Consider the following 72089-nt stretch of genomic DNA (forward strand, 5'->3'; position numbering starts at 1 on the left):
CTACCTCAGATGCTGCCTGACCTGCTGTGATTTTGCAGCACCACTCTAATCTAGACTCTCATCTCCAGCAGCTGCAGTCCTCACTTTTGCTCAGTTACCTCACCAAGTTGGACTTAATGCATGGTTAGTGGCAGGTACCTTTATCAGAGACAGCGAAAGAAATGTCTGCGTTTGTAACCCCAAATGGGTTATATCTGTTTAAAGTGATGCCCTTTGAAATGAAGAATGTGCCTGCCACATTCCAAAGACTCATGAACAGAGTTGCGGCTGGGTTAACAAACTGTGCAGTCTATTTGGATGATGTAGTGATCTTCAGTAAGTCCTGGAAAGGTCACCTGGTACAGTTGGCAGAACTCTTTGAACGACTACAAGAACCAAAACTGGTAATAAACTTAAATAAGACTGAATTCGCGAAAGCAGAGGTGACGTTCTTGGGACATAACATCAGTCATGGATGATTGACCCCATGGAACGCAAAGATGAAGGCCATCGAAGAATTTCCACGACCAATCTCGAAGAAAAAGGTGTTTCGATTCTTAGGACACCGCAGATTCTATCGGAAGTTTGTTCCAAACTTCAGCAGTGTAGTGGCACCGTTACCCGATTTGCTGAAGAAGAAGACAAAGTTTCGGTGGACAGAACCATGCCAGGAGGTATTCGACCACTTGAAATCAATATTAACCACCAAACCAGTTTTAGCTACACCAAACTGTTCAAAACCTTTTAAAGTCGCCATCGATGCTAGTGACATAGGAGTTGGAGCCATACTCCTACAGGAGGATCAGGATGGGATTGAACTGCCAGTTGGTTACTTTTCGAAGAAGATCAACATCCGCCAAAGGAAATACTCCACAATCGAAAAGGAACAATTGAGTTTGGTATCGGCCTTACAACATTTTAATGTGTATGTCACGAACGATGTGTCAGAGACGGTTGTGTACACGGATCACAATCTGCTTACATTCCCAGAATGTTTTAAAGACAAGAATACAAGACTATTTCATTGGAGCCTTTTAATTTAAAAATCATACATATTCCGAGTCATAAGAATGTAATCGCAGATGCATTATCACGGATTTAACTGATAATGTTTCAATGTTATATAAATACATACAGGTATATGGGAAGAAGTTCAGGTGAACTTAGATTAAAGTTATCTGTATGTTAGGGTAATGTTTTTAAAGAATAGAGAAAAAAAACTAGCCATCTTTTCATTATAATGGTGCATTTCTTTCTTAAGAGGGGAGCTGTTATGAAGATGTGGGTGTACTGTACCTTTAAGAAAGTTAAAAGCTAGCAGAATTACCTGACAGCACCAAGTGTTCTCAACAAGATACAATGTCGCATGTGATCCAGCAGTTAGTGTAGCTGGTTGCCTAGAGACAAAAACAGATTTGAATTAGACAAACCAGTTTAAATTGTACCCCAAAAAGAAACACCAAACTCCACTCAAGTTTGAATTGAATATATTGACAACCTTAAAAGCTAATGACACAATCTGATGTTTTGTGGGTATAAGACTGGGGAAAATTGAACACTACCGGCATGTAGAGACTGCTCCAAAAAATAGCTCTCTTAATCGATCAGTGACCTGTGAAGTATAATCCCTAAGAAGAAGAAAAGACACAGGAAGATCTAAATAGAAGGTTTGACAGCTGACTGGTTTTGAAAACTTGAATTTTTTGGTAAATCTTAATCGGTGGGTTTTATCAGACTCATATCATGGAAGGGAAGATAAAAGATAGGTAAGGAGATATAAATAATTGTTAGTTAATTATTCTCTGATATACTTTAGAAAATAAAGTTGTTAATTTTTACTTTAAGTAGTTCTTGGCCTCTTGAATTTTCACAGATTACTGCACGGTTTTCAGTGTTGCTGGTGTAAATTTAGCAGGAGGGTTTACCCCATGTCATAACAGACCACATAAATTAATCTAGTCCTATTTGCCAGCATTTAGTCCATCCAGATGCTTTTGAAATATTGCAATTTTACCAGTCTCTGCCACATCTTCTGGCAGCTTGTTCCCGCACCATCCTATCCCTGCCCCCTCACGATTTTACAAACCTCTGTAAAGTCACCCTTCAGCCTCAATGCTCCAGGGAAAACAGCCCCAGTCTATTCAGCCTCTCCCTGTAGCTTAAACCCTCCAATCCTAGTAACATCCTTGTAAATATTTTCTAAGCTCTTTCAAGTTTTACAACATCCTTCCTATAGTAGGGAGCACAGAATTAAGCTCGAGATTCGGGTCACAGTGGGAAGAAGAGAGGTGTAGACCCCTTTGCAGGGTCACGGACGCTGAAGCTGCCTTAACGTGAGCTCTGCATTGGAAGTTGTTTGAATTCCTATTGCTCGCCCTGTGTTGCCCTTAGCACAGACTGTTATTAGCCACCTCTGAAACATTACTCAAGGACTGGGAAGTGCAAAATTATTTAAATCCAAGAAAAAGCCTAACACTTACAGAAAATCATTTAATGCCATGAAATGTTTACGTGCCTTAACAAAACACTTTCTCGGAGCCTTTCAAATAAAGCAGGAAGTAGCTGAGATAAAATACAATCCAGAGTCAAATACAATGATCTGGATTCTGGATTAGTAGTGCTGGAAGAGCACAACAGTTCAGGCAGCATCCAAGGACTTCCAGCACCACTAATCCAGAATCTGGTTTCCAGCATCTGCAGTCATTGTTTTTTCTACAATGATCTGGAGTCATATGAAGGCAAGATTGGAGAAGAGAGGCCAGTTGTCTTCTGTTGAATCAGGTACCGGTTGTGAAAAGGTTAATGTTGACATTGCCTTAAGTTTCACTCAATCTGATGATGACATATCGTCTTTGAAGCATCAGGCAATCTTACATGATGCATCAATGCAGTTAGAAGTCTCTTCTCTGGCTCTTATACTCTGAAGTATTTATGTCGAACTAGTCAATGTAAATTATACTTCTTGCAATTATGCAATAAGCTACCTCTTGTTATTACCTTTTTACCTTTTTACCTCTTGTTATGCAAACCAAGTGTTTCTTCTTGTTATTCAGAGCAGTCATTGTTGGGAGTAGTCAAGAATTTACCCACAAACAGAACAAATATACTCCTGGCTGGAGTGGAAGTTATAGTTTGGCCCATAATCTCAAAACGTCAGAAGGAGGTTAATGAGATGGAACAATTCCAAGAACAATTTCCAGGTATTTTCATATCGCGTGTGATGACCAGACTAATCAAAGTCCACCAGCAGAGCTCTCAGTAATACCACAAGCAAACAGCCAGAACTTTCTCCAATGATGAGGATGATTCGAAGGAAGTACTTGGCATGTCCTCATGTATTGAGGCTCAGAAAGCCATGATCTCAATGAACAGAGGAGTATGCTTGAGGGGCCGAACGGCCTACTCCTAGTCATATATCTAATGGTCTTGAGGTTTTAGAAACAGAGTTTTGATGAGGAACCTCACAAAGACTGGACGATTGTTTGTAAAATAGTGGAACAGCCAGATATTGTGAGGGGATATTGCGAGCAGAGAGAGTGTTGTAGTGGTAACCATAGCGTGTAGTCATATTGCAAATACCAGGTGATGGTTTCCAATGCACCACCCTCGTAAGTCGTGACAACAGTTGCCTCCTAGTTCTAGATTCTCCCACAAGAGGAAACAGCCTTTCCTTAACTTTCAGACTAATCCCATCATTGAGCCCAAGCTGCCTTTTCAAAACTGACCAACTGGTGAAGCCTTGTCAATAGACAATAGACAATAGACAATAGGTGCAGGAGTAGGCCATTCTGTCCTTTGAGCCTGCACCACCATTCAATAAGATCATGGCTGATCATCCTTAATCAGTATCCTGTTCCTGCTTTATCTCCATAACCCTTGATTCCACTATCCTTGAGAGCTCTATCCAACTCTTTCTTAAATGAATCCAGAGACTGGGCCTCCATTGCCCTCTGGGGCAGAGCATTCTGCACAGCCACCACTCTCTGGGTGAAGAAGTTTCTCCTCATCCCTGTCCTAAATGGTCTACCCCGTATTTTTAAGCTGTGCCCTCTGGTTCAGCACTCACCCATCAGCGGAAACATGTTTCCTGCCTCCAGAGTGTCCAATCCTTTAATAATCTTATATGTCTCGATCAGATCCCCTCTCAGTCTTCTAAACTCAAGGGTATACAAGCCCAGTCGCTCCAGTCTTTCAGCGTAAGGTAGTCCCGCCATTCCAGGAATTGACCTCATGAACCTACGCTGCACTCCCTCAATAGCCAGAATGTCTTTCCTCAAATTTGGAGACCAAAACTGCACACAGTACTTGAGGTGTGGTCTCACCAGGGCGCTGTACAGCTCCTGAAGAACCTCTTTGCTTCTATACTCCATCCCTCTTGTTATGAAGGCCAGCATACTATTAGCCTTCTTCACTACCTGCTGTACCCGCATGTTTACCTTCATTGACTGGTGTACAAGAACACCCAGATCTCTTTGTATTGCCCCTTTACCTAAATTAATTCCATTTAGGTAGTAAGCTGCCTTCCTGTTCTTGCCACCAAAGTGGATAACCATGCATTTATCCACATTTAAAGAGGGCATTAATCTAAAGAGGGCATTAATCATCGCTATGGAGGACGCAGTGTTGTTAGCCCCACGTTCTGCACTCTCTTCGCCTTCTGATACAAAAAAGCGAAATTATAATTACATGTCCAAGTTTTATCCTTTAATTGGTATATTCTAATTTTCTTTACAGTTCCACTCCTCAGAGCAAGCCCCTGCAGCAGCCATTGACACATGACAGGAAAAGTAATTAAACTCTCGTTTCCAACATGGTAATCCTCCAGTAATCATGACATTTATTTAACCGTTTAAAACAAATATGCAGCTAAGCTCTGTTGCCAGTGTGCACTGATCCCAAGAGACAATCAGATCTAGCCAGAGGGTATTTCGTGGGGTCACACACAGCACCAGATATGAGCTGGTGAGGGCAAAGCATTGGGAATGTATGAATAGTTTTCTCTCGGATCTTGCTGTCTCAGAGCAAGATGTTGCTGTGTCGAATTCTACGTGAAAAGAAAGCCATTGTGACTGATATAAGTTAATGACGCATTTAAAGGAGCCACACATTTTTGGAGGGAAATGTCTCTGAAGAGAAGCCACAGCACCAAACTTGAGCTGCTGAGGGGAATAGCTCGAATTAAGAAAACTCCCGACTCGCCTGTTAGATGTACCCCAAATGCTGAGATACCCTTAGTGAGAAGTACCCCAAATGCTGGCATATCCTCAATAAGAAATACCCCAAATGCTGAGATACCCTTAGTGAGAAGTACCCCAAATGCTGAGATACCCTTAGTGAGAAGTACCCCAAATTCTGAGAGACCCTCAGTAAGAAGCCCCCCAAATGCTGACACATCCTCAGGAAGAAGCCCCCCAAACGCAGAGATATCCACTTTGGTGTGGGGTGGAAGTAGGAGCAAGATAGGCCAACCAATCCTAGTTAGCCATGCTCCGGCAGCAATCTGAGGTAATCGTGGTGGGTGGGGGCGTGGGAAAGGGAGTGTGCTAATCACTGAAAGCCAATCCCCTGCCCTCGCCACTGAGCTGTCTGACCCTGCTCCCCCCATGGTTGCCACCTAATGAGAAGGAAAGAAAACAACGTAAACCTCTTGTTGCTGGTTCTCCTCTGGAGGAGGTCTCAGGTTAAGACTGCAGGTGAACCAGGTGATGATGAAAGTAAATGATGTGTTGGCCTTCATCATGAGAGGATTGAAATATGTGCCAATGCTATGTCTTTAAGAGATGTGCTTTGTCTTTTTTTTTGACAAAGAGAGATTGAGACAGAGGTGCCCAGCATAAAGTTAGGCCATTAGCTACAAATCAAAACTTAATCAATAAAATCACTGTTATTATCCAATTGTAATGATGTAATGATTTTTAGTGGCACATGGAAAGAAGATTTGGAGCATCCACCAGAATTGCTCGCTCTGCTTTGGGAGGTGGGCTTTGTGATAAATCTGGCAAAGACTGAGTTCACAAAAGCCCAAATCACGTTCCTCGGCCATATCATTGGACATGGCCAGATGGCCCCACAGGATGTGAAAACAAAGGCTTTTGGAGATTCCCATCGATGAAGAGGGCAGTACTACAATTCCTGGGACTGTGTTGTTTTTATCGAAAATTCCTTCCAAATTTTGGCAGTATGTTTGCTCCACCAATTGACTTTTGGAAGAAGTGCAGAAAATATCACTGGATGGAGGAATGTCAGAAGGCATTCGACAGCCTAAAAGCTGTGTTCACCTCTGCCCCAGTGTGAGCCACGCCAACGTACGCAAAGCCATTCAATGTGGTATCAATGCAAGTGATGTGTGTGTCAGTGCTGTATTCTTATAAGAAGATGACAAAGAGATAGAAAGAACTATCGGGTATTTTCCCAGAAAATTGATTATTCATCAACTGAGAAAGAGACCTTGAGCCTGGTGTTGACGTTGCAATACTTCAACATTGATGTTGCCGGTAATGTGTCTGAGCCAACTGTACGTACAGATCTTAACCCACTAATGTTTTTCGAAAAACTGTAAAGACAAAAATACCAGTTTGTTTCAGTGGAGTTTATTGTTACAACCATTCAATTTGAAAATGATACGCGTGGCAGAACAAGAGAACGTAATGGCTGACACATTGTCATGATGTTGATGAATGAAAATGATGGTGTACTGTGGTAGGAGAAATGGATTAAAATAGATCACAGTGTTGAATGTTGCATGCTTAGAGTCAGTATAATGTACATATATTACAGTGTACGAATAGCTTGAAACCAAAAGTTTTTAAAAATGAAACCATCTTTTTATATTGACGGTTCAAACTTTTTAAGGTGGATATGGGATGATACTATGGCTTTAAGAGGTGTATTTTGTGCTGGTGTTTTTTTTTTATGACAAGAGATTAAGACAGAAGTACCGAGCGGTCTGCTCAAATCCAATAAATGAACTAAAGAGGCATAGGTTTAGGGTGAGAGGGACAAGAATTAACAGGGACTTAAAGGGCAACTTCTTCACGCAGAGGGTGGTACATGTGTGGAATGAGCTGCCAGAGGAAGTGGTGGAGGCTGATACAATTACAGCATTTAAATGACATCTCGATGGGTACATGAATAGGAAGGATTTAGAGGGATATGGTCCAAGCGCTAACAAATGGGACCAGATTAATTTAGGATATCTGATCGGCATAGATGAGTTGGACTGAAGGATCTGTTTCCATGCTGTACATCTCTCTGACTCTATGACTCTATAAACAGTTAGTGAGGCCTTAGGTGTTTTTTAAAAGTTGGAACAATAGAAGCAGCCTGAACGGGTGGAGTCAGGCTCCCACAGAACCAGTGTTTAGCTTTCAGTAGATGTTGGAGTTTGGACATTGGCCTTGGAAGCTATGTCTTTCTGTCTATCAGAATTTTCTCGCTCTCTGCCAGAATCTCATGTGAGACAATCTGTTTTACCAAAATTATCTTTGTCAAGGTTATGTTTCTGCAATGTTACTACATTGGACCAGTTGATTTTAGTAGCTAATAATCTATTATTCTGTTCAATTGTTCAATGGAGTTAAAGTTAGACCAATTCTTCTTTCTTTTGTTTGTGTTCTAACTGGAAGTAAGAATAAAGTGTGTTTTGCTTAAAGCCAACTCGCGTGACCAATCATAGAATCCCTATAGAGTGGAAACAGGCCATTTGGCCCAACGAGTCCACACAGACCTTCTGAAGAATAACCCACTCCCCCACCCTATTACTCTACACTTATCCCCGACTAATGCAGCTAACCTACACATCCCTGAACACTATGGGCAATTTAGCATGGCCAATTCACCTAACCTACACATCTTTGGACTGTGGGAGGAAACCAGACCACCCAGAGGAAACCCACCAGACATGGGGAGAATGTGCAAACTCCCACACAGACTGTCGCCTGAGGCTGAAATCGAACTCGGATTCCTGGCACTGTGAAGGCAACAGTGTAGTGCTAGCCACGAAGCCACCATGCCACCCAAAGGAATTGCATCTGGAACACAGCACCTTACACATGCCTTTACATGAGGTAAAAGTTAGAGTCTAGGCTGTCACGTTGAGATATTTGTCGGGGCTTTGGTCTGGTCCACAACATGTGCAGGGGCAGGGATAACTTGCTGTAGTTGTACAGAGTCTTGGTTAGACCACACCTGCATGCTTTTAAGATTAAATTAGATTCCCTACAGTGTGGAAACAAGCCCTTCAGCCCAACAAGTCCACACTGACCCTCCAAAGAATAACCCACCCAGACCAAATTTGCTCTGACTAATGTGCCTAACACTACACACAATTAAGAATGGCCAATTGACCTGACCTGCACTTCTTTGGTCTGTGGGAGGAAACCCACACAGACACAGAGAGAATACACAAACTCCACACAGACGGCCACCTAAGGCTGGAATCGAACCTGAGTCCTTGGCGCTGTGAGGTAGCAGTACTAACCATTGAGCCACCGTGCCACCCAGTTTGGTCTCCTTATTGAGGAAGGATACCCTAGCTATGGATGGAGTGCAATCAAGGTTTACCTAGCTGATTCCTGGGATGGCAGTACAAGGAGAGACTGGATTGTTTAGGGTGATGTTCTTTGGAGTGTAAAGAAAAGTGGGGGATTTGATTAACCGATAAAAGTCAAATTGAACTCAACATGGTAATCACAGGAAGGATGTTCCCAATGACTGGACAGCCCAGAGCCAGGAGTTACAGTCAAAGGGTAGGCCATTTGTGATGAGGAGAAATGTTTTCACCAGAGAGTGGGAAGCCTGTGGAATTCTCTACCACAGAGAGATGTTGAGGCCAAAACACTGAATGTTTTCAAAGAGGAGCTACATACAGCTGGAATAAAATCAGAAATTGCTGGAAAAATGCAACAGGTCTGGCAGCATCTGGGGGGAAAAACAGAGCTAACGTTTTGGATCCAGTTCTGATGAAGGGTCACTCGACCTGAAAGTGTTAACTCTGTTTTTCACTTCACAGATGCTGCCTGACCTGCTGCATTTTTCCAGCAATTTCATTTCCACTAACTACAGTTCCTTGTGTTTTTTTTTAACATAAAACATTGCAGCGCAGTACAAGCCCTTCAGCCCTCGATGTTGCATTGACCTGTGGAACCAGTCAGAGGCCCATCTAACCTACACTATTCCATTCTTGTCCATATGTCTATCTAATGATCATTTAAATGCCTTTAAAGTTGGCGAGTCTATGAATGTTGCAGGCAGTGTGTTCCATGCCCCTACTATGCTCTGAGGAAAGAAACCACCTCTGATATCTGTCGTCATAGTTCTGAAACTCAATTCCTCTACCAATAAAAGCGAACACACCATATGCCTTCTTAACAACCCTATCAACCTGGGTGGCAACTTCAAGGATCTGTGTACACGGACACCGAGATCTCTCTGCTCATCTACTCTACTAAGAATCTTACCATTAACCCAGTACTCTGCATTCCTGTTACTCCTTCCAAAGTGAATTACCTCATACCTTTCCACATTAAACTCCATTTGCCACCTCTCCGCCCAGCTCTGCAGCTTATCTATGTCTCTCTATAACCTACAACATTCTTTGTCACTATCCACAACTCTACCGACCTTAGTGTCATCTGCAAATTTACTAACCCATCCTTCTACGCCCTCATCCAGATCATTTATAAAAATGACAAACAAAGTGGCCCAAAACTGATCCTTGTGGTACACCACTAGTAACTCAACTCCAGGATGAATATTTCCCGTCAACCACCACCCTCTGTCTTCTTTCAGCCAATTTCTGATCCAAACCACTAAATCACCCTCAATCCCATGCCTTTGTATTTTATGTAATAGCCTTCAAAGGGAACCTTATCAAATGCCTTACTGAAATCCAAATACACCATATCAATGGTTTTACCCTCATCCACCTGTTTGGTCACCTTCTCAAAGAACTCAATAAGGCTTGTGAAGCACGACCTACCCTTCACAAAACCGTGCTGACTATCCCTAATCAACTTATTCCTTTCTAGATGATTATAAATCCTATCTCTGATAACACTTTCCAACACTTTACCCACAACCGAAGTAAGGCTCACTGGTCTATAATTACCAGGGTTGTCTCTACTCCCCTTCTTGAACAAGGGAACATTTGCTATCCTCCAGTCTTCTGGCACTATTCCTGTAGACAATGACGACATAAATATCAAAGCCAAAGTCTCGGCAATCTCCTCCCTGGCTTCCCAAAGAATCCTAGAATAAATCCCATCCAGCCCAGGGGACTTATCTATTTTCACACTTTGCAGAATTGCTATCATCTCCTTCTTATGCACCTCAATCCCACCTACTCTAGTAGCCTGTATTTCAGTATTCTCCTCAACCACATTGTCTTTTTCTGGTGTGAATACTGATGAAAAGTATTCATTTAGCACTTCCCTTATCTCCTCTGACTCCACGCACAACTTCCCAGTAGTATCTTTGATCGGTCCTAATCTTACTCTGGTTATTCTTTTATTCCTGATATACCTATAGAAAGCCTTAGGATTTTCCTTGATCCTATCCACCAACAACTTCTCATGTCCCCTCCTGGCACTTCTTAGCTCTTTCTTTCGGTCTTTCCTGGCTAACTTGTAACTCTCAAGTGCTCTAACTGAGCCATCACAACTCATCCTAACATAAGCCTTCTTCTTCCACTTGACAAGAGATTCAACTTCCTTAATAAGCCACGGCTCCTGCGCTCGACAACTTCCTCCCTGCTTGACAGGGACATCCTTATCAAGGACCCGCAGTAGCTGGTCTTTGAATAAGCTCCACATTTCAATTGTGTTCATCCCCTCAAGTTTCCTTCCCCATCTCCTATGCATCCTAAATCTTGCCTAATCGCATCATAATTGCCTTTCTCCCAGCTATAACTCTTGCCCTCTGGTATCTATCTATCCCTTCCATCTCTGAAGTAAACATAACCGAATTGTGGTCTTATCACCAAACCCTTTGACTAGACATAGCTGGATCTGGTTCTGGATGAGCAATTAAATGCAAGGGCATAGTCAGCTATGGACCAAGTGTAGAAATGGGATTGATGTAATTTGGTGTTTGTTGGTCAGCATAGACACAGTGGGTTGAAGAGTCTGTTTTTGAGCTGCATGATTCTACAAATCTATTATGTTTTAGGACCGAAGGGATCAAAGGGTTTGAGGAGAAAGTGAGAGCAGGGAATTGGGTTAGTAATGATCGTGTTGAATGGTGGAGCAGGTTTGAAGGGCCAAATGGCCTATTCCTTCTCCTGTTTTCTATGTTTCTCTGCTTCAACCTGTGGTCATGCAGTCATAGAGTAGTAAAGATGTACACTATGGAAACAGATCCTTCAGTCCAATTCATCCATGCCGACTAGATAACCTAAATTAACCTAGTCCCATTTTCCAGCATGTGGCCCATGTCCCTCTAAACCCTTCCTATTCATATACCCATCCAGCTGCCCAAATGCTGGAATTGTACCAGCCTCCACCACTTCCTCTAGCAGCTAATTCCATACATGCACCACCCTCTGCATGACAATGTTACCCCTCAGAGCCCTTTTAAATCTTTTCCCTCTCACCTATGCCTTCTAGTTCTGGGCTCCCTGAGTCTAGGGAAGTGACTTTGGCTATTTACCCCATCCATGCCCCTCATGATTTTGTAAACCTCTAGAAGGTCTCCCCTCAGCCTCCAACGCTCCAGGGAAAACAGCCCCAGCCTATCCAGCCTCCTTAGGACCCAGTCTCTAACTGACATTTCCTGTGCGTTGACATGACAGTTTTCAAAGTTTGGGAGATTTATAGCTCGGGTGCTCGTTGTTGTGGTTATGTTCGCCGAGCTGGGAATTTGTCTTGCAAACGTTTCGTCCCCTTTCTAGGTGACATCCTCAGTGCTTGGGAGCCTCCTGTGAAGCGCTTCTGTGCTGCTTCCTCCGGCATTTATAGCAAGGACTGCACAAAACACTACATCGGACAAACAGGAAGACAGTTAACGATCCGTATACACGAACACCAACTAGCCACGAAATGACACGACCAGCTATCCTTAGTAGCCACACACACAGACGACAAGCAACATGAATTCGACTGGGACAACACTACCATTATACGGCAAGCCAAACAGAGAACAGCCAGGGAATTCCTAGATGCATGGCACTCATCCACAGACTCTATCAACAAACACATCGACCTGGACCCAATATACCGGCCACTACAGCGGACAGCTGGAACTGACAACCGGAAGCGGCAGAGACAGGCCACTATAAATGCCGGAAGAAACAGCACAGAAGCGCTTCACAGGAGGCTCCCAAGCACTGAGGATGTCACCTAGACAGGGGACGAAACGTTTGCAAGACAAATTCCCAGCTCGGCGAACAGAACCACAACAATGGCAATGTTCTCGCATCTGATAGACTGAGGAATCTGTCTTCATGCTGCTTATCAGCTTTTAACACTACATGGTGAACTGTGTAGTGTCAGGCAATAAAAACAATGCTCATCCCTACTCTTCATCCAGAAATGGGGAAATTCCAGTCTGTGTCTCAATATTCCAGAATGCCCAGTTCAGTTTCAGCCTTGGGCGACTGTCTGTGTGGAGTTTGTACATTCTCCCCGTGTCTGTGTGGGTTTCCTCTGGGTGCTCAGACTTCCTCCCACAAACCAAAGATGTGCAGGTTAGGGTGGATTGGCCATGCTAGATTGCCCTGTCCTATACTGCGAGGTAGAGTGAGTTGGGTCTATGCTCAGTGTTTTTTTTGGAATGAGAGGTGATCTCACTGAATCACACAAGGTTCTCGGGGACATTGACAGAGTAGACACAGAGAAGCTAGAATCACACAATCCCTACAGGGCAGAAAGAGACTGTTCAGCCCATCAAATCCATACTGACCCTCCGAAGAGCATCCCAACCAGACCCAATCTGGATGTGCAGGCTGAGGAAATTAGCCAGGGTAAAATACCCATGCGGGGTTATGGGGATTGGGTCTGGTTGGGATGCTCTTCGGAGGGTCAGTATGGATTTGATGGGCTGAACAGTCTCTTTCTGCCCTGTAGGGATTCTGTGATTCTAGCTTCTCTGTGTCTACTCTGTCAACGTCCCCGAGAACCTTGTGTGATTCAGTGAGATCACCTCTCATTCCAAAAAAAAACACTGAGCATAGACCCAACTCACTCTACCTCACAGTAAGGACAACTCTCTAGCCCAGGGGCAGTTTGATGAAAAACACTCTTGCCTTTCAGGCAGAGGGACATCAATTGAAGTTCATTCCACACACAAACCACTCTCTGTGTAAATAAAATTTGCCCCCATGTTTTGTCCTGTCATCTTAAAAATATGGCCTCTTGTCTTCAAATCCCCCACTCTTCCCCTTATCCATGCCCCTCATGATTTTATAAACCTCTGTAAGGTCACTCCTCAGCCTCCGACGCTCCAGGGAAAAAAAAAGTCCCAGTCGATCCAATCTCTCCTTAAAACTCAAACCCTCCATTCCTGACAACATCCTGGCAAATGTTGAAGGCCCATTCTGGTTAACCTGGACTGGCCGTCCTGGTGGAGCACTGAGGGAGTACAGCTTTTAACACAGTTGTGTGTCTTTCAGAGGAGATATCTACCAGAGAACTCGACTGCCCTGTTAAATGGATGAAAAATATCCCACGGCATATTTCAAAGAAAAGCAGAATTCTTCATGGTGTCGTCACTCAAATCTGTCTCTCAGTCTACATCGAGATGATGGGGGGAAGAGAGGACTGCAGATGCTGGAGGTCAGAGTCAAAACGCGTGGTTCTGGAAAAGCACAGCCACTCGCGCAGCATCCGAGGAGCAGGAGAGTCGACGTTTCATTCCTGATGAAGAGCATATGCTTGAAACATCAACTTTCCTGCTCCTTGGATGCTGCCTGACCAGCTGTGCTTTTCCAGCAACACACGTTTTGACTCTACACCTCTCAATGCTCGTTATTAAAACATACAAGAGTCTTAGGGGACATTACTGGGTAAATACAGAGAAGTTGTTTCTCCTTGTGGGTAACTGTAGGTCCAGAGGCCATAATCTCAGAGTAAAGGGATAGGTTTCTTCACCACTCGAGGAATCAAGGGTTATCAGGAAAAAGACAAGAAAGTGGACTTGAGGAACTTTTTTTAAAAATTCATTCACAGAATCAGGGCGTTGCTGCCTAGACCAGCATTTATTGCCCATCCCTAATTGCCCAGAGGGATGAGGAGTCAACCACATTACCATGGGTCTGAAGCCACACCAGGTGAGAATGGCAGATTTCCTTCCCTGAAGAACATTAGTGAACCAGTTGGGCTTTTCCTGACAATCACCAATGATTTCATGGTCACCATTAGATTCTTAATTCCAGATATTTATAGAATTCAAATTGCACCACCTGCTGTGGTGGGTTTTCGAGCCCCAGGTCCCCAGAATATTACTGGTGTTTCTGGATTAACAGCCCAATGATAATACCACTACGCCATTACCTCCCCTTACGTTGGAACAGCCATGACCCTAGTGAATGGCAGTACAGGCTCAAGGGGCAGAATGGCCTACTCCTGTTCCAAGTTCTTAAGGTCTTATGTTGCACATTTAGACAGAGATGAGGAGAAATTTCTTCCCTCTGTGAATCCGTGGAATTCTTTACTGCCGAGGGCTGTTGAGGCTGGGTCATTAAGTATATTTAAGGCTGAGACAGACAGATTGAGGGAATCGAGGGTAATGGGGAAAAGATAAGGAAGTTGTTCTGAAGATGTGGATGTACTGTACCTTTAAGAAAGCTAAAAGCTAGCAGAACTACCTGATAGCACAAGTGTTCTGAACTTGAAATAATGTAACCTTTTGGTCTGGCACCTAGAGTAGCTGGTTGCCTGGAGACAAAAACAAATTTGAATTAGGCCAGTCAATTTAAATTATCCCCCCTCAAAAACAACCAAACTCCAATCAAGTTTGAATTGAGTGTATTGACAATATTAAAAGTCAATGACACAAACCAATGCTTCTGCGGTATAAGACTGGGAAAAATTGAACAGTTGGGAAGAGAACTGCCAAAAGCCCAACAGCTGTAGGCTGCTAGTCAGAATTCTCTGAGAGGTACCTGTCTGGAGAAGGAGTTTGCTCAGAGAAAAAAATATCAACTCCGACCAGGAAAGCAAATCTACAGAGAGAGATATAAAGAGAAGATTTGACAGCTGGCTGATTTTGAAATTTGAATATTTCAGTAAATCTTAATTGGGGGTTTTATCAGAATAGTAGCTTAGAAGGGAAAGTAAAAGATAGGTTAGAGGAAGGAGTTGTAAATAGTTAATTATTCTCTGTTATACTTTAAGAAATAAAGTTGTTCATTTTTACTTTAAGTAGTTCTTGGCATCTCAAATTTTCACAGATTACTGTACGGGATAAATCTTTTCTGTGTTGCTGGTTGAAATTAAGCAGGAGGGTTTACCCTGTGTCATAACAAAGTAGAATTTAGGATTATCAGGTCAGCCATGATCTGACTGAATGGCAGATCAGACTCGATGGGCTGAATGGTCTAATTCTGCTTGATTGCCTGATGATCATTTTTTATTGTTACTGCATTGTTACTTCGGGGAGGTTACTTGAGTTGGTTGCTCTGTTTTCTGTATTGCAATATTTCTAAAAATAAACCCGGTTAGAAGGCATTTGGGGGCATGTTGTCATTGTGGAAGGGGCTGTATGAATGAAGCAACATTTGGACGATAAAAGAAACAGTTTAACACTAACCAGAATCCCTTAATGTACCTTGGACAGTAACGTCCAGGGACATCAGACAAGAGATTTGATTCGCTGAGCAACAAAAGCAGGGCTGGAAAAATGCAGCAAATCTGAGTTATCTTCAAGAGGCAGGTTAATGTTCCCAGCTAGTTCTTCACTCACAGATCCACATTTACAACAAAACCAGCAACAAACAGCACATCGGTCACATGTTGTAAAAAGAGAAGCACAATTTGTGTGAAATATTGATTCATTTTTAGATATTGGAAGTGTTATGGAGTCATAGAGGTTTACAGCATGGAAACAGGCCCTTTAGCCCCTGACTTGGTCATGCCATCCATCTTTCACAATTTAAACTAGTCCCAGTTGCCTATGTTTGTTCCATATCCCTCCATACCTACCCCAGCCATGATGTAAAGGGGCCAATGTTGGCCTGGGGTGAACAAAGTCAGAAGACACGTGACACCAGGTTAGAGTCCAATAGAGAGTTCTGAGGAAGGGTCACTTGACCGGAAGCATTAACTCTGATTTCTCTCCACAGACCTGCTGAGCTTTTCCAGCAATTTCAGACTTTGTATCCGATCATCCAACAGGTTTATTTGAAATTACAAGCTTTCAGAGCGTTATCCCTTCGTCAGGTGAAGTCAGGATTTCTGTCACATGACCTCTGGCTTTATCCCATTACAGTAGCTGTCTAAATGTTTCTTAAATAATGAAGTTATACTGACCTCCACCTTTATCTCTGGCAGTATGTTCTAGCCACCTCCTGTGTGATAAAGAGCCCCTTTGGACCTTTTTGTATCTCTCCCCTCTCACCTTAAACCTATTCTCTCTAGTTTTAGACTCCCCCTATATTGAAGAGAAGCTACCCACTATGTACCTTACCTCTGCCTCTCATAATTTTATAGACCTCTATATGATCACCCCTCAGTCTCAATTTTATGTACCACTGGAAATGTGAAATTGAAAAAAAAAATTTACTAATATTTATCATGTTAAAATGTTAACAATTATTTCTGTGCAATACTGAGGGAGAAGCTACACTGACGGAAGTGATAGTCAACCTGCTCTCTAAAAAAAGATCCCCCTGAGCTATTTTTATAAAACGAAGCAGGGAGGGAGATTCTCCCCGGTGTTATGGACAATATTTATTCCTCAACCAACATTGCAATGTTGTCTCATCGCTGTTGCTTTTGAGGACTTAATGCGAGATGGCAGCCCTTACTTGAAAACCAAGGGGGATGAAAGATTATCAGAGATACGCAGGAATGTGCACTTAAGGGTAATCAGATCAGCCATGATCCTAGTGAATGGTGGAGCAGGCAGAGTGGCCTACTCAACCCTCTGTTCACAAAACAGCAACTCCATTTCAAAAGTACTTCACCAACTGCAAACGGCTTTGGGGCATCCTGAAAATGGGGAAGGTGCTATATAAATGCAGGTTTCTTCTCTCTTCAGTGGAGTAGCCTGCCAATGTTCACAGACAGTCTGAGGTCAGGCTGAGCAGGCAGAATGGCCATGAGACGTAATTTGCCAATCTCCCTGCACGAGTCAGCACCTTGAAGTATGATTTCAAAAGGGTGGGGAAAACATGGAATTATCTTCAGGTACGATAAATAAGATAATTGTCGTAAAGGTAGCAATTCCCCAAAAAGGCAGTGAATGCAGAGGGCCATTTTAAACCTTTCAGACTGAGATTGATCGATTAAAGGTACAGTCCCACTGGACCACAGGGCTACTCCCTCAGTCTACCCCCCTAACTGATTAAAGTAGTGATTAACGGCTCCATTTCGAAATGGCAGGCAGTGACCAGTGGGGTACTGCAGGGATCCGTGCTGGGACCGCAGCTTTTTACAATATATGTAAATGATATAGAAGATGGTATCAGCAATAACATTAGCAAATTTGCTGATGACACAAAGCTAGGTGGTAGGGTGAAATGTGATGAGGATGTTAGGGGATTACAGGGTGACCTGGACAAGTTAGGTGAGTGGGCAGATGCATGGCAGATGCAGTTTAATGTGGATAAATGTCTGGTTATCCACTTTGGTGGCAAGAACAGGAAGGCAGATTACTACCTCAATGGTATCAAATTAGGTAAAGGGGCTGTTCAGAGAGATCTGGGTGTTCTTGTACACCAGTCAATGAAGGCAAGCATGCAGGTACAGCAGGTCGTGAAGAAGGCTAATAGCATGCTGGCCTTCGTAACAAGAGGGATTGAGTATAGAAGCAAAGAGGTGCTTCTGCAGCTGTACAGGGCCCTGGTGAGACCACACCTGGAGTACTGTGTACAGTTCTGGTCTCCAAATTTGAGGAAAGACATTCTGGCTATTGAGGGAGTGCAGCGTAGGTTCACGAGGTCAATTCCTGGAATGGCAGGATTGCCTTACACGGAAAGACTGAAGCGACTGGGCTTGTATACCCTTGAGTTTAGAAGACTGAGAGGGGATCTGATTGAAACGTATAGGCTTATGAAAGGATTGGACACTCTGGCAGGAGGGAACATATTTCCGTTGATGGGGGAGTGCCGAACCAGAGGACACAACTTAAAAATACGGGGTAGACCATTTAGGACAGAGATGAGGAGAAACTACTTCACACAGAGAGTGGTGGCTGTGTGGAATGCTCTGCCCCAGAGGGCAGTGGAGGCCCAGTCTCTGGATTCTTTTAAGAAAGAATTGGATAGAGCTCTTAAAGATAGTGGAGTCAAGGGGTATGGAGATAAGGCTGGAACAGGATACTAATTAGGAATGATCAGCCATGATCATATTGAATGGCGGTGCAGGCTCGAAGGGCAGAATGGCCTACTCCTGCATCTATTGTCTATTGTCATAAAGGATTCAACAAGGGCAGCTAGTTTTCAAGTTGTTAATGTTTTGCTTATAATGACTGTGTCTTGCACCTCTCTATCATAACATGCCCGAGGAAGGAGCTGAGCTCTGAAAGCTTGCGATTTCAAATAAACCTGTTGGACTATAAAATGGTGTCTTTTGATTTTTGACCCTGTCCGCTCCAGTCCAACATCGGCATTAGAGAGAGAGAGAAACTGGTGGTGAGTTTAATCTGAGGGCTATCACACTTTAGGTGAGGGGAGAGATTGAGAAGGAGGGCCCTTCATAGTAATGTCAGCTGGTGTGGGACTCGAACCCACTCTGTTAGCACCGCTCTGCGTTGTAAACCACCCTAGCTCACCTGTCCCCACTTCTGTGCTTGGGCAGAGGTGTCTGGGGAATATGGACAAGTGGGGTCTCTTTACAGATGGGTCATGATCTAACTGAATTCACAGACAGGTCTGAGGCACTGTTCCTGTTCAGGGGATGAGGAGAGAAGGTTACAGGCAGGGGTTTCAGAAAGATGAGGTTAAAGGCAAATTGTTTGAAGCCTTTCCTTCCAAAGTACAACAATGGAGGCAGCCGAACTGAAAGAATGAAGGATTCCAGACGGTTCCTCTCAACCAGTTCTAAGACCAACGTGTCAACAAACAACTGAAATCTCAACAAACCATATTAATTTAGATTGCTATAGATCTCAGCTCTGGCTCTCAACGCCTTTGATTTGTTTTTCGAGTGAAAGTATTCCTCCATGCCAAGCTAGTAAATTACAGGCAGTGTAGAATTCCTTTATTTCTGTGCTTTGTGCATTTATCTCTTGAAAGCATGTGGACTCTTTGTACTTCATCTCTTTCTTCCTCCCATGCTGTGCCTCATTGATTTTCTCTAAGAAGATGCTTTACATTGTGTGTTCTTTTCAGCAATGTTTCTGCACTGGGTGACATGTCAGACAAATGGTGCAACAATTCTGTATTATGTACGAGGTGCTATTACGCAGTTGAGCTTTTAATTGAAATAGGTTTTTTTTTTGTCCAATGCCCCCTTCAGCTGTGATTGCATTATCAGGAAGCCATCATTTGTGATTCCAGACTGAATTCAAACACCATCCACAATCAACTTTTATCAATGTTCTATTTCACACACCCAACCTTGTAATCTTCAAAACTATTAACAGCTGGCTTCCTCAAAGATGATTGTGATCCAACAAAAAATGTCCTAGAGATATCTTAGCCAATTAAGCAGATTATTAGGCTATTTAAAGCTTTTGGAACTAACTTATTGTTAAAAATCATGCAATTTTATCGAGAAAGTTACCAGTTCCTTGCAATTCAATATGCTAACCTTACAGAAATGTGAGTGTTGCGAATAAGACCTATTCTGAATGATCCCTTTCAGAAGGTGGTGGCGAGCTGCCTCCTGGAGCTACTGCAGTCCGTATGGTATGGGTACAGCCACAGTGATGTTAGGAAGAGTGTTCCAGGACTTTGACCCAGCGATAATAATGGGCCAGCAATACACTTCCCTAATATGAAGGCTTGAGCCCAGAGGACAATTTGGAGATAATAGTATACTCTCTTTCCTGATACTTTTATAGCTTGAAGCTCTTAGGTTTGGGAATTAGCTTATTTATTTATTTGTGGGATGTGGGCTAGGGGGCCAGCATTTATTGCCCGTCCCTAGTTGCCCTTGAGAAGGTGGTGATGAGCTGCCTACTTGAATCGCTACAGTCGACCTGCTGTGTGTTGACCCCCAATTCAACCAGGGAGTGAATTCCAGGATTTTGACCGACTGGCAGTGAAGGAATGGTGATATATTTCCAAATCAGTACGGAGGGTGGCTTGGAGGGGAACTTGGTGTTCTCGTGTATCTGCTGCCCTTTTTCTTCTTGATGGAAGTGGTCATGGGTTTGGAAGGTGCTGTCTGAGGATCTTTGGTGAATTTCTGTAGTGCATCTTGTAGAGAGTACATACTACTGTTACTGAGCATCGGTCATGGAGGGAGTGGATATTTGTGGGTGTGGTGCCAATCCAACGTGCTGCTTTGTCCTCAATGGTGACAAGGTTCTTGACATTCATCCAGTCAAGGTGGGGAGTATATTCCATTGTACAACTGACATATACCTTGTAGATGATGGAGTGGCTTTGGGGAGTCAGGAGGTAAGTTATTTGCTGCAGTATTCCCAGCCTCTGACCTGTTCTTGTAGCCTCTGGGTTTATGTGGTGAGTCCAGCTGAGTTTCTAAGCTTTGAAGGGACAGTGATGTGAATGACTGTCTAGTGGTTATGTCACTGGGCTAACCGTCCAGATATTGTCAGTTCAGGTCCCACGTTGTAACTGAATGCAGTTAATCTGTGGGATTGCCTCAGGAGATCGATATGAAGGCTATGGAATTGTTGTAAAAACACAACTGGCTGATTCATATTCCTCATTGAAAAAAGCTTTCCTGATTGATTCTTAATGTACTCAAGCTAACCAATAATGTATGATGACTGGCTCCTGGCCAACATTCCAAGAATAAATTTGTGGCAACGTTGTCAAGTGGTTATGATGAATTCTTTGCAGTGACGTTAGTTTGTACCATCAATAAGATAGACTGCAGTAGTTCTCCTTCCACAGAACTCTCCCCAGTGACTGCTTCCATCTAGAAGGACAAGAGCAGCAGATACATGGGAACACCACCCCCTGCAAGTTCCCCTCCAAGCCACTCACCATCCTGACTTGGAAATATATTACAATTCCTTCAGTGTCGCTGGGTCAAAATCCAGGAATTCCCTCCCTAATGGCATTGTAGCTCAACCCCCAGCATATGGACTGAAGCAGTTCAAGAAGGCAGCTCGCCCCCACCTCTTCAACAGGCAACTAGGGAGTAAATGCTGATCTGACCAATGATGCTCACGTCCCAGGAACAAAAAGAAAAGAAACCCTGCTAACTGATAACTTCTTCATTTCTTTAATTGCAAGAATCACAGAAGAGTTACAGTACAGAAAGATCTTTGTGTGGCATGATCTGTCTGTACACACAAAACAAACCTTTTAACTGTACCTCGGTACAAGTGACAAGAATAATAATCAAATCAAATTCAAGTCCATTAAATCAAACCAAAACCCACACTTGACCAGCGTCTATCCTCTCCTCTGTGCTTCCTTCCACAACTTTCTGTCCTTTTCCCTCTCTCCACTCTGTTCTACCTCTACTCTGCTAATTGTTCAGATTAACTTCCTTCACGGAAGGAAATCTGTCTTTTCTAGTTGCCCAGCCTACACGTGACTCCCAACCCGTAACAGCAGTGCGGTCAACCCTGAATTCCTGCTGAAATCTCGCAAGGAGTTAAGGGATAGGGGGAGAGTGCGGGTAAGTGGCATTGAAATGCCCATCATTCATGATTGAATGGCGGAGTGGACTCGATGGGCCGAATGGCCTTACTTCCACTCCAATGCCTTATGGTCTTATGGAAATGACTCAGTTTGAGGGAAAATAGAGGTGAGTAAGAAATTCTGACCTTGTCAGTGATGTCCACATCCCATGACAGACTGGAAAAGGTTCAGGGTGCAGGGGTTGGTGGGAGAGGCTTGCTGGTATCCGCTGAGGATGGAGGTAACTCCATCCGGACACTGCTGCCAGCACAACACAACACACTTTTCAATTCAATAGCCAGCAATTTAGCAGCTTTCCCTTCTTTTGTGAAAACGGCGCATTCCCATCATTCGAAAAAAGATTGCCGTTTGGATTTTGATAGGCTTGAGATGCGGTTGAGTGATTCTCCAATGTGATAGTTAAAGATGTCCAATCCACATCCTGTTGATCAGAGGCTTCAGCCTGAGAGACACCTGCCACATTTAGTGCAGCACAATGGTGTATCTGCCACTCAAACTCTGCCTTGCCTTGGTTGAATGAGTTCAGTCAGCTCCTAATCTAACTGTTCAACCGAGCCGAACCACAGGATTTCACCCTGGAGAAAGAAGGTAGAAGATCAGTTTGATAGAAGAAAAAATAGCCGCGTACATATCAATTTTCAAAACTTCTGAGAATCCCAAACTACTGTCTAGCTAATTAAAAACTTTATGAAGTACTGTTTACTGCAGGTTTACACAAAACCACTTCTTTTCGATTAATCTTTCATTAGATGTGGGCATCACTGGACACACAAGTGTTTTTGCCCATCCCTAATTGCCCTTGAGAAGAGAGGCCTGTTAGGTTTTTTTTTAAAATTCATCCCCTGGATGTAGGCATTGCTGGCTGGGCCAACATTTTATGCCCATCCCTAGTTGCCCCTTCAGAAGGTGGGGGTGAACTGCCTTCTTGAACCGCTGCTATCCGTGTGCTGTGGGTTGACCCACAATGGCCTCAGGGAGGGGATTCCAGGATTGTAACCCAGCGACACTGAAGGAACAGCAACATAAAGTTAGCACGGTGGCTTAGTGGTTAGCACCTCGGCCTCACAGTGTCAGAGACCCACGTTCAAATTGCACCCTCGGGTGACTGTGTGGAGTTTGCATGTTACCATGTGTCTGCCTGGATTTACTCCAAGTTCCATGATTTCCTCCCACAGTCCAAAGATGTGCAGGTGAGGAGGATTGGCCATTTTAAATTGCCCCTAGGTGTCCAGGGTTGTGTAGGCTAGATGGATTAGCCTTGGAAAATGTGGGCTGTTGGGGATAAAGTGGTAGGCTGGGATTGGGTGGGATGCTCTTTAGAGGGTCAGTGTGGACTCGATGGGCTAGACTGGATTCTCTATTTCCAAGTGAGGATGGCGATTGGCTTGGATGGAAACTTGTAAGGGGTGGTGTTCCCTTATTGCTGCTGCTCCTTTCCTTCTAGGTGAGATCAAGAGATTTGGAAGGAGCAGTTGAAGGATCTTGTAAATGGTACACACTGCTGCTACGGAGTATCGGTGGTGGAGAGTGTGGGTGCGTGTGGATGATTTGAGAGGGAGATTAAGAGTCAAGCACATTGCTGTGGATTGAAGTCACATGTAGGTCAGCCATGTAAGAAAGGCAGATTTTGTTCCCTAAAGGGCATTCTTGAAACTGGTGGGTTTTCATAACAATGGTTTTGTAGTCATCATTTTAATTCCGGAGTGATTTGGTGCAGTGGGATCTGGGTGTCCTTGCATATGAATTGCAGAACATGAGTGTGCAGGTATAGTGGGTATTTATTGCTAAGTTGAATATTAAAGTAAGGAAGTGTTGCTGAATTAGTGAACTAGACATTGCTGAGACCATAATCGAAGAGTGTGGTGCTGGAAAAGCACAGCTGGTCAGGCAGCATCCGAGGAGGAGGAGAGTTGACATTTTGAGCATAAGCTGGAGGAAGAATGCCTCATCATCCGCTTTGGGATCCTCTAACCACATGGGATCAATGTGGATTTCACCAGTTTCCTCATTTCCCCTCCCCGTACCTTATCCCAGATCCAACCTTCCAACTTGGCACTGCCCTCTTGAACTGTCCTATCTGTCCATTTTCCTTCCCTCCTGTCTGACATATCACCATCACCCCCTCCACCTTCATTTCACTATCACACTCTCAGCTACCTACCCCCAGCCCCACCCCCCTCCTATTTATGTCTCAGCCCCTTTGGGCCACCCCCTCATTCCTGATGAAGAGCTTATGCTTGGAACGTTGATTCTCCTGCTCCTCGGATGCTGCCTGACCTGCTGTGCTTTTTCAGCACCACACTCTTCGACTCTGATCTCCAGCATCTGCAGTCCTCACTTTCTCCACACCTGGAGTATTGCATACAGTTATGGTCCCCTTACTTGAGGAGGGATGTAGTTGTATTGGAGGCAGGTCGCAGGAGGTTCACTACTTGATTGCAGAAATGAGGGAGTTTGTCTTATGCAGAGAGATTGAGTAGTTCAGGCACATAGTCTCTGGAGTTTAGAAGAATAAGAGATGTTAAGATGCTAAAGGGGATTGGCAAAGTAGGTGGAGTGAGCATGTTTCCTCTTGTGGGCGATCTAGAGTGAGGTCACAGTTTTAGGATAAGGGGGAGCAGATTTAAAACAGACATGAGGAGAAATTGCTTTTCACGATGGGTTGTGAATGTGTGGAATTCACTCCCCCACAGTGCGGTGGACGCTGGGACATGGAGTAAATTTAAGGAGAAGTTAGGCAGATTTTTAATTACTAACAGGTTGAAAGGTTACAGAGAGCGGGCAGGGAAGTGGAGTTGAGGCTGAGATTGTATTGAATGGTGAAGCAGGATGGAGGGGCTGAATAGCCTCCTCCTGCTCCCAGTTCTTATTTGAATTATGTTAGGATTGTCACGCACTCAGGTACAGGAGTTCAGTGATAAGTGAACAAAGTCACCATCTTAAAATACAAAATACAAAACCAGAATTTAAAAAAAAAGAGGAGAAATAAAAGGAACAGTGCCAAAAGAGCAGGAAATGTCCAAATTTTAAAGTTTTATCCCTCTGTGTTCAGTCAGCCTCCTGCTATTCCTGATGAAGGGCTTTTGCCGATTTTCCTGCTCCTCAGATGCTGCCTGACCTGCTGTGCTTTTCAGCACCATTCTGATCTAAACTGCTGGGGTATGGTCTATTGATTGCTTCTGCTTCTGCCGCTGCTACCTCCAATCACCGGGGGGAGCCACCTCTGTCACTGCCAGCCTCACATGTGTTCAGGAGGCCGGGCCCACCCTTGCCCTGCCAAAGACGCTGAAAAGGCTTTTAGCGAGTGTTGTGATTGGAAGCAAGGCCATGAGATATCACTGAGTCGGAGATCCTTGGTTGGGGATGTTAACCTGAGCCAATCAGGGAGCCCAGGCTGGCAGAGATAAACAGGAGATTCAGAAGTCAAAGGGAGGCGATGGCCTACTGGGAATATCGCTCTGTTAGTCCAGAGATGCAGAGAATGTTCTGGCTACATGGGTTCGAATCCCACCACAGGCAGACAGTAAATTCAATAAAAAATATCTGGAATTAAGAATCTAATAATTACTATAAATCCATTGCCAAATGTCAGAAAAACCCTTCTGGTTCGCTAGGGGAGGAAACTGCCATCCTTACCTGGTCTGACCAAATGTGATTCCAGACCCACAGCAATGCGGTTGACTCTTAACTACCCTCTGGGCAATTGGGGATGGGCAATAAATGCTGGCCTAGCCCTCACTGAATAAAAAAAAAGCTTTCATCAGTCTTGTAATTGACTCTGAGCTGATTGGTCAGAGCCCATGACCTGTGCACATATCGATAAAGGGTGACTTGGTGATGGGATACCCTTCCTCTGTGCAGTTATTGCAAAGAGAAAAATAGCAAAAGAAAACAGCAAAACTAAAAAGAATAAAATAGATACAAAGAAAGCAGATTGAAGTGAACGAGGTCCCTGCCAGCACTGATGTCTCATCGCCATCTTGAACCTATGTACATAAACCGCTGAGTTGTTAGACCAATCCCACAATGCCGTTTCCTCCCTCATTTGTCCTCCACCAATTTAACCAAACAGCAATCAGATTTATCAGTATTGGTTGGCGGGGATACACAGGGGAGAGCAACTCCTCCTCTTCAACACTACGGGATCTTTCATCTCCACCTGACAGGGATGATGCAATATTGGATTAACATCTTTTCCAAAAGGTGGCTCCTCTGACAGTGTTGTGGCCCCCCAGTACTGCATCAGAGTTGGACCTGAGATCTCCACACGGGGAACTGAAAATACAGACAGAGGAACAGGCAGGAACACTGTGTGATGTTTAATGTGGTTGTTCCTCCTCCATGCTCCCTTCACATTACTGAGGGAATAACATTGGCAATTGTTATGAAAAATTATACTGCCTAGATATCCTTTTAAATCTCCTCACCCCATATTTTCCCAGCTGAAGGGAGATCACATGGTAAACTTGCAACAGAAAGTAGATGAAAAGGGAAAAAAGCATTAAGAAAATACACAGTTGTCTGTTGCTGAGGATTTGGTGCATTTCTCATTAGTTCATGAGCAAGACAATTTCATTGTCTTTTTCTCTGCAGTTATTTGCTTGTCAATCTCATCTATTCAAAAACCATCCAACCATTTATCTCAGTCTAGCTGGGCTGATTTAGTTATGACTGTCATTGAAGGTGAGGTAATTTTCAAAGTAAGAAATGACTGGGAATTAAGATTGGAATGAGATTGAGAGCATCAGCTGCTGATGTTACAGCCGCTGCTGAGATCGGTTTGCCCTTTTATATTTCCTTTTTATTCCTGATGTGTGAGTATACTCGCCAAGGCAGGGATGATAGGCTGTCCTTAAATACCTCCCAAAATGGTGCTGCGTTTATCATATTTTCAAACAACCAAGAAACCACTGAGTGAAGTTGTTTGTTTGGGATCACTGAATGGCTTGTTTTATTTTTTGGTTCATTACTGGCTCATAGCCATCATTCCTGATGAAGGGCTTATGCCCAAAATGTCGATTCTCCTGCTCCTCGGATGCTGCCTAACCTGCTGTGCTTTTCCAGCACCACACTCTCAACACGTAGCCATCACTGGCAAGGTCAACTATAGAATCCCTGCAGTGTGAAAGGAGGCCATTCAGCTCATCATATCCACACCAACCTTTCAAAGAGCATCCCACCCAGACCCCACCTCCCTACCCTCTCCCTGTAACCCCGCATTTCCCCACCTAGCCTACACATCCCTGGGCGCTATGAGCACTTTCAAATGGCTAGTCCTAACCTGCATATCTTTGGACTGTGGGAGGAACCCAGAGCACCCAAGGGAAACCCACACAGTCACGGGGAGAATGTGCAAACTCCACACAGGACGTCGCCTGAGGCTGGAATCAAACCTGGAACCCTGGGGCAGTGAGGTAGCGGTAGCTACACTGCCCAGTGAGAATTGCCCCTGGGAAGATGGTGATGAAGAAAGTACTGCATTATAGATCAGACCAGACTCCATCAATATATTTTAAGAAGGTAGTGTACACATTAGCTTTTTTTTATTTTAAAGACAACTGTGAAGTGCTTTGATCCAGATGCAATGCGACTACTAATCGACGTTAAGCAATTTATCAAAATGCTATAGTTTAAATACGAACAAAAGAAATAGGAATTTAGAATAACTTAGCTATTGGAAAACTGAATTGAATAATAGATATGGTAACTATTACTAATTAACTGTTCCAATGTAGCAACATCCCTTCCACATACCCCTTGGCAAAAAGGAAAGTTCAGACATGCAGTTCTCCAATGCAAGAGGAAATAAAGCATCAAGAGAAAATTCAGAGAAAGGTATCAGCCAGTAGATATTCACTGAAGCTCCCAACTGTTTTGAGAACCCAAAGGCTTCTGCTTAAAATTAAGCCTAAAAACTAAAACAAAACTAGGAAGTCCAGCCTCTGAGAGCTGGCCACACCCAGCAGCTTTCCTTGTTCCAACTTAAAGAAAATACCAAATTGTTTACTGTCTTAAAGACAGCTCAGAGCCTCTGCCGTACAACCTTGCTTCAAAAAATACCAGGACAAAATAAACTGTTAAAGTGACAGCATGGTCCAATTACAATCCACAGCAGCCATGTGGCATTCCAGACCTTTTTGTTTCACTGGAGTGACTTGGTGCAACTGAATAGCCCACTCAGTCACTTCAGAAAGTAGACAAGATCAATCCTCGCAGCCTTTAAAAAATATTCCGATGAGAACCCGAAATATCATAGCATTCAAGCCTCGGGATGTTGCGCAAGAAAGTTGAACTATGTAGGGGATAGTATATTTTGGTGGTACAGTTTTAATGGGCTGGGAGAAAGTGAGGACTGCAGATGCTGGAGATCAGCATCAAAAGAGTGGTGCTGGAAAAGCACAGCCGATCAGGCAGTATCCGAGGAGCAGGAGAGTCGACGTTTCGAGCATAAGTGCTTCATCAGGAATGGTCCCTCCTGGCTGTATGATTCAGTGATTTAATCACATTGCTGCGTGTCTGGAGTCACATGTAGGACCAGACAGATAGCAGGTATTCTTCCCTCAATGGGCATTCATGAACCAGATCAATTTTGTGATTCTTATTCAGGAGTTTACCATTTTATTCCAGTTTTATTCACTGAGATTTACATTTGCTATGGTAATCTGTGAAGCCACGTCTCCAGAGAATTAGCCCAGGATACTGGTCCAATGTTCATCCCCCAATTCCCATTGAGAGTCACAGAGTCATAGAGGTCTACAACACTGATAAAGGCCCTATAGGCGAGAGAATCATGCCAAATTAAAACAACCATCTAAATATTCCAAACTTATTTCATGGTATGTATTTAATCATAGTTTATAAATACTTAGAGTCATAGCGTCATACAGCACGGAAACAGACCCTTTGATCCAACTCGCCCTTACCGACCAAGTTTCCCAAACTAGTCCCATTTGCCCTCGTTTGGTCCATATCCCTCTAAGCCTTTCCTATTCATGGACCTGTCTAAATGTCCTTTAGATGTTGTAACTGTATCTGCATCTACCACTTCCTCTGCTAGGTCATTCCACATGTGAACACTCTCTGTGTTTGCGATTTTTGAGAAGATTTGTAGCTCAGGTTGAGGTTCAGGTTGTAAGTTTGCTCGCTGAGCTGGCAGGTTTGTTCTCAGACATTTCGACACCATACTATGTAGCATATCAGTGAGTCTCCGGTGAAGCGTTGGTGGTATGACCCACTTCCTATTTGTGTGCCGTGGTCTGTGACAGTCGGTGATGTCATTTCCGGTTTGTTTTCTCAAAGGTTAGTAAATGGGGTCCAAATCGATGTGTTTATTGATGGAGTCCTGTACATGTCTCTGTTTAGCCTGTCCCAGGATGGATGTGTTGCCCCAGTCAAAGCGGTGTCCTTCTTCGTCTGTGTCTGAGGATACCAGTGATAGTTGTTTGGACACCACATCGACTGGGTGTCACTGGTTCAGCCACTTGAGTCTACACCAACCCTCCGAAGAGCATCCCATTGCCAATTGCCAGAAACACCGATCTGGTTCATTGATGTCCTTCAGGGAAGGAAACCGCCATCCTCACCTGGTCTCGCCTACACGTGACTCCAGACTCACAGCAGTGTAACTGACTCTGAACTGCCATCTGAAATGGCCTGGAAAGCTACTCAATTCAAGGGCAGCTGAGGACAGGCTATAAATACTGGCTGGCCAGCAACACCCACATCACAGGTATGGTGTGGGAGGAATTACGTGAGCTATATTCACTGGCAAAGGAAGCTTTTTTCTCATACTGTAACTACAGAAGGCAGTCTGAATAAGGCACTAAGACAGCCATTCCTGAATGCATTGTGAATTATTCTAGTTGTCATGTCACAGAAATCCAGTCAATGGAAACAGTCCAGGAAACAACAAGCAAGCAACCAAACTCAGGGGAGCTATAAGGTTAAGTTGAAGAGCGTTGTTAGAATAAAGTATTCTCAGGGGAGACATTATTCAAGACTGCTAAGGGGCTAAATAAATTGAACTTAAGCAAGATGTTGAGATTGTTTTGAAATGGAAAAAACTTGGAAGGAGGAAGGTAGTTTAAATTTAATTACTGATGATGAACGTGTGGTATGGACTGTTTGTGGGGTGTTGGGTGAGTGACAATGGGAATCAATTTAAGGAAGAATTAGGCAGATATTGGAGGGATGAGTGACAGGGATTTGTGAGGATGCTCAGAAAGCCGGGACGCTATTCCCTGGTGCGGTAATTTCATATCCCCTAATGACAAAGCTGCTTGGGGCAACTTGCATAATTCCACACTGACAGATGAGTTGTTCTCAACTCAGCACCTTTGCCCATTAGCAACTCACCGAGTTACAATTCCTATTTTTGCTTGAGTTTAATTATTTATCCTCATGTAGCATATGTCAAAGAAATGAAAGATGATGAGGTGAGATGAGAAATGCTCTGAGGGTTTGTTGACAATATTAAAATTGGGAGAAGCAGCGTATCACACAGTGAAAGAAAGCCGCTCCAATATCACCGATTTAGTTTCAATCAATACCTTCACAATTCAGGGAGATTGTGGTGGACTGGTAATGTCAATGGACCATAATCCAGAGACCCCACAGCAGCTTTGTAGAAGGGGATGCAGTTTGAGTTCAATTAATAAAATGTAGAATGTAAAACTAATCTCAGTAATTGTGACCATCTAGCTCCCACTGATTACTGTAAAAATCCATTTGGTTCATTAGTATTCTTTAGGGACAGAAATCTACCATTCTTACCTGGTCTGGCCGATACGGAATCCCTAAAGTGTCGGGAAAAGCCCATTAAATCAGCACCAAATCCTCTGAAGACCATCTCACACAGACACAAACCCATTGTCATTTCACCTTCACCCTAAATTTCCCATGGCTAACCCACATATTCCTGGACTCTACAGGGCGATTTAGCACAGCCAATCCATCTGAAGTGCACATCTTTGGACTTTGGTAGGAAACCCACACTGACAGGGGGGGAGAATGTGCAAACTCCACACAGATGGTCACCCAAGGCTGGAATTGATCCAGGGTCTCTGGCGCTGTGAGGCAGCAATACTGACCACTGAGCCCCTGCACATTCCCAACATGCAGTTGACCTTTAACTATCCTCTAGTCAATAAATGCTAGTTTGACAACTGACACCTATATTCCATGAACATAAGAACATTAGAAACAGGAGCAGGAGTAGGCCATCTGGCCCTTGGAGCCTGCTCCGCCATTCAATAAGAACATGGCTGATCTTTTCATGGACTCAGCTCCACTTACCTGCCCTCTCACCATAACCCTTTATTCCTTTATTGGTCAAAAATCTATCTTTGCATTAAAAGCATTCCATGAGGTAGCCTCAACTGCTTCACTGGGCAGGGAATTCCACAGATTCACAACCCTTTGGGATTTCTTAAACAAAAATGTCAGTTAAGGATTTGTAATTCTCAATGAGATCACTCCTTATTCTTCTAAATCTGAGATAATACAGGGTCAGACTCCGCAATTTCTCCTTGTGGGTTAATCCCATCATCCCGAGAATACGTCTGGTGAATCTGCATTGCAGTTGCAGCCTGCATTATTCTGTGGTGCCAGAGGAGATTAATGATTAAATTATAGTCACATTAGGTACAGAAAGAGAAATAAACTGAGGGGGAGATGGGTTTAAAAGGCCGGCAAAAAAAAAAGAGAGGAAAAGGTAAGAAATCGTTAAAATCTCAATGAACAGTTAACTACCTCAATAAATGAGAATTCTTAGTTTCAATTGTACTTTTTCTTGAGATTAACAGGCACTAACCATGATCACGTTGTTAAATGAAGCATATACTCTTAAATACCCTATTTAATTGCCTGCAGTGAGTTTTATGGGCAATTAATCTAAAAATTCAACAAGTTCTTCAAGTTATTGAGGAGACTGCAACAAGCGATCTTTTCAACAAAGTGAAAGTGAAACAAGTTATTTGAAATTCAATACTTGCTTAAAATGTTTAGAATCCCTACAGTGTGGAAACAGGCCGTTTGGCCCAACAAGTCCACACCAACCCGCATTCCACCCACCCTCACCCTATCCCAGTAACCCAGTATTTCCCATGACTAAACCACTTGACCTGTACATACCTGAACACAAGGGGTATTTCAGCATGGCCAATCCACTGTAACCTGCACATCTTTAGATTGTGTGAGGAAACCGGAGCACCTGACGGAAACCCACGCAGACACGGGGACAGCGTGCAAAGTCCATGCAGGCAGTTGCCTATTTCTCTGAATCTCCTCAAACTGTTGGCCATTTCCTGCTTTGAGAATTCTATGTGACATTGAAATATTGTTATTTTACTCCACGAATGGGAAGAATATTAAGGCAGTGGGAAAGAAGCAGAAATGATTTACAAGATTGATTTCAAGGATAAGAATGTGTCGTGTAGAGTCATAGGAATGAACAGCTCAGAAACAAATCTGTCAGTTCAACGCGTCCATGCTGACCAGATATCCTAAATTAATCTAGTTCCATTTGCCAGCACTTGGCCCATATCCCCCCAAACTCTTCCTAGTCATATACCCATCCAGATGCCTTTTAAATGTTGTAATTGTACCAGCCCCCACCACTTCCTCTGGAAGCTCATTCCATACATGCACCACTCTCTGCATGAAAAGGTTGCCCCTTAGGTCCCTTTTAGATCTTTCCCCTCTCACCCTAAACCTGTGCCCTTTAATTTTGGACTCTCCTACACCAGGGAAAAGGACTTGTCTATTCCCCCTATCCATGATCTTATAAACCTCTATAAGGTCACCGCTCAGCCTCTGGCACTCCAGGGGAAACAGCCCCAGCCTACTCAGCCTCTCCCTATAGCTCAAACCCCCGGCCCAACAACCTTGGCAACATCCTTGTAAATCTTTTCTGAACTCTTTCAAGTTTAACAACATCTTTTCTGTAGCAGGAAGACCAGAATTGAACACAGTATTCCAAAAGCGGTCTAACCAATGTCCTGTCCAGCTGCAACATGATCTCCCAACTCTTTTATTCAATGCCCTGACCAATAGATAGAACATGGAATTTGTAATGTCGAACAGTACAGCACAGGAACAGGCCCTTTGGTCCATCATGTCTGTGCTGACCGTGATGATGCTCTATAACAATCCCATCTCCCTGCATGTGATCCTCAACTTTCCATTCTTTGTCTGCTCATTTGTCCAAGTGTCTTAAATATTGCAAATGTCTCTGTTTCTCCCGCCTCCTCTGACAAAACCTTCCAGACATCTGTAAAAGGTTTTCCTTACACGTCTCCTTTAGATATCTTCCCCCTCATTGTAAACCTATGCCCCTTAACACTTGACATTTCCAATCTGGGATAAAGACTCCAACTATCCACCCTACCTATGCATCTTGTAATGTAATGTACTTTGATCAGGTCGCTCTTTAACCACCATTGCTCTTGCAAAAACAATCTAAGTTTGTCCATCCTCTGCTTCTCACTGTAGTTTGGAACAGCTGGAATTATTCCTTGTTGGGAAGAGAAGGTTGAGAAGAAATTTCAATTTTAAGGCCATGAGAGATAGGAGCAGAAGTAGACCATTCAGCCCATTGAGCCCATTCTAGTTTTCAATGAGGTCTTGGTTGATCTGATAACCTTCAACTCCACTTTCCCACCTTATCCCCTTAGCCCTTAATTCCATTAAAGATCTGTCTCTCTCAACCTTGACTATACCTAACAATCCAACCCCTACAGCTCTTTGTGGTCAAGAATTCCACAGATTCATTGGCCTCAGAGCTTTCAAAACCGTACAGGGTCTGGACGGAGTAGACAGGGAGAAAATGCAACCGATCATAGAAGGGGTGAGAACCAGAGGATATTGAGGTAAATGACAAGGGAGCCAACACTGAATGAGGAAATACTCTTTTGGGTACAGTGAGTGGTTAGGATCTGAAATGCACAACCTCAGAGTGCAGTGGAGGCAGACTCAGTTGTAACTTCCTAAGCTTCTACGGGATTCACCTTCAGGAGTCCTCATTGTGACTGAAGCTGGTTACTGTCCCCAGACAGACAGCTCATCAAAGTACAGTGCCGAGCTTTCTGCACGGCAAATATAGGTCACATGTCGAGGAATGACTGAACTGTATAATTACGCTCAGAGATATCCACAGAGATAATTATCTGAACAGAGCTCGTAAACCAGGTGAAAAGGCGGGGGCAGAGTAAGGCCAGCTGAGCTGCTCTTGCATGGGGAAGATGGGCAGAGAGGCCAGACAAAGTGCAGACTCGGAAAGTCTGACCCATAGCTGAGAGGCGCTGTACTGGGGTGTGGGGTAGAGAGATAGAGGACAATTGGCAGTGAGTGGAAGGCTAGATTCTCTTGGAATCATGTGCATTTGAACAGAGGCGAGTCTCCAAGGGCTGGACTTGCGGGATGCTTCAGGGGAATAGATGGAGCGAGTGGAGCTCCGTGCAAGATAGAGCCGTCAACAATGAGGCTAAGCTGAGGGGTAAGTTGTCCCTCTGCAAAGATGGTATTTAACATCAACAACGGAACGGTCCATTATCTTTTGAGTCGGAAGAGTTCGCTCAGATTGATACCTGACATTTATCAGTTGCTGACCTGATCTTTAAGAGAGAAAGAGGTAGGTGGAGGGGGAGGGGTGGGTGTGCTTGGGTGGAGAGGGAAAGATAATGATGACAGAAAGGCTGGTTGAAATGTCGGTTCCAGCAGCTTACAGCATTTGCTACACGCGCTTCATTGTCTAATTCCCTTCGGTTCAAAGTCCAATTTTCTGCTATCCTGACATGCTTGCCTACGAACAGTTAATGCTAATGAACTTCAGGAAACGATTTGCACAATTACTGAGCTTAAACGGTTCAGAATTAAGTTGTAAGCGGCCGTATGATGCATCTTCAGGAGTCCTCATTCCGATTGAACCAGGTTACAGCGCCGACCTTTCTGCACGGCAAATATAGGCCACGTGTCGAGGAATGACTAAAATGTATAATTACGCGCAGAGATATCCACAGAGATGAAACCCTAGTGTCTGTTGCACAGTGGGATGTGGCGCCTTATCTGTTAGGTGCAAGGTAGGAGGAGAAATGAACAGATTGAAATCGCACAGGCTTGAAACCAAGTCTGACATTTACTTCAGGATCAGAGAAACGAAGTAAAAACCCAGAAATGTCGCAGTGGAGAAATGCAAATCAATGAAAGAAACGCTCTAATTGATCTGAACCCCTTTAGCTCGCGATGAAATACAAACATTCAGTTACAACTTAATCAGACAACCACTAAGATAATTGGCGCTGACAGTGAAAGACGTAAGTGGTCAGAAGGAATATCAATAAAAGATTTGTAAATTGATATGACTTTGTGGTATAAGTATGGTTACCCAGTAATATTGATCGAATTGCAAATACAGTATTTTTTTCCCCTTTTCCTGAACTAACATAGACTATGAGTAATTTAGTTGGTGAAGCCTGTTTTGGAGGGAACAGGGATGTACAGATTATAACAAGGTCAGCCAGGTGGACGTCATCGAATATGAGTTCCCTGAGTGGGGCTGTTGATCTTGTCCAATCAGGGAACCCTGGCTGACAGCTATAAACAGGAGTGTCGGAGGTTCTGTTCACACCGAGGGAGCTGGCTCTGGGGCTGTGAGTTCAAATCCCACGACATCATCCATGCAGTGACTGTACCCACCGCTACTCCATGCAGTGTCTGTACGCACTGTTACTCCCATGTATTCAGTGTGTCCACTGTGTAATAAATGTGCCCACAACTGGCATCCTCTTAAAATACAAGGCAAACTCCTTACCATTTTCATTCACATTACAACTGTCATCAATGGTAGCAGTGTGAGCTTTCTGAGATCTGTTGCTACAATTCTTTGTTGAAATATTAGTCCATGCGGCCTACTATTATCAACGTGAAGGAGAAACTATACTGAGCCTTTGGCAGAAGAGGAACATTCTTATGTGTCAGCAAGTAGTTTACTAACAAGACAACAGGTAACATCAGCTTAAGATTGGTTAACTGTATTGCACAAGGTAAGGAGATAAAATGATCCACTGACAGAAAGTAACTTGAGTGATGCTTTTATGTTAAGTCACTTTAAGAATGCATAGCTCCCTGTGATTAATTGTCATATTTTATGTAGGAGCCTCATTGATGGAGCAATGTTTAAGTTCATGTTAACTCTTTCTAGTCAACTGCCTTACACAACAGTATTGCCTGGTCTGGTCTACATGTGACACTAGACCCACAGCAATGTGGTTGTCTCTCAACTGCCCTCTGGGCAATTAGGGATGGGCAATAAATGCTGGTCTTGCCAGTGACATCCTCATCCTTGTGTCTGTGCCAATAATAACAACCTTCTGCCTTGCCAGCATTGACAGACTAGTGCAGCTTCTCAGATGGAAGGGGCTCCTTTGATGCTGTAGGTTTGAGAGTTCCTTAATCCAACAGTGACCTCTTCATCCCGTCACTCATTTACCGACTTGGCAAAAATCACTGCATTTGTGATTGTGAACGTCTATGTTGTGACCTCTATTTGAACCTTACATTGGGGTTTGGACCCCAAAACCACAATCTTGCTTGGTTTTGATTGACAGAGATTCATTGCTCTGATTGAATTCTGCATCTGCCAGGATGGTGGAATGTGTAGTCAATGGAGCCTGGTGTTTTTGCTCTGTAATTCCTGTATGAGTAATATCCCAAAAATTAAAGGGTGTCACGGGGCTGAGTTGAGTATGGTTGCCATTACGAAAGAGATAGTGCTAGAAAAGTTAAAAAGTCTTAAAATTGATAAATCTCCTGGCCCCGATGGGATACACCCTAGAGTTCTGAGAGAGGTTGCTGAGGAAATAGCAGAGGCATTGGTTGAGATCTTTCAAGAGTCACTGGAGTCAGGAAAGGTCCCGGATGATTGGAAGATGGCTGTAGTAACCCCCTTGTTCAAGAAAGGATCAAGGCAAAAGATGGAAAATTATAGGCCAATCAGCTTAACCTCGGTTGTTGGTAAAATTCTAGAATCCATCATTAAGGATAAGGTTTCTAAATTCTTGGAAGAGCAGAGTCTGATTAGAACAAGTCAACATGGATTTAGTAAAGGGAGGTCATGCCTGACAAACCTGTTGGAATTTTTTGAAGAGGTAACAAGTAGGTTAGACCAGGGAAACCCAGTGGATGTGGTCTATCTGGACTTTCAAAAGGCCTTTGATAAGGTGCCACACGGGAGGCTGCTGAGCAAGGTGAGGGCCCATGGTGTTCGAGGTGAGCTGCTGGGATGGATTGAGGATTGGCTATCTAACAGAAGGCAGAGAGTTGGGATAAAAGGTTCTTTTTCAGAATGGCAGCCGGTGACGAGCGGTGTCCCACAGGGTTCGGTGCTGGGGCCACAGCTGTTCGCATTATATTTTAATGATTTGGATGAGGGAACCGGGGGCATTCTAGCGAAGTTTGCCGATGATACGAAGTTAGGTGGACAGGCAGGTAGTACTGAGGAAGTGGGCAGGCTACAGAAGGATCTAGACAGGTTGGGAGAGTGGTCCAGGAAATGGCTGATGGAATTTAACGTGAGCAAGTGCGAGGTCTTGCACTTTGGCAAAAAGAATAAAAGCATGGACTACTTTCTAAATGGTGAGAAACTTAATAAAGCCAAAGCACAAAGGGATCTGGGAGTGCTAGTCGAGGATTCTCTAAAGGTAAACATGCAGGTTGAGTCTGTGATTAAGAAAGCGAATGCAATGTTGTCTCTTATCTCAAGAGGGTTGGAATATAAAAGCAGAGATGTACTACTAAGACTTTATAAAGCTCTGGTTAGGCCCCATTTGGAGTACTGTGTCCAGCTTTGGTCCCCACACCTCAGGAAGGACATACTGGCACTGGAACGTGTCCAGCGGAGATTCACACGGATGATCCCTGGAATGACAGGTCTAGCATATGAGGAACGGCTGAGGATACTGGGATTGTATTCGTTGGAGTTTAGAAGATTAAGGGGAGATCTAATAGAGACGTACAAAATAATACATGGCTTTGAAAAGGTGGATGCTAGAAAATTGTTTCTGTTAGGTGAGGAGACTAGGACCCATGGACACAGCCTTAGAATTAGAGGGGGTCATTTCAGAACGGAAATGCGGAGACATTTCTTCAGCCAGAGAGTGGTGGGCCTGTGGAATTCATTGCCACGGAGTGCAGTGGAAGCCGGGACGCTAAATGTCTTCAAGGCCGAGATTGATAGGTTCTTGTTGTCTAGAGGAATTAAGGGCTACGGGGAGAATGATGGTAAGTGGAGCTGAAATGCGCATCAGCCATGATTGAATGGCGGAGTGGACTCAATGGGCCGAATGGCCTTACTTCCACTCCTATGTCTTATGGTCTTATGGTCTTATGGTATTCCTGCATCTAAAATACCTCCTTCCTAATTGCCCTGCTCGTCTTTCTTATGGGGTGTATGACAAGCCATGACATGTAATTGATGACTATACGGTAAAAACAATGACTGCAGATGCTGAAAACCAAATACTGGATTAGTGGTGCTGGAAGAGCACAGCAGTTCAGGCAGCATCCAATACTCCAGCCCCTTTGTTACCATTCATTCTCCTATCTCCATGTTATCAATAGCACGGTGGCTCAGCGGTTAGCACAACAGCCTCACTGCACCAGGGTCCCACGTTCAATTCCAGCCTCGGGCGACTATCTGCATGGAGTTTGCACGTTCTTCGTGGGTTTGCTCTGGTTTCCACCCACAATCCAAAGATGTACAGCTCAGGTGAATTGGCCATGCTAAATTGCCCATAGTGTTAGGTGCATTAGTCAGAGGAAAACGGGTCTGGGTGGGTTACTCTTCGGAGGGTTGGTGTAGAATGGTTGGGCCAAAGGGACTGTTTCCAAACTGTAGGGAATCTAATAAAATTAATGCAGTTACTTCCTCTCAACTGTCCTCCTGTGTTCTTCCTAAACTCTAAAATTCTTCCTCTACTCCTGACTCTTGTGGTTTCACAATGTCTCTTCACATTTAAATCGTTACACCCTCGCACTATGTTTTCACCTCCGAAAGTCATGAAACAGCTAAAACTCAAACGGGGTGTGGTTTCAGGGTTGGGGATGTGTATGCGGTCATTTATCCATCCCACTCGGGACAGAAGGAAGAAGGCACGTCATTAATAATACATGTGGAGTGTTACTGTATGGCTGAAGTGAAAGTCAAATGTGGTTAATCTTGATCTTAAACAACAAGCAAAACTAATGTCATTTACAAAACACCGTGCAAGAACTGTAACAAACACTACATTGGACAAACAGGCAAAAAACTAGCCACCAGGATACATGGACATCAACTAGCCACAAAACGACATGACCCTCTCTCACTAGTATCCTTACATACAGATGAGGAAAGTTACCACTTTGACTGGGACCACACATCCATCCTAGGACAATCCAAACAGAGACATGCACGAGAATTCCTAGAAGCATGGCATTCCAACTCTATCAACAAACACATCCCCCAGTTATACCCCATCTACCACCCCCTGAGAAAAGGAACAGGAAGTGACTTCACCACAAGAAGTAACATCACCACAGGAAATGACAACACCAATCCAAAGAAACCCAAACATATAAATAGAAAGCAGGAATTTTCAGCATTGCTTCACCTGAGGCCAACTGAAGATGTTACTTAGTAGGGTAACAAAACATCTGGAAATGAACCTTCCAGGTCAGCGAGCAAACCTACATCTAAAACCTTGGCCTGAGCTACAAATCTTCTCAAAATTCGCTTAAACTATAGGTCTGTTAAAAAGTTAAAAATCACACAATGTCAGGTTATAGTCCAACAGGTTTAATTGGAAGCACCAGCTTTCGAAGCGATGCTCCTTCATCAGGTGGTTGTGGAGGGCACAATTGTAAGACACAGAATTTATAGCAAAAGTTTACAGTGTGATGTCACTGAAATGGTATCTTGAAAAAGACCTGGATTGTTTGTTAAGTCTCTTTTAGAATGACCATGTTGGTTTTAGTTCTTTCATATGTAAATCCCAGAACCTTTTTTTTAAGAAGTTATGTTCTCAAGTGAACTTTAACAATAGGTGCTATGTCAGCTCAGACAATGCATTGAAGGTATGAGGTTAAAGTCTGTCCTTCTGTGCCCCAATGTTTAGACTGATTCTAATCTAAAAAAAGGGATTTACAGAATTTTATATGGATTCATGCAGTTTTTGTGCAAAAATATGTAATTTTGCAAGTACAAATTCACCCCACAAAAGTGTGTGTGTGGTAGGGGTGTCTGAATGTCTGAGAGAGAGTGTGTGTGTGTGTGTGTGTGTGTGTGTGTGTGTGTGTGTGCGTGTTAGTGCAGTGGGGTCACCTATAGTGTGACATGAACCCAAGGTCCTGGTTGAGGCCATCCCCATGGGTACCGAACTTGGCTAACAGCCTCTGCTTGGTCACTTTGCATTGTTGCCTGTCCCGAAGTCCACCTTGGAGGATGGTCACCCAAAGGTCCAAGGCCAAATGTCCCAGACTGCTGAAGTGTTTCCCAACTGGGAGGGAACACTCCTGGCTGGTGATTGCTGTGCAGTGTCCATTCATCCACTGCCATAGCCTCTGATTGGTCTCACCAATGCATCATGCCTCAGAACATCCTTGCCTGCAGCGTATGAGATAGACAATGTTAGCCGAGTCATATAAGTACCTGCCGCGTACACAGTGGGTGGTGTTCCCACACTTAAAGGTGGAATCCGTATCGACACTCTGAAATGTCTTCCCACGTCCACTGTGACAGGGTTGTATGGTGTTGTCAAATGAATCTTGGATGACCATTCTTGGGCAGACCTTGGTTCTGTATTCAGCTTTATTAAAACCCCCTTCATGCAGGCTGAATACACTGGGGCTGTGTTCCCTGCAGCATCAGAGGCTGAGGGGTGACCTTATTGAGGCTTATAAAATCATGAGAGGCATGGATAGGGTAAATGGACAAGATCTTTTCCCTGGGGTGGGCAGGTCGAGAACTAGAGGGCAAAGGCTTAGGGTGAGAGGGATAAGATTTAAAAGAGACCTGAGGGGTAACTTTTTCACACAGAGGGTGATGCGTGTATAGAATGAACTGCCAGAGGAAGTGATGTAGGCTGGTATAATTGCAACATTTAAAAGGCATCTGGATGGGTGAATGAATAGGAAGGGTTTAGAGGAATATGGGCCAAATGTTGGCAAAGGGACTAGATTAGTTTAGGATATCTGGTCAGCATGAACGTGGTGGTCCGAAAAGTCTGTTTCTGTGCTGTACAGCTCTATGACTCTCGGCTGCAGTTAGTGTAGAAATAAGGCACACGGTGACTAGATCACAAGATAGAAAGACCATTGGAGATGATTGCAGGTTGTAATGCCACTATCGTCCCAAAGGACCATTGGGCTGCTCCCTCATTTGAGAGAGGTAACTGGATGGTGGTGTTCCCTAAGGGTCACCGTGCCTCAGGTGAGTCACAGGGGTTCAGATGTCAGTGCCTTCATGGTAACCTCAGCTGATATGGGAATTCAATCCACACTGTGGGTGTTTACCCTGTCTCAGAGAGCAGCCTTCCCCATCACCCATAGCAAAAGGGAAATCATTGCAGAAACTATAAATAACTACATAAGCTCAAAAAGGTAGATGTATTGGCTAACTAACATTGTATACAGTTCCATCATAACCTCCTCAGTCTTGTATTTAATGATTTGACCAATAAAGATATAATAATGGCCTATTTAACCATCTTACTGACTTTCCCTGAGCATTTAAGCATCTATGGACATGGTCACCAAGATCCCCCTTACCTAACATTAGCATGGCCAATTCACCTGACCTGGACTGTGGGAGGAAACCGGAGCACCCGGACGAAACCCACGCAGACACGGGGAGAACGTGCAAACTCCATACAGTCAGTCGCCTGAGGCGGGAATTGAACCCGGGTCTCCGGCGCTGTGAGGCAGCAGTGCTAACCACTGTGCCACCGTGCCGCCCACTTTCTAGGGTCCGACCATTCAACATGTATTCCCTTGCCTTTTGGGTCCTCTCACGATACTGTGCATATTGTTAGTTGGGCCACTATTGGTGTACTGTGTGTAGCCCCTCTCATTGTATGATACAAAAGATGCGATTACACTGGAGAGGATGCAGATGAGATCCACCAGGTTGCCCCCTGGTCTGGAGTGATATAGCTGTGAATCTTTCTGAGCTAGGGACTGAGCAATTTGAACCAACAAGATTCAGAACTATGGAGAACCCAAGAGATCACATTTAAACAAATGCAATTAACATAGAATGTAAATCTAATTCACTCATGGAATTTGGGTGTCGCTGGCTGGGTCAGTATTTATTGCCCATCCCTTGTTGCCCTTAAGAACATGATGTGAGTTGCCATCTTGAACCACTGCAGCCCATTGGTATAGGGAGACCCACAATACAGCGCTATATTTCCAAGTCAGGATAGTGCGTTACTTGGAGGGGAACTTGCAGGGGGTGGTGTTCCCATGCATCTGCTGCCCTTGTCCTTTGAGATGGTAGTGTTCATCAGTTTGGAGGGTGTTGTCAAAGAAGATTTGGTGAGTGACCGCAGTGCATCTTATAGACAGTACACACTGCTGCTACCGAGCATCAGTGACCAGGGGAGTAAATGTTAAAGGTGTTAGATGGGATGCAATCATTTAGGCTGGTTTGTCCTGGATGGTTTTCAATGTTTTGAGTGACCCAGAAGCTGCAACCATCCAAGCAAGAGGAGGCCATTCCATTGCACTCCTGAATTGTACCTTGTAGATGATAGACAGGCAGAACTTCCAGCCAATGACCTACTCTTGTTGCTATAGTATATGACTATTTCAGTGCAGTTTGTGGTCAATGGTAACTCCAGGATGTTGACAGAGTGGGATTCAGTAATGTTAACCCCATTGAAAGTTAAGGGATGTTGGTTAGATTGGTGATGGTCACAGTCTGGCATTTGTATGGCGCACATGTTACTTGCCACTTGTCAGCCCAAGCCTGGATATTGTTCAGATCTTGCTCTATTGGAACATGAACTGCTTCAGGGTGTGAGGAGTCATAAATGGTGCTCAATATTGTGCAATCATCGGTGAACATCCCCATTTCTGACCTTGTGTTGGAGGGAATGTCATTAATGACGCAGCTGAAGACAGTCGGGCCAAGGACACTACCCTGGGGAAGTCCTGCAGAGATGTCCTGGATCTGAGATGACTGACCTCCAACAACCCAAGCCATCTTCCTATGTGTCAGGTATCACTCCAACCAGCAGAGAGTTTGTGCCTGATACCCATTGATTCCAGTTTTGTGAGGGCTCCTTGATGCCACACTTGGTCTTGATGTCAAGGGCTGTCACTCTCACCTCCCCTCGGGAATTCAGCTCCTTTGTCCATGTTTGAGCCAAGGCTGTAATGAGGTCAGGAGCTGAGTGACCCTGGCGGAACCCAAACTGGGCAACGCTGAGCAGGCTATTGCTGAGCAGGTACTGCTTGATAGCACTACCAATGACACTTTCCATCACTTGTGTCCATGATGGGTCAAGAAAATCCTGATTGTCATAACAACGGTCATGATTGGTCACTGAAAAGAGTTAATTAGATAAGGGGCAGGATAAAAGACACGAAGCAGAGATGAAGCAGAGACCATAACACAAGAGACAAGGGGCAAACAGAAAGAAATCTGAAGATTGCAGACTAAAGTGGCAAAAGCAGTCTGAGTGCAGTGAGTGTTAAACAGTAAATCACTGACTGAGCTTATTGCCATAGTTTGCATAAGATTTAATAGCATTGTTTTGATTTTGTGTCAATAAAGTAGTTTCCCAATTGAATTTTGTTGTCATGGTTCTTTCTTCAAAACAGAAGAGAAGTGGGAAAGTGATACTCAAACCTGTTATGCAATGTTATTATTCATCTCTGGAGCCAGGCCGGACTCCAAACCAGGCCTCCTGGCTCAGAGATGGGGGCATGACCACTGCATCACAAGAACCCCTAAACAGATGGGTTTTATGCTGCTGAGGAGTGACATGTGAAACTGAGGGGAAGGCCAAGGAATGGGTCCGAGGGTGAGCGAAGATTAGAGGTGTCATTGCACATTAGGCAATGTGAACGATAGCATTGGAGAGTAGCGACAAACAGTAGATGCAGTGTGGGTGTTAATAGCTGGGAATGTTCAACTCTGACAGAAAGCCAAACATGAAAATGAATTACAGACCCTGGGAAGGCAGGGATGAAGGGGAAATATGAAATGGGGTAAAGGATGGGAGCTCATGGTCTGAAGTTATGGAATTCAATGCTGAGTCCAGAAAGCTGTGAGGCATGATGGGAAAATAAGGGGTTGCTCTGCCAGCTTTTGTTGGTCCTTGCAGGAAGACAGCAGTGGACCTCAGAACTCTGAGCCTCGGGACAGGACGGTGCATGGAAATGGCAAGCAACTAGAAGGGCAGGTCTCGATTGTGCACTGACTGGGGCTGTCACACACAGCATCAGCCAGGCTGGGTTTGGCTCTCTCACTGGAAATGAGGCCACATTGTGAGCAGTGGGTGCAGTGGAATGAATTCACAGGGGTACAGATCGATAACTCAAGCCTGCTCCACCATTCAGTAAGGTCATGGCTAATCATTTTGTGGCCTAAGCTTCACTGAACTGCCTGCTCAACATAACCATAAATTCCTTTACTGTTCAGAAATCTATCAATCTTCACCTTAAAAACATGCAACAAGGTAGCCTCAACTGCTTCACTGGGCAGGGAATTCCACAGATTCACAACCCTTTGGATAAAGTTCCTCCTCAACTCAGTCCTAAATCCGCTCCCCTTTATTTTGAGGGGCAGAGAGGACGTAGGAGAAATTGAACTTTCATCAACAGCATAAAATCCATCAGTTCCAAAGAATGGTTGTACCAGACTCTAAACATTAATTCTGTTTCTCTTTCCATAGATGCTGCCAGACCTTTCTCCAGCAATTTCTGTTTTTGGATCAGATCTCCAGCCTCTTCTGCATGTTTATTAAGACTGATGTTTTCCCTTGAGAGATTATTGGACAGGAAAGTTGGCGGTGGAGTAGAGCTTCTGCGCCCAGGGTCTCATCCACTTCATCTGCTTTCCCTTTGCTTTCTTTTCTTCTTTTCTCCTCTTGTCTGTTTGTTTTTCTCTTCTACTTTATTTTACTGACTTCTTGGTGTTGAGCTCAGAGACAGCATTGGCGTTAGGTAATAGGCCCAGCAACGTGGATTCGACTAGGCCTAGCAGCACTGATGGGAGTAGGCCAAGCAGCATGGACTGGAGTAGGGGCAGGTGATGGGGAAGCAATGGCCTAGTGGTATTATCGCTGGATTGTTAATCCAGAGACCCAGATAATATTCTGGAAATCCCTCTATCACAGATGGTGGAGTCTGAACTCAATAAATATCTGGAATTGCGAGTCTAATGCTGAGCGTGAATCCATTGACCATTGTCAGAAAATACCATCTCGTTCACGAATGTCCTTTAGGAAAGGAAACCACCATCTTTAACTGGTCTGGCCGACATGTGACTCCAGACTCACAGATTGACTTGTAACTGCCCTCTGGGCAATTTGGGAAGGGCAATAAATGCTATCTAGCCAGTAATGCCCTTTTCACATGAATGAATAAAGGGGGCAAAGCAGCAATGACTGGAGTAGGTCCGGCAGCAAGGCCTGGAGTAGGGTCAGCAACACGGACTGGAATGGACTCAGCAACACAGATGAGAGTGGGCCCAGCAGCACGGACATGACTGGGCCCAGCAGCACGGACTGGAATGGGCCCAGTAGTGGGGACTGGAGTGGGCCCTGCAGTGGGGACTGGAGTGGGCCCTGCAGTGGGGACTGGAGTGGGCCCTGCAGTGGGGACTGGAGTGGGCCCTGCAGTGGGGACTGGAGTGGGCCCTGCAGTGGGGAATCGCAGTGGTTTCAGAGGTGAGTTTAGGTTCCTAGCAGTTTCTTCATTGACGAGGCAGTCTTGGCACTGACTCATGGCTGCTGCAGTGGAGGTGAGTTGGGTTCCCGGTGCTGTCCATGTCCAGTGCAGATTCCTGGAGGTGGTGGCAGAGGCAAGTTTGGGCCCAGTTTGTGACCCGGGAGCATCAGCAGCGATTGTGTTAGTGAGAGCAGGTCCAAAAGGGAGTCAGGGCAGTGGTGGGGTTGAATTTGGACTGGTTCTAGACCCTGTGGCATCACTGACATCCGCATTGGCGAGGTTCATTGAGGCAAAAGTGAGGACTGCAGATGCTGGAAACCAGAGTTTAGATCAGAGTGGTGCTGGAAAAGCACAGCAGGTCAGGGAGCATCCGAGGAGCAGGAAAATCGACGTTTTGGGCGAAAGCCCTTCATCAGACTTCAACACGGACTCATCGTGGCGAGGGTGTGGTGGAGGTGAGATGGGTGACTTCTATTCCAGCCATGGCAGTGTGGCATAGGGGATCTGTGCCTGGCTGCCAGTCCTCTGGCCCGTGGAAGACCACTCAAGAAGAAGAACTTAATTCTTCTACCTTCTCATTGCTGGCAAAACACTCTCTATCAAAGGTACCTTTTTCTTATAAAACATCTTTGCAGCAAAAAACTGAAAATGACCCAGGGAGATGTGCAGCTGAAAGAAGACAGACACAGACAAGGACAGCTGCTGTCTGGTTTTGAACATTAAGTTGCTGAAATTTTAATAGGGGCTTTTATTGGATCAGTATATTGTTATTGAGTTGGAGGTAGATAATAAACCTTTAAGGAGGCTTAGAGTTGGAGATGTTTAATGTTCATTTTTAGAGTTAAAGAATAACTTGATTTTTTTCTTTAAATTGTAGATTTTGGGAGTTCTCTGTCACGCATACTCTAACAGACTAAGGGGCAAGGTGAGCTTTTCTGGGAGTTTGGTTTAATTAGCGGAAGGATTCTCTGCCGTGTTGTAACACTGGCCCGTGGCCCCATGGCGAAGCAGTCAAGAAGAATGTAATTGTTCTGCCTTTGTATTCTTTGTTTTGCTTTATTTTTCTGGGTTTTAAAATGGCGCCAGGCAGTGACAACACTATACAACACTTTTCACTGTATTTTGTAATAAGCTACACTTGACAATAAATAAATCAAATCAAATCAAGGATGAATCAAATGGCTGTTGACTGATTGCACTGTCGTCTGACTCAGCCCAACGTCTTCTAGACCCTGATCTGCCGCACTCACCTTACTTACACTCTGCCACTGGAACATTACGTGATCAGGGGTTGGGGGGGGGGGGGGGGGGGTTGGGGGGGGGGGGGTGGGGGGGGGGGGTGACAAGTCAAAGGATCATGGGCACCCACTGAAAAATAAAGCTGAATGTCTTTCTCACACAGAATGTTCCTCCAGTCCTTACAAATATGAAATCGGTTTGCATTTAAATGGTAACTGAGGGGTCGCAGAGAATCTAATCGCACTAGAGAAGATTTCCTGAGACTGACAGTAAAAGGAATTGTGTACTGTTAATCAAAATGTGAGAAAGGGCAGTCAGTTGTATTGAAAGGTTGAAGATAGACATAGTAAAAAGCTTGAGCTGCCTGTGTCTTGCTGAATCCAGGCAAATTATGAAGTAAACTGGAAGCAGTGAGCTATGAATAGAATATTGTAAACTGTGTTGAATTTTATTGTGTCTCTTTTCATAGTGGGTTTGAAGGCTATGAAAGGAAAAGAAATATGTTGATATTTTTTGACTGCATTCAAGCCATTTATGAGAATTTGGGGTTCAGTAATAACAACAACCTGCATTTATTTAGTGTCTTTAACCTCACAGATGTCTCAAGGTAAGTGTGCCCGTGTCCTGACAACAGAGGTTGCGCCTGGATTATAGAGAGGCTGTGGAGTTAGGTTAAAGAGATTAGTTTAAGGGTTTTGCAAGATGGAGACCAGGAGAAGGTAAGTTCTAAAGAATAGAACCAAGCCAGCTAAACCCTCTTATCATCAAAAACTCTTTTCATTTCTATATCTATCTAAAGTCTTTGAAAACCTCTCCACAATTGTTGTGATCCCAGCTGATGTTATTAGAGGATAATTTCAATCCCAGTAGGAACTCAGCTTGATAGATTTTTTTTTAAAACACGGCTGTTTTTCACTGAAACACAGACACACAATGCTGCAGATTTAGCCATGGGAAACACAGGGGTACAGGGATGGGTCACTCTTTGAGGAGTTGGTGTGGACTCAATGGGCCAAATGGCCTGTTTTCACGCTGTACCTACATTAAAGGAACCCCACACAGACACAGGGAGAATGTGTAAGCTCCACACGGACTGGAATCAAACCTGGATTCCTGGCACTGTGAGGCAGCAGTGCTAACCACTGAGCCACCATGCTGCCCCCATGTTACTCCAGGGCAGTACTGAGTAAGTGAGAAAGTGTTACTCTCTTTTAAGTAATGTCTTGAACTCTGTTCAGTGACTGTAAAGGAGACTGTAGCATTATTTCAGAAAAGAATGATGTGTTCGTCTCTGCCCTGGCCAAAGGTTATCCTTCAACCGTTTCATTTGTGAAGACGAAGATTACCAATAACGCTGAAGTTTATTATACAAAATAAATTGTGATAAGAGAATAAAATAAACTATTTATATAACACAAATTTAAAGATTTCAAAGTAAACTACAATCCCAAAAGCACTTTTTTACAGTACTCACCCCAAGAGAGAATTCATTTCACTTTCACATCCATAAAACATACATTGTCTGGAATGATCTGCCTGTACTACACACACAAAACAATTTTTTTTCACTATACTTACGTACATATGACAGTAATAAATTAAATCAAAACAAGTATTTAACTGTGGCTTTAATTCCCATGTTGAGAATTTAATAGTCTCTTCCTTGAACTTGCACATGTTTGAACTTAGATTTTCTCAGCTTCAAATGACTCCATCAGACTTGTACTAAAACACTTCTGGTCTGAACTCTATCAAAAATTACACCTTTTTTTATGATATAAATTCTTTTTTAACAAGTCCTCTCTTTACACATCCAGCTTCTACCATGAAATTGAAAATTTGCCCAAACTAATACCAAAAAGCTTTTTCTCTTCCAGGTTATGGGTTATTCTCCTAATCCCCCCAGAAAATCTGAAATCTTCTATGTGAAAGCTTACATTATTGATTTTGTTCACCTGTATGCTGTCCCAGTGAAAATAAAACCTTATTACTCTCCAGTAAATCTCTCTCTAATACTTTCATTCAAAATAAATCATCATGTCAACAAAAATACTTATAAGCTAATCATTGAAATATTTCAGATGCACAGACCAAACCTACAAACCACTCAGTCAAATGATAAACTTTAAGTTAATTATACAGGTAGTTCCCCTATAATGTGTTCTTGTGCAACCTTGCATTATAGAAAATCACACTACAGAAACAGCGCTTAAAGTGTTGGCGTTGTAATTGCATTACAGCCAACACACGTTTTAAAAGTTCGCACTTTAGAAACGGTGTCCCCAGTTCTTCAGTCGCGCTACAGTGAATTCATGTTAACGAAACGCGCGTTATAGCAGAAGGACCTGTATTAAAATAAATGTAAGTTGTACACCTTACATCACACAGCGAATACATGATCTTGAAGTATAACCATTGTTCTAATGCAGAAAACATGATCAATTGGAAAACAGCAAAATCTTCACAAACGGAGTTCACATGAAACAGTTGAAGGATAACCTTTGACCAGGGCAGAGAGGAACACCATCACTCTTTTCTGAAATAAAGCCATGGTCTCCTTTACATTCACTGAACAGAGTTTAATACCTTACCTGAAAGAGAGTAACACTGACAATGAGGCACTTACTCAGTACTGCCCTGAAGTGTCGTAGGGTGGCACAGTGGCTCAGTGGTTAATACTGCTGCCTCACAGCACCAGGGAACCATGTTCAATTCCAGTCTCGGACAACTGTCTGTGTGGAATTTACACATTCTCCCTGTGTCTGTGTGGATTTCCTATAATGTACGGTACAGTGTGGAAACAGGCCATTTGGCCCATCGAGTCCACACCGACTTCTCAAAGAGCATCCAACCCAGACCTATTCCTGTAACCCTGCATTTCCCATGGCTAATCCACTTAGCCTGTACACCTCGGATAATTTCCCACTGCCAATCACCCTAACCTGCATATCTTTAGACCGTGGAAGGAAACCGGAGTACCTGGAGGAAGCCAATGCAGACGTGGGGAGAACGTAAGAACTCCACACAGCCAGTTGTTGGAGGTCCTTGGCACTGTGAGGCCTCAATGCTAACCAAAGTGGTGGAGGCTAAAACACTGGATGTTTTCAAGAAGGTGTTAGATGTGGGTCTTCGAGCTAAAGGGATGAAAGGCTATGAGAAGAGGAGACTGAATTGGATGAGAATGGGCTAATCCTGTTACTGTTCCCGCTGTGCCTATGTTTCACTTCTCCAAACTTGGCTGGTCAATTTCCACACTGAAACCACGAGTATTGTGGGTTCATCCGGCATGTTGCAACATATAATCAGTTGCAATTGCATCCGCAGGGATAGTTTTAACTCAGAGTGTAGCTGAGATTCTGACTCTGAGCACGTTAGCCTGAATAAGGATGTCATCTCCAGTCAGTTGGCCTGAATAAGTGATCACACAATCCCTCCACTGGGGTAAAGTGAAAAGCAATTAAGCAAGGACAAGTCAGTGAGATAACTAATAAAAAATTACATCAACCACGCTCAAAATCCTTACCTCAGGCTCCTGTGTGGACATTGAGTTGCAACTACCTCTCAAATTATTTATAAAGATCATTAAAACTGTGCTCTGAACAACTTATGGTCATGTAATGGTTACATTTCTGACCTTCCAGAACAATCTACAGTGGTTGTTGAAGAATTCAGTTGCAAACAAAATCAGGCACCAAAAATATCTTGTTTTATGAAAGCAGTAAACCCATTGTGCTTTTGTCCTTTTCCAATGGGACCCTGACATCTTTCCCCATGTCCCCAGTCTGATCCCTGTGGGACATGAGTCATAATGTGATTATCTCTTAAATTGCCACTTCAAGTTAGCATCTGTCAGCTGTTTAAAGCTACTATACCAGACCATCTTCCCCACACAAAGCACAATGATGCACTGCAGGAATTCACCAAGGCTACTCAAACAGCACCTTCCCAAACCCACAACCTTGGTGACTGTCTATGTGGAGTTTGCACATTCTCCCCGTCTCTGCGTGGTGCTTGGTTCCTCCCACAGTCCAAAGATTAGGTGAATTGGCCATGCTAAAATGCCTATAGTGTTAGGTGCATTAGCCAGGGGAAATTGGGTCTGGGTGGGTTATTCTTCCGAGAGTCAGTGTGGACTTGTTCGGCAAAATCAAATGGAACAATGGGCTGAGAAGTGTCAGATGGAATTTAATTCAGATAAATGCGAGGTGCTGCATTTTGGGAAAGCAAATCTTAGCAGGGCTTATACACTTAATGGTAAGGTCCTAGGGAGTGTTGCTGAACAAAGAGACCTTGGAGTGCAGGTTCATAGCTCCTTGAAAGTGGAGTCACAGGTAGATAGGATAGTGAAGAAGGCGTTTGGTATGCTTTCCTTTATTGGTCAGAATATTGAGTACAGGAATTGGGAGGTCGTGTTGCGGCTGTAGAGGACATTGGTTAGGCCACTGTTGGAATATTGTGTGCAATTCTGGTCTCCTTCCTATTGGAAAGATGTTGTGAAACTTGAAAGGGTTCGGAAAAGATTTACAAGGATGTTGCCAGGATTGGAGGATTTGAGATATAAGGAGAGGTTGAATAGGCTGGGGCTGTTTTCCCTGGAGCATCGGAGGCTGAGGGGTGACCTTATTGAGGTTTACAAAATTATGAGGGGCATGGATAGGGTGAATAGACAAAGTCTTTTCCCTGGGGTCAGGGAGTCCAGAACTAGAGGGCATAGGTTGAGGGTGAGAAGGGAAAGATATAAAAGAGACCTAAGAGGCAACTTTTTCACACAGAGGCTGGTACCGTGTATGGAATGAGCTGCCAGAGGAAGTGGTGGAGGCTGGTCCGATTGCAACACTTAAGAGGCATTTGGATGGGTATATGAATCAGAAGGATTTGGAGAGATATGGTCCCGGTGCTGGCAGGTGAGACGAGATTGGGTTGGGATATCTGGTCGGCATGAATGGGTTGAACCGAAGAGTCTGTTTCCATGCTGTATATCTCTATGACTCTACGACTCTAAATGGCCTGTTTCCACACTGTAGGGAATCTAATCTGTGGGGAATCTATCTAATGTGCAGGTTAGGTCATGCTATATTGTCCATAGTGTTCAGGGATGTGTAGGTTAGGTCCATTAGTCAGGGATAAATGTAGAGTAATAAGGTAGGGGGATGGGTCTAGATGAGTTGCTCTTTAGAGGGTTGGTGTGGACTTGTTGGGTTAAATGGCCTGTTTCCACACTATAGGGATTCTATGACTCCACTTCCAACCAGAAGGACAAGGCCAGCCGATACATGGGAACATCACCTCCTGCAAGTTTCCCTCTGAGCCATTCATCACCCTGACTTGGAAATAAATCCATGATATGGAGGTGCCAGTGTTGGACTGGGGTGGACAAAGTCAGAAGTCACATGACACCAGGTTATAATCCAACAGGTTTAATTTGAAATCACAAGCTTTCAGTGCGCTGCTCCTTTGTACGAAAGAACTCTGAAAGCTTGTGGTTTCAAATAAACCTATTGGACTATAACTTGGTGTCGCGTGACTTCTGACTTTGGAAATATATCGCTGTTCCTTCAGTGTCACTGGGTCAAAATCCTGGAGCTCACTCCCTAACAGTAATGTGAATGTCCCTGTATGACACAGACTGCAGTACTTCAGGAAGCTCACTCTCCTCATGGGCAATTAGGGACGGGCAATAAATGCTGGCTGAACCATCCATGCTCATGTCCTCTTAAAGCGAGAATAAGGAAAAGGTAAATAAATAACAATCTTGCTTTGGAGAGGGTGCAGAGGAGGTTCACCGGGATGTTGCCTGGTATGGAGGGTACTAGCTTTGAAGAGGGGTTGAGTAGATTAGGATTATTTGCATTGGAAAGACAGAGGTTGAAGGGGGACCTGATTGAGGTCTACAAAATCTTGAGAGGTATAGACAGGATGGATAGCAAGAAGCTTTTTTCCCAGAGTGGGGGGCTCAATTATTAGGAGTCACAAGTTCAAGGTCAGAGGGGAGAAGTTTAAGGGAGATATGAATGGAAAGCTCTTTACGTAGAGGGTGGTGGATGCCTGGAACATATTGTTAGCGGAGGTCTTAGAGGCAGGCATAATAGCGTCATTTAAGATGTATCTAGACAGATACATGAATGGGCAGGGAGCAGAGGGATACAGACCCTTGGACAATGGGAGACAGGTTTAAATAGAGGATCTGGATCGGCACAGGCTTGGAGGGCCGAAGGACCTGTTCCTGTGCTGGAATGTTCTTTGTTCTTTGTCTTTTTAATGGCTCACCATCATCTAGTTCTTAAAATAATTATGGGATTATTCTTGCCAACAATGTCCACACCACAAAAATCCATCAAACAAACATCACAACTGGGTTACAATTAGAATGAAGTAAAACAAAGAATGCCGAAGAAGAGTCACTGGACTCAGAACATTAACACTACTTTCCCTCCTCAAAGACTACCAGGCCTGCTGACTCCTGGTTTTGGGTGAGGGCCATGTTGAGGGCTATAATTGGCTAAGACCATATTCAAAGAGTTTTGAAGAATGAGGAGAGAAACATGTAAAGTTCTGTCTGGGCTGGACCAGGGAAATGCAGGAAAGGTGTTCCTGAAGACTGGAGTATGGAACTAGGGGTCACAGTCTTAGGATACAAGGTAGCTGAAAATGTGTTGCTGGAAAAGCGCAGCAGGTCAGGCAGCATCCATGGAACAGGAGAATCGACATTTCGGGCATCAGCCCTTCCTGAAGAAGGGCTGATGCCCGAAACGTCGATTCTCCTGTTCCTTGGATGCTGCCTGACCTGATGCACTTTTCCAGCAACACATTTTCAGCTCTGATCTCCAGCATCTGCAGTCCTCACTTTCTCCTCTAGGATACAAGGTCGGCCATTTGGTACTCAGGTGAGGAGAAATGTCTTCAACCAGAGAATGGGGAGCCTGTGGATTCTTTGCCACAGAAAGTGGTTCAGGCCTAAATATTGAATGTTTTCAAGAAGGAGATAGATATAGTTCTTAGTAGTGAGTTTTGTGAACCACCACCCCCTGAGAAAAAGAGCAGGAAATGACATCGCCACAGGAAATGGCATCACCAACTCAAAGAAACCCAAACGTATAAATAGAAAGCAGGAATCATGGACAGTGCTTCACCTGGAGGTCCACTGAAGATGTTACCTAGTAAGGCGACGAAACATCTGTAAATGAACCTTCCAGCTCAGCGAGCAAACCTACATCCATAGTTCTTAGTGCTGAAGGACTCAGAGGATATGTGGAAAAAGTGGGAACAGGGGACCAAGTTGGGTGGTCAGTCATGATCGTGTTGGTGATGGAACAGGCTCAAAAGACCTACTCCATTTTTTTATGATTCTATCTTTCTGTAATGTGGTGATTAGCTTTGGACAGCTGCCCCAAATTACATGGGGTAGACACAATGGACTTCTATACTGTACTCTTCTACGCTTCCGATGACTTCTAAAACATTGCTTCCAGTGAACATAAGAATATAACAAGGACAGAAGGCTCAGGAACAGGCGTGCGGCATTCAGCCCCTCCAGCCTACTCCATCATGGCTGACCTCATTTCAGCCTCAAGTCCCCAATTCCACAGTTTCATGACCCTTTGAGAGAAGTACTTCCTCCTCATCTCTGTTTTAAATCTGCCTGGCCTTAGCATAAAACTATAGAATTTGCTATAAAACCTGTGTCTTATGATCTTACACTCCACAACCACTTGATGAAGGAGCAGCGCTCTGAAAGCTAGTACTTCCAATTAAACCTGTTGGACTATAACCTGGTGTTGTGTGATTGTTTTAGCATAAAACTGTGACTTTTTATTCTCAATTATCGCACAAGGGGAAACACCTGCTCTCTGTCTACTCTGTCAATACAATTTAACATCCTCAATCAGATCTGCTCCCATTCTTGTCAATGTTGACTCACTGTTTCTGTCTGCCACTTTCTCAGTGGGGATGTCTCCACCAATGTAGTCACCGTCTACCACCAGGTTACTCCCTTCCCCTCCAGAGCAGCCAATGGTTTTGGGTTGATGTGTACATTCTGAGCGTGTTGTAGACAACTGTGAAAAGTGAATTGCTGCCAAGCGCAGGGCTGGGACCTTGTCAATAATGGTCTCTGTTACACTTGAAGCAGAATTCTGCAGGGGCCATTCATTCCTTATGTTTGATTAGATTAGATTCCCTACACTGTGGAAACAGGCCCTTTGGCCCAACCAGCCCACACTAACCCTCCGAAGAGTAACCCACCCACACCCATTTCTCTCTGACTAATGCACCTAACACTATGGGTAATTTAGCTTGGCCAATTCACCTGAACTGCACTTCCTTGGACTGTGGGAGGAAACTGGAGCACCCAGAAGAAACCCACACAGACATGTGGAGAACGTGCAAACTCCACATAGACAGTCGCCCGAGGCTAGAATCAAACCTGGGACCCTAGTGCTGTGAGGCAACAGTGCTAACCATTGAGCCACCATGCCGCCCATAGAATGACTACAGTTTGGAAACAGACCCTTTGGCCCTACAAGTCCACACCGACCCTCCGAAGTGTATTCCAACCAAACCCAGTCCCCTACCCTAGGACTCTACATTCACCCCTAACCAACACATCTTGAACACTATGGGCAATTTAGCACGGCCAATTCACCCTAACCTGCACACACCGGGAGAATGTAGAAACTCCACACAGATAGTCACCTGAGGCTGGAATCGAACCTGGGTCCCTGGCGCTGTGAGGCAGCAGTGCTAACCACAGGGTCACCGTGCTTTCCAACAAGGGCTGAGGCAAAGTTGGATTCACGAGAGAAATTGTATTCTGGCCTTGGAAAATCCAACTGTAGGCTGCGATGGAGGATGTAAGTGGGGGGAGAGGGCTGGATTCTACATGAGAAGGGTTGTTCGTTACAGATTGGAGTGTTCTCATTGAAGTAGTTGCAGATTACCGCAAGAGCTTTCTGTGCCTCTGTTAAGAATATATTCTTTCAGCTCCCTCTTGTGATTAAAAACAGCTTGAATCAAGTATCCTTCACCACTGTTAAGACACTCAGATAATAGATGTAAACCATCCACCTTATTACAAAGTGTTTGAAGTATTTTTAAGGATGATCATTGCAATGATCTCTCTTGCAGGAGATCATCTTTTTGAAGAATGCATTTGGTTAATCTTCAATTCTGACGTAAATTGAGTGGGAGAGAACGTTGAAATCCATATCTTCATCTCAGTCGTTTCCAAAGTAACATCAAGTTGCAATCATTTATAATGGATATTGAGGCTATTCACCCCATAGTAACGGTATCACCTCAGCCCTAAAGCAGTTCAAAGCGAATCCACAGTGACTCTGTCGCAAATTTTCATTTCATGTTATTTACTTCCAGTACTCCCCATGGCTAAACATTCCTGGTCCCTTCATACAAAGAGACATAAAGGGCCGAATCTTGGGTTATTTTGGCTAAATCTGAGTTGCATTGAGTTATTTGGGAGGGATTTCTCTTGCGAGGTGCAGTGAGTGCTCACAGTGTATGCTACCAAACCCTTCTCATTAACTACCTCCCACCACATTCCTCATGTCTGATTCCAACCCGCCTGACCAGCAACCTTCCCATCGATGTTCCACGCACGCCAATTGTGGCATTGACTTCGGGAAGTGCAGCCAGGAAGAAAATTAGCTGGAACGCTGAGTATCACATGCCATTCCTCGCCACGATTCGCCACTCGACTGGTATCTGCAGAAAGACTGGAACCCCTTTGGGCCTGTGCCCACTCGGTGGAGCAATGGTCTGCTCTCTCACGGATGGACTCCGAACGTGGTGGGAAAAGGAGAAGATGGCACCATGATTCCAACAGGGAACTGGAGGGGGCAGTAGAGAGGAGGCCTGTCCTCTTCCCTGAGGAAAAAGTCTGTACCACTGGTCACTGGCAGACTGGCCCGAGACTGACCCACCCAGCACCGTGCCACTTCTACCCACCTGAGGAATGGCTACTCATGACTTTTTCCGCTCTGTCAGGCTAAGTTCACTCCACCTCCGCTCTTGTACACACCAACCACCAGGGCTGAGGCTCTGCACTTCCAAAATCATCCCTTCACTCATTCTCTCCACCAACCCCCACCCCCCCCTCCCAAAATACACACAGACACCGCGCCTCCACACCACAACCTCTCACACCCCTGTCTACTCAATGCCTGGGAATACCTCCCCAATACTTTCGCCCAACTGCGTCAGCACTAACAATTGTGCCACCTACCTCCACCCCACTCAATCTCTCATGACAGGGGAAGAGTGCCCACAACAGGACGGAAGGGGTTTGGTCAGGTGTGGAGTGTCCAACCTTAGAGTGCACCCCAAACTATGCAGAAAGCACCCTGGGCCCACAGGAGAGGACTGGCACTGTTCCTATGGAGATGCCGTGACATCTGCGTCCCTTCAAACAACTATTCATCGTGTCACTGTGACTCTTCGTCAGTGTCATCCACTGGATGCCACTTCTAACCACTGGCTACAATTTCTCCTCTCTATCTTGTGTTTATCAGGTACCAGCGGGATAGATGTGCATAAAGGGAGAATTTATAAAGAGATTAAAGTTTCATTTGTGATGCTATATACCAATGGGTTATACCTGTTTACATTTAGCTATAGTCTAATTACTTATAATATACAATAATCCCCGTGTTATACAAAAATCTGTTCTATGCTTTCTATGAACCTTAGTCTGGAAGCCAGGTAAATTGGAATACTGTGCGTATTTTTACAAAAATAAAATTGACATTTGGTACAATTCCAGGAAAACTGGGGCTGGATGTGCAGAGCAGTACCCCAATGCGTTGTAATACCAGCTAATGGTCCTCAGGACTGAAGACTTGATGTCAGGGATCTGGGGAACCTGGTGATTCCTCCAGGGGTGTCCCTTCCCTTACAAAAAGACAGGGCAGTGCAGCGAGACACCATGCTAGAGGAGGAATCACACGCAAACCCTTCAGAGGTATTCTCTCAGGAGATGGCCAGGCATTCCACCTCTCAACTGCCTGAACCCCTCCCCCCCCAACTCCCCGCAGAGCCTCAGAAGTTGAGGGGTCACTGTGCAAGGGAGCCGGGTTCGATTCCAGCCTCGAGTGACTGTCTGTGTGGAGTTTGCACATTCTCTGCGTGGGTTTCCTCCGGATGCTCTGGTTTCCTCCCACAGTCCAATGATGTGCATGTTAGATGAATTGGCCACGCTAAATTGCTCACAGTGTTCAGGGATGTGTAGGTTAGGTGCAATAGTCAGGGGTAAATATCGGGTAGGGGGAATGGGTCTGGGGTGTTGCTCTTTGGAGGGTTGGTGTGGACTTGTTGGGCCAAATGGCCAATTTCCAAACTGTAGGGGTTCTTTGATTCTGTGATGTCTGGCCCATCCAGGTGCAAACAGCCTCGAGGTCTCCTGACCAAACCTCCAAGGCAAATGGGTTCAACTGAAGAGCAGGACACTCCAACCCAACTGCAGACACAGGGAGGCTTCATGGGAATGAGAGGAAAAGGAAAACTATTGAGGGCACTTTGGTGGCATGGGTGACAATGCATTGTAGTTCGCTGTGTACTTCTGTGTGAATCTCACCAATATCACCTTCCATCTGGTTATTTAGCTCTGAATGTCACTGTTACAGCATCTAGCATCACTTCATGGCCATAGATATTGGTCCATGGATGGAGGTCTATGCAGGGAGCCTGCTGCATCATCAGGGCGCAAGAGGAAAAATGCTATGGCATTGCATCGTGGAGATCACTTTGGTCCTCCTTTGTACAGCATCCCCATTCCTCCAGGGCCTCTGTATGCAAAAGTGAAGCTGATCATGAGCTGTTCAACAGCTGTATGTGTCAGGGAGGTGCAACACCACATAGGGGGCAATTGATTTGGGTGTCCAGAGAACAGGGACTATACTATACATGGGTGTATCTACCTTTTAAAACTCTAACATCAGTGGGTGCTACAAGCCCCTCCCCCACAGTATCATTTCACATATCCCACCCACTCACAATTTCCTCTACACTTACGATTTCCCGCGCAATGGAAGGTAATAATGGGTGCGGTGGTTTCCAGACTCTGCCTAGACATGTAGGCATGACCCCAGGGCACAGTCTGGCAGCAACTGCGCAGAGAGTTCAGTGTCTCTCTCTTCTTCATTAAGAGTCATACAGGAATCAAAATATTATCTCTCTCTCTCTCTCTCTCTCTCTCTCTGTTCCCCCCCCCTCCCCCCAACGGATGCTAGCCATGATGTGGAGCTGCCAGGAATGGACTGGGGTGGATAAGGTCAGAAGTCACATGACACCAGGTTATAGTCCCAACAGGTTGATTTGAAATCACAAGCTTTCAGTGCGCTGCTCCTGACCATCACCTGACGAACGCTTGCGATTTCAAATGAACCTGGTGGACTTTAATCTGGTGTCGTGTGACTTCTGACCTTGTCCACAGATGCTGCCAGATTTGCTGAGTTTCTTCAGCATCTTCTGTGTTTGTATCAGATTTTCCAGCTTCCTCAGTGTTTTGCTTTCATTCGAGTGTTTGATTCACTGCTCCTTCTCTCCCAGGATATGCCCACCTCTGCTTTTCTCTCAACAGGATATCCGTTCTAATCTTCACCTTCATTCCTACCATCTGAAAGAGTCAGACTGGACTCAAAACCATTAACTCTTTCTCTCTCTCTCTCTCTTTCCGCAGAAGCTGTCAGACCTGCTGAGTTTCCCCAGTGATTTCTGTGCTTGTTTCAGATCTCCAGCATCCGCAGTATAGTCCCTTTACAGGGCAACCTCAATTATCCGAACATCAATTATCCAAATTTCGGATTATCCGAACAAGATCTCAAGGTCCCATAAAAATGATAGCCATTATCCAAGCAATCTGTTAACCGAACTCTCAATTATCCAAAGATAAAACTCCCCATCCGTCTCGTTCACATAACCGAGTTTGTTCTGTATTTGATTCTAGCCACTGGTCAGAGTCAGGCTCTAAATTCATTACTAAAGGGAAAATAATTATTGCTCTGAAATGGAAGATCCCTCCAGTACCAGGAATGGAAGCAGAAATTTTGAATGTAAAACTTTTAATTTTTAAATTTTAAATTTTTAAAAAGAATGTGAGTTGATAGTTAATTCTACTGACATTTAGGGTGACAGGATAGAGGTGAATGTTATGAGCAAGGTTTGGGCTGGTAGGGCCAGTATCCATTGGAGTTTATAAAATAAGGAGAAAGTGAGGACTGTAGGTGCTGGAGAGCCCGAGTTGAAAAGTGTGGTGCTGGAAAAGCACAGCAGGTCAGGCAGCATCCGAGGAGCAGAAGAGTCGACATTTCGGGCATAAGCCCTTCATCAGGAATATATAAGCTGGTTTTGTTGAGTTATACAGAACCCTTAGGGCATTTGAAAGGGGAAGTATTTCCTCTTGTGGAGGACACAGGTTAAAAATGAGGGCTTGCTCTTTAAGGTGGTGATGAGGGGATTTTTGTTTTCTTTCAGAAAATCTTGAGTCTTTGGATCTCCCTTCCTGAGAGAGCTGTGGAGACACAGCTTTTATACATTGTTATGGCTGAGATCAACAGATTCTTGATTAACAACTATGGCCACAGAATAAGGATACAGGGCAGCCTTATATGACGGAGATAAGGAGACATGTCTTCATCCAGAGCGTGGTAACCCTGTGGAAGTCTCTGCCACAGAACACAGCTGAGGTGAACCCATTGAATATTTTCAAGTGTAAATATATGGCTTAGTTCGAGGCATTCAGAAGCCTTTAATGATATATTTGTTTCAGTTACTTATAATACAATGCTATACTTAACCGTTAACTAGCACAGTGTGTAGTGTAACCCTTGTATGTACGAACAAATAGTGGAAAAGTACTGAGTACATCTGACTTGTAAAGATGTGCTGATGTGACCACACGATAGGAAAAAAAACCGTTAACGCAGATCAGAATGTGCTAGACTGTTTCGCGCGCAAGAAGAGGTCACGTGGAGACTGTTTCGCGGGCAGAAGGAGGTCACATGGGGTCAGACATCCGGGAACGCGAGAAGGCGGAGAATGGAGTCAAATCAACAGCCAATCAGAAGACAATCCCACCTCAGTGATTGCATGACGTTCTGTACTGTATAAAAGACTGGGTCAGGGACAAAAATAGGTCGGACTTCGTGAACTGACACACTTTGCTGTTTGTCAGGGACGGGAAGTCCTAGACCCAGAGCTCTGTATACTTTATTCACTTACTGCTAAAATAAACCAAGAGTTTGAGACCGAATATCTTCTCCTATTGCTTCATTGAAAGAACACGCAGGACTCGGCTCACACATAGAGGAAAGTAAGCTGGTAGATTGAGCCAAAGTCCAACAGAAGGGAGCATTGGAGGCTGAGGGGTGACCTCATGGAGGGGCATGGATAGGGTAAGTGGGCAAGGTCTTTTCCCCAGAGTAAGGAAGTCCAAACATATAGGCCACAAGATGAGAGGGGAAAGATATAAAAGAGACCTAAGGGGCAATATTTTCAAACAGAAGGTGGTGCATGTATGGAATGAGCTGCCAGGTGGAGGCTGGTACAATTACAGCATTTAAGAGCATCTGGATGGGTATAGGACTAGGACGGGTTGAGAGGGATACGGGCCATATGCTGCAAATGGGATTAGTTCAGTTTGGGATGTCTGGTCGGTGCAGATGTGTTGGGCTGAAGGGTCTGTTTCCATGCTATATTACTCTATGATTCTAAGGAGTTACATATAGTTCTTAGGGTTAAATGTATAAAAGGGAATGGGGAGGCAGTGGGAACTGCTGGCTGAGTTGGATAATAAGCCATGATCGTGTTGAATGGCCGAGCAAGATTATAAAGGGCTGAATGGCCCAGTTTTATTGACATTTCTATGTGTTAATATTTATCAGAGGAAGGTGGGAAGGTAGAATTGGGGTATTAATCTGATCAGTCCTGATCTTAATGAATAACAGAAACTTATTACAAAACCCTAGCTCTGAAAATGGGGAGAAACATCGATGAGATGATGGGAAAGAGATGGTGGCTGTGGGATCTTGTGGGTAGCACTTCCACACAGCTGACAAAAGCATTATGGACCGAATGGTTGGCTGCTCTATAGAAATCTTTGATTCAAACTCTCGCTGTGGTAATTCATCCATCCATTGCGCACTAACAATAGACAAATTATTTTCCAATCCCAGTACAGTGTTTTTACCTGAGCAACTGTTAAAAATTCCATCTCCCATTTGACTGCCACTTTACCTCACTAATCTAGACCCTTTCTATTGAAGTCTTTTATTGACTATCACTGCTGCTGTGACTTATTTTAATGCCATCAGCACTCGCCTTTGGACAGAGCCAAGTTATTCACTGTGTTTTCAGATGCAATTTCTCCCCCTGGAAACTCTGCTCTTTTTTATTTGCAGTACAGATGGTCTCTGTGAAGATTAATTAGCGGATTTGAAATCTAACATGTTCCATATTTGAAACAATGAATCCAGAAGCACCCCCATTAGTCTTTACATTCACTGTCTTTTTACCTTCGATTTACTTCAACAGATGCTGCTCTTGGTTGCATTGTTCAAAATGGACCAGGTACACTTGAAGATTTATAGATCAATTCTTTCCTTACTACTGTACACCAAGGGGAGGTAGGGATAATTATAAGCACAATAGGCAGAATGTTGCAGTGGGGACAAACACAGGGAGGGAGGGAGCAGACGAGATTTACTGTGGAGCACATTTGCTTGACTCAATAGCACAGTCGTGTGTCCCCTGTGTGACAATACTGAGAAGCTCCGTCTCTTTTTAAACACTCATTATGGGATGCTCAATGCTAACGTGTATAGACACCCACGCACACTCTGAGTTCTTAATTGACACCACTATTTTAAAAACCAAACAGATTTCTGCAGTTTCTCTTGGCAGCCTTGGGACTTGCTAGCATCCAATTAGTGTGATGCAGTTTTGCTCAAAAGTTGCTCGTTATCCTCTGCTGCTGGGTAATATTTACAGGGTGAAGTTCTATGTCGGGAACTTCGGAGAACATGTCTTATTACAGCTCAGCTTAGCCCCTGAGGGCAGTGGGTCTTCACCACTGCAGTACAAAAGGTCACCATACTTCACCATGCACTATCAAGCACTGACATTTCAATACATTGTGTTCTGTGCTTAAGCTGGGATGAACAGTTTTCCGTCTGCACAACGCTTTCGGTGCAGTCTTCACATCAAGAGGTGCAGTGTTAACAGTAACAACTAGTCACCGTTGCACAGTATCTATAACAGAGTTAAAAAGAATCCCTACAGTACAGAATAGATGCCACTGAGTCTGCGCTGACCCTCCCATCCAATCCCAACCCAATCTCCATAAACCCCAAATAGGCCAGCATTTATTGCCCATCCCTAATTGTTATGCGTCAAACAAATGCTGTGCGTCTGGAGTCGCATGTAGGCCAGACCAGGTAAGGATGGCAGATTTCCATCCCGAAGGGCATTAGTGACTCAAAAGGGTTATTTTTAAGTCGACGATGGTTATATGGTTGTCATAGTCTGCATTTAATTCTGGAAGAATGGTTACATCACAGAGGAAATCTGTAATGATTCCTGATGAAGGCCTTTTGCCCGAAATGCCGACTCTCGTGCTCCTCAGATGCTGCCTGACCTGCTGTGCTTTTCCATCGCCACACTCTCGACATTACAGAAGAGGACCATTCAGTCCATCTTGATCTCTACAGCTAGCTCCTCCCACTTCCCCACCTACTCTTCATTGCCTTCATGCCTTTTATCTGCAGAAACTTGTCTGATTCCCTTTTGAAACTTTTTTTGTTGAATTTCTGTCCTGCACCAAGCTCTCAGAGAGTCCCCTCCAAGTTCCCAACCACTTAAAGCATAAAATTGGATTTCCACCTTCTCCCTTTGGTTCCTTTTCCATCCACCTGCAATCATCACCCTTCTGCCAAACGCAATCAATTCTTTCGATCCACTTTAGCAAGGCACTCATCATCATGTACAGCTCGTGTAAATCTCCTCTCCACTTTCTCGGTCTCAAGGAGAACAGGACTGGCCTCTCCAATCTATCCATAAGTCCATAACAAAACCATAAGAGTAGGCAATTCAGCCCCTCAAGCTCACTGTGCTATTCAATAGGATCACAGTTGATTCAACTGCCACTTTCCTTCCCCTTCCCCAAAACCCTTGATTTCCTGACTGATCAAGAATCTCTCTCTCTCTCAGCCTCAGTTATGCACAGGGACTCTGCCCCCACAGCTCTCTGTGGTAAAGAGTTCCAAAATGTCTGAGAGTAGACATTCCTTCTCATCTCAGTCTTAAGTTGGCACCCCTTCATTCTGAGACTACACCCTCTGGTCCTAGATTCTCCCATGGGGGGAAATATCCTCTCAGCATTGACCCTGTCAAGCCCCTTAAAAATCAATGAGATCACCTCTCCTTCTTCTAAACTTCAGTGAGTAAAGTCCCAACCTGTTTAGCCTTTGCTCAGAAAACAATCAATCCATATCATGGATCATCCAAGTGAAACAAAAACAGAAATTGCTGAAAAAATGCTCAGCAGGTCAGGCAGTCTCTGTGAGGAGAGAGCAGGGTTAATCATTTTGGTTTCAGTGACCCTTCCTCAGAATTATTCTCTCCACAGATGCTGCCAAACCAACTGAGTTTCTATACAGCAACTTCTGTTTGGAATTCAGATTTCCAGCATGTGTATTTATTTTCCTTTATCATCTTTGCGAATCTTCTCTGAACTGCCTCCAATGAAATGATGTCTTTCCTTAAGTAAAGGGACGGAAACTGATCACAGTGCTCCAGATGTGGTCTCACTAGCACTTTGTACAGTCGCAGTAAGACTTGCCCACTCTTCAACTCCACTCCCAATGAATAAGACATGTAATTGAGATCCTTCATCACTGGAATTACTCTCGCCAATCCTTTCTGCACCATCAGTCACAGATATGGGCAATTCTGAACTGCAACAAGATAACGACAACTCTAAAATCTCAAATCCAAGATCCGTGCCTTTCGCCACCTCACTGATTCCTCATCGTCTAAAAACCCATCCATCTCTATGTTGATCCCACACCTTGTGACTCAGAGATGAGTGTGCTATTACCTCTTAGTGACCTACTGGTTATTGGTCATTAAGTGCGTTGAGGTCATGAAAACTACTTTCAAAGTGCGTATCTTTCTTTGATTAATGATGATGTCACTGGGAGAGCAGACTCTGAGTCAGCTGTTTAGATTGTTCTGACCATAATTCTTGCACTTCTGCACAGCATCTAACTTTCTTCAGCTCACAGAGTGAGACTACTTATGCTGGGCACATTTACACACTGAATGATATTGTTCCTATTTCATGGTAAATTAGTCAGCAAGTTCAGCTTGTATTCATCTCCATCGTGTGGTTTCCAGTCAGCAGTTTATGCAGCTATCCCTCTATGTTATTTTAATTTAAGCTCAGCTTCTGTGATGGTTCCAAATGATCCAGTGCTTGCGTTAGCAGGGCATACCTGCATTGTCTAGTGAGCGATAACACTTCAACAGCCTCTGACTCAGTCATTCTGCTGCATCAGGCACACAGCTGGTTGACAGGGGCTCTGCTCAGAAAGCAGGACCCCCACCTTTAAGGAAACAGCAGGTAGCCACCAAGTTGAGCTGAAACAAATGCAGATAGTTTACTGCACATGATCGTGCCATCTCTGCAAATTATTTCTCATGTTTTATGGAGGTGACACCCTGTCCTTTCCCTACGATTTGTGCTATTTATTTATGAGCTCTGTCTCTCACTCAAACATCTTGTCTGCCTCTCTCCCAAGCATGCAAACAGGCTCTCGCTTTCAGTCTGTCTCACTTGATCGATCTGTCGCTTTTTAACAAAAGGCAGGCGTGCATTTGCATAGCGCTTTTCATGATGCACTGACCACGGCAAAGTGATGCACAACTGATGACAAAATGCAACTCCTGTTAAAATGTAGCAGTAATGTTTTGTACATAGCAACCTCCAATTAGCAACAATCTGACCATAATCATTTTGTGTGAGGCTGACTGAGGATACGATAATGGGCGTGGCACGGAGGAGAACGTTCCCAGTTTCCTTCAAAGTAAATGCCCGCTACAAAATAATCCAACATTCAAATAATGTCTGACCGCACCATCCCACTGCCCCGGGCCTTCCCAAAGCAGCTAACTCTATAGTGCAACACTCCCTCAGTACTGCATTGATGAGAGCCTTGCTTTATTCTTATGTCCAAGCCTTTGACTGAGATTTGACCTCAGAACTTGAGCCTCAGGGACAAACATTTACCAACTGAGATTGGGAGATACATCAACAAAGTCACTGGACTAACAATCCAGAAGACCAGCTGCTAGCTGGTGGAACTTAAATTCAAATCAATTCCCAACGCTGGAATTGAAAGTCTCAATAACAGTGACCATAAAACTAATTGTCATAAAACCCTTCTAACTCACTAAGGCACAGTGGTTCAATGGTTAACTCTGCTGCCTCACAGCATCAGGGACCCCGGTTCGACTGTGTGGAGTTTGCACATTCTCCCCTGCATCTGTGTGGGTTTCCTCCAGGTGCTCCGGTTTCCTCCCATAGTCCAAAGATGTGCAGGTTAGGTGAACTGGCCATGCTGAATTGCCCCATAGTGTTCAGTTATGTATAGGTTAGGTGCATTAGTCAGGCGTAAAGTGTAGGGGAATGGGTATGGGTGGGTTACTCTTTGGAGTGTTGATGTGGACTTGTTGGGCCAAAGGGCCTGCTTCCACACTGTAGGGATTCTAATGTCCTTTAGGGAAGGAAATCTGCCATCTTTACTGGCTCTGGCCTACATGGCCCCATCTACAAAATGCACTGCAACAACAAACCAAAGCTCCTTCAACAGCACCTGCCAAAGACCTTGACCATCTCGAAGGACAAGGGCAGCAGATACATGGGAACACCAACCTCCAAGTTCTCCTCCAAGCCACTTACCACCCTGTCTTGGAAATACGTTCAGATCTACACCAAGTGACTTTCAAAATGGAGGTCTAGGAAGATCAACAAAAAAAAGAAATTGCTGGAAAAACTCAGCAGGTCAGGTAGCTCCAGTGGAAAAAGAAACAGAATTAAGGTTTTGGGTCCAGTGACCCTCCTTCAGAACTACAACTGATCTGTTTACTTCCAAGTATTACTGGGTTGTTACTTTATTTTCCTCTGTGATTTCTGTCACTCAAATCCCCCTCTACTGCAGCCTCCACCTATGGGTGGAAATTTCGAAGGCCAATCAGGAAAGAACTGGAATTTATTTAAATCCGGACTTGACAAAAGCGTAGCTGAGGTTTCTGGACTGAGGCAGGGCTGTTTGTCATATAGTGACCCATTCTTAAAGCTCTGAGACACAATCATTCTGAGTACACAGTTGCCAGGATCTTTGATATGTTGAAATGGTTGAGTAATCACACTTCTCATTTGTAGAAAGGTTGAGAAGGTTTTCAGTTTAAACATTGCAGGCTGCTTGTAGAGAGGGTGGTGCCCATCCTGATTCTTACTGGTTCTGATCTTTAAAATTCACTCCTGGGTTGAGGGCATTGCTGTCCAGGCTAATTGACCAGGAGGGCAGTTAAATTGCTGTGGGTCTGGAGTCACGTGGAGGCCAGGATAGACGCTAATTGACCAGGAGGGCAGTTGTACTGTTGTGGGTCTGGAGTCACATGTTGGCCAGGCCTACTTTCCTTCCCTAAAGGACATTAGTGACCAGATGGGTTTTGTCCCAAAAATTGATAATGATTTCATGGTCATCATTAGAACCTTAATTCCCATTTATTTTATTGAATTTACCTACCATGGCAGGATTTAAACCCAAGTTCTTACCTCAGTCTCTGGATTAACAGATCAGCAATAATACCACTAGACCATTACCTCCCCAAATACAGGACAGCTCCTCCACGTGCAGGTCTGAAATTGCTGCTGCGACATCTATCTCGACACTTCAGTTCCTAATTTCCATGTATATGTAATAATATCCACCTGAATACTGTTCCCCTATCTGAAGCAGTGTATTTCCTCCTAATTCATGGAAAGCAGCGTTCGCTTGCTCAACAGCTTTTCCAGTGGCCAAGTATGAGAGGCCACACTACTCAAAACACAGAAACATGGAAAACAGGAGCAGGCAATGGGCATTTGGACCTTCAGGTGGGCTCTGCCAGTGAATAGGCAGGAGGCTGGAAGAACACAGCAAACCAGGCAGCATCAAGCGTCAAGGATGTTCTGAAGAGGTGTGACACCCCGAAACGTTGACTTTTCCACCTCCTGATGCTTCCTCGCTTGCTGTGTTCTACTAGCCTCCTGCCTGTCTACCTTGGATTCCAGCATCTGCAGCTTTTTTGTCTCCTGCCAATGAATAGGCTCGTCATCATCATCATCATCATCATCGACGCCCCCTTGCAGACACAGATGACTCTCTTCCACTCTCAAGATGAGTCCATAGGTGGCTGTACAGCCTGATATAGCTACCGCGGGCTCTGCCTCACTTTGTCTGTAGGTGGTCATGGGAACGAATGGTCGGGTATGGGTTTGGTAGCCCACTCCTTATGCTGCTTTCATCTGGTTTCTGCTTTTTCTCGACAGCAATACCTTCCCGCATACTCCTTCTCCACTTTGGACGGTCTTGGGGGGCCAGTGATTCCCAGGTGTTTGTGGGAATGCCACACTTCACCAGTGAGGCCCTGAGGGTAACTCTGAGATGCTTCCTCTTTCCACTGGGAGTGAGCTGGGAGGAGAGCACCTGCCTGGGGAGTCTTGTGTCGGTCATGAAGACAAAGGCTCATCGCTGTTCCTGCTTTCGCCCCCATATTGTTTGATTCCCCTTAGAAATGTATCTAATTCCTTTGTGAAATCATTCAATGTTTTGGCCTCAACTGCTTTCCGTGGCAGAAAATTCTGCAGCCTCACCACTCACTGGATGAAAACATTTCTCCTCATCTTCTGCCTACTTCTCTGGGAACCTGGAGTGTAACCTGGTGATTTCTCCTCTTGACAGTCTTCATCAAAGCGAAGATATTTCAGTATTACTTTTAGTCAAGGATTCACATTGAAGTTTATTTGGTTGTGTGAACAGTGCCTTTCCTCTCCCTTGTAATTTAATAGCTGTTAAATTGAACATAAGCCAAATAGAATTATCCATTTTGACCCCAGCAGTATGCCTAAGTAAGTTTGTTAAAGTGAAGTCTGTTACAGTTATTGCACGCTATAGTTTTGGCCCAGCTTGTTTGCAGTATAAATATGGGAATGGCGTGAATCCCAAATACTGAAGTGTGAGAAATTGTTATAACACCCAGATACCACACCTCTTGTTGTTAAGTCTCTCAAAAGTATCACAAAGCATTTGCATTGATTTGACATACAGTAGCTGTTATTGCACACTGAAATACAACAACCATTTTCTTCAGAATCCTTTACAACACAGATACAGGCCATTCAGCCCAACTAGACTAGACTAGACTCTTTACACTTTTCATACAATTGATCTTCTGCCCAAATGCATCCTACATCCGAATTTCTGGATATCTGCTGCTGATCTACAAAAGGGAACAGATCTTATCCCTGAGTAACAGGAATTGACTGCACAGGAGGTGAAGGAAGACGTTTTTTGTTTCAAAAACATATGTTTTGCTGATAACATTTATGAACATTTTTTCCACGTATGGAGTCAGCTATTACAAGGGGGCATAGCTTTAAATTAAGGGGGGGTAGGTATAGGACAGATGTTAGGGGTAGATTCTTTACTCAGCAAGTCGTGAGTTCATGGAATGCCCTGCCTGTAGCAGTGGTGGACTCTCCCTCTTTAAGGGCATTTAAACGGGCATTGGATAGGTATATGGATGATAGTGGGCTAGTGTAGGTTAGGTGGGCTTGGATCGGCGCAACATCGAGGGCCAAAGGGCCTATACTGCGCTGTATTTTTCTATGTTCTATGTTCTATGCATTTGACATAAAATATATGGGGACTATAGAAGAAAGACAGAAGATCGTGTCAAGGGCAACATTTAGATTAGATTAGATTACTTACAGTGTGGAAACAGGCCCTTCAGCCCAACAAGTCCACACCGTCCCGCCGAAGCGTAACCCACCCATACCCCAACATCTACATCCACCCCTTACCTAACACTACAGGCAATTTAGCATGGCCAATTCACCTGATCTGCACATCTTTGGACTGTGGGAGGAAACCGGAGCACCCGGAGGAAACCCACGCAGGCACGGGGAGAACGTGCAAACTCCACACAGTCAGTCGCCGGAGGCTGGAATTGAACCCGGGTCTCGGGCGCTGTGAGGCAGCAGTGCTAACCACTGTGCCACCGTGCTGCCCATTAAGTAGAAGCAGTGCAGGAATGAGTGGTCAAGTAGCCTCCTTCTGCATTTTTACAGTTCTGTGATTCTCAAAATCACCAGCAGTATAATAAAATGCAACTTATTAATTCATTCACAAGATGTGGGAGTCGCTGTTTAGCACAGTATTTATTGCCCATCCCCAATTGCCCAGAGGACAGTTATGAGTCACCCACATTGCTGTGGGTCTGGAGTCACATGTAGGCCACTCCAGGTAAGGATGGCAGCTTCCTTCCCTAAAGGATATTAGAATGTTGAAGAGCAATCAATTTGGATGGTGTTACAATAGAATTCGCAATTGTATTTTAAACTGAATATTTCACTCTCGGTCATGATGCAGTCTAATATTTATAATATCCATTCCCCATCAGGCATGTTGCTCAAGGACAAAATATTTCAAAATGGGTAAATGGAATAGAAATAAATTTATCCTCATTCCATTCTGAGGTGCCCTGATAAATTTCAGTATTGTCAATCATAGAATTGCTACAGTTGGGGAGCAGGCCATTCAGCCTATCAAGTCCATACTAACCCTCCAAAGAGCATCTCACCCAGACCAAACCCTCTACCCTATCCCTGTAAACGTACATTTCCCATGGCTGACCCACCTAGCCTGTACAATTTCCCATGACAAGTCCATCTAACCTGCACACTGGTGGGAGGAAGCCAGAGCATCCCGAGGTAACCCACACAGGTGCAGGGAGAATGTACAAACTCCACACAGACAGTCATCTGAGGGTGGAATCGAACCCGAGTCCCTGGCGCTGTGAGGCTGCAGTCCCAACCACTGAGCCACCGGGCTGCCCTTGTACATCCCCAAACAAGTCCCCAAAAAGGGTTTGGAATGTCTCCAATTTCTCAGTGTACTGTGGCTGAAAAGGCCTGAGACAACAACCAGCCCCCGTGAGAAAGATGAAGAGAAGCTGAGGGATGGGTGCAGGAGCAGTGGGCAGGAGGAGCAGGAGGAAGATCTAGAGAAGTTAAGCTAACGCAACAGGCTGTCCATTCAGATCCCATTCAAATTTAGCTGCCACCAGCTCAACTCGAATTGCTGGTCAAGGGATCTGGACATTGGACAATGGATCCAAACTTTCAGATGACCCTGCCATTGACACGGACAAAATTCCTTTTAATGGGCAGTGCTGTTAAAACCAACATTCCCTTTCCTAATTGCCCTTAACTGAGTGATTTCTTTGGCTATTTCAGAGGATGGTGACGAGATAACACCATTTCTTTTGGTTTAGAGTTACATGTAGGCCAGACAAGATAAGGATAATAGATTTTTTTCCCCTAAAGGACATTAGGTGGGTATTTTTTTGCAAAAATTGGCTATGATTTCATAGTCAGCAATTTTTGAGACTAGCTCCATTTCGATGTCACAATGTGAAATAAGAAGGGTCAACGTGTGTCAGTGTGTGTTCTCCATGTGTGATTGTCATGGTGCAAGTTGGGAGATGTGGGGGTGAGTTACACTAAGTGAGCAAGGGCAGCTTGAAGTTATGAATGTGAAGTCAGAGTCGTTTTTGATAGAAAATCCCAGAGCTGTGCTTTAAGAGTCTGGCGCATTGACACATGTCAGCCCAAAGCTAACATTGAATCATTTGGCATTTTAAGAGTCATAGATTCATACAGCATGAA

Source organism: Chiloscyllium punctatum, chromosome 12, assembly GCF_047496795.1.
Source record: "Chiloscyllium punctatum isolate Juve2018m chromosome 12, sChiPun1.3, whole genome shotgun sequence".
Lineage (NCBI taxonomy): Eukaryota > Metazoa > Chordata > Chondrichthyes > Orectolobiformes > Hemiscylliidae > Chiloscyllium > Chiloscyllium punctatum.